Raw genomic sequence first — 70849 nt, 5'->3', positions numbered from 1 at the left:
CGGCGCACCCCCCTGCCGCCGCCGCCGGAGACCCTGCCGGCCCACCAGCCCAGCCACCACCGTGGCTGCCGCCCTCTCTCTCTCCTTTGTTTTATTTATTTATTTATTTTTAGTTTTGTTTAGAATTGATTTAATTATTTTGGGTTTTGATTTTATAGTATAAAGTTTATATTTTTAGTATCAAAATCATGTTTTTGATGTTTTAAACTAATAATTTCAGATTATAATTGTTGTTATAATTATCAGATTTTGTAATTATGAAACCTAGGGTTTATTTGTTTAAATTGGGATTTTAGGGTTCTTATGAGCAATTAAATTGGGGCTTTTGTTCCTATTGAATTTCTAATGATGAATTAAGTATAAAAACATGTTTTTGACGAAGTTTTAAGGAGTTTAAATCTAATTTATATTGCTGGAAATTTGTTTAAGTATTAATTTGTGATTATTGATTGTTTTCTAGGAAGTGATTATTTCTTAGGAGACTTTTAATTGATTAAAAGTGGCACAAAGGATTGTTTATACGAGGTACGTACATGTCTACTTCGTTGTTAATAGTATCATGTTTAGGTACCAAAAAGAAAGAACTTAGTTTCATGTTTAGAGAACACTTGGATGGAAATTGTTTGGTTATACATTTAATTAATTCATGTGCTTATGTTTATGAGACATGTTTTGGTGAATTGATTATGTTTGTATGGAATTATATTGGATTACATTGGATTAATTGTTTGTATGGAATGTTGATACAAGCATAATTTTATTGGATTGGTTTGTTAACCACATTTGGATTATTAAAGGATTGGAATTGAATGGTTTAAGTGGAATGAATTTATTAATTATTCCACAAGGTTGTTATTTATTTTATTTATTAATGAAACATGACTTGTTAGTATGTTGAGTAAAAATGGATTAAGCCGAGATGGCTAGGTGGGTTGACTATGTTCAACAATTTGGGTAATTTGGAAGTTTAATGAAATTAAAGGTCAATTTGTGATGTGATCACCATTGTCCTAAATAAGATTAAAAGTAAATTGATGTATGATTTTTATGTATGGTCTATTTTATTGAGTCGGCTATTAATTAAAATTGTAATCACGTAAAGTGAAACATGGATGAGCAATAAAACTCTAGAAAGCGTGCACTTCTAGAGTATTGACAATTATGGGTTGGGGTACACGGTGGTAGCCCGTGACTTTTCGAGGCTTGTTTGATCAACATGTCCTCTTTTCTTTTGGTATTTACATTTTTATTTTATAATGAAAGTTAGATGGGATCCTAGACTAACTTTGTGAGAATGGAGTCGCGCCCATTCTTGCATTGCGCTAATTTTTTTTTATTTCAAATGGTCATTTGGGACCAAAATGATTTGGTGGATTGGACAACCTCGTCTATTGCTTACTCCAAATTAAATTAATTAAATTAAATATAAAGAGTCAAGTGTTTGGAATTGATTAGCATGTATGTTGAGTCGATTGAATTGTTTAAGTGTGGAGTCTTGATTAATGAATTCGTGTTGTATGTTTATTTACTTTAATTAGTTGAGCATGCTAGGTTTGGTACGTTGTAGCTTGTATGTACTCAGCCTTGCTGATTGCGTGTTTTTGTGTGTTTTCTTTTGGTCATGACCTTCGCCTTTCAATGACCCTGTGATGATCCAATTATTACATTTGTATTATTGGGGAGCAGTATTGCACAGGTTAGCTTGATGATGTGAAGTTCGGTGATTTGACATACGCATTGTCAAGGGATTGGTGTGATTGAGAGTATTCGTTCTTTGTGTTGAACTTATTTATGTTTTACTACTTTAATTATGTTTTGGGACTTTGATTATTGGTTTGGTTTTAATAAGGGCCTTTATGGTTCCAATTTGTAAGCTTTGACTTATTGGTTTTCTAAATTATATTATTTTAATATTCAAGTTGGATTTCCGCTGCAATACTTTGATAAAGCCTTAACGTTTTAACACGTGGCGGTAACATGCCAATGGTTCTCCTCTATTTTTATTTAAAGTAAGTGGTTTGGAAAAGGGAGAATTATTGGGGTGTTACAATAACAAATTATCAAAATTCATAATCATCACAACATATGCTCATAATATATAATCATCAATACAGTAGTTAAAAATATAAATAATTATCACGCTATATGTCATATGTGTTCATAATCAATAACAGATATGTTTGTAATGAATAACGAAACATATATATTCATAATAAATTGTTCAGATTTTCAACACTAAATGTTCAGATAATTTAACTTTCAACGTATTATATTTTACTTTCAACCTAATAAAAATGAACATTTAGTATTAAAAAATAAACACTTATAAAATAAACATGTAACAAAAAGTTATGAACATTTAGGATATAAAAATGAACTTGATTTTCATAAAGGTTCAAAATCATTGTATATAATTATTAATGAAAAATAAAGATAAAATAAATTGTTGAAATATGTTCATTTTTTATGTATTTAATATTCATTTTCGGTGTACTAAATGCTCATTTTGTAAGAGATGTTCATTTTTAAAGTCCTACGTGTTCATTTTTTTTTGCAGAAATTATATTCAAGATCGATTGTAATTATTGAAACTCTAAAAAAATTGAATATCCACCTTAAATCTAATCTTGATTCATCATAGAGAAATTAATTATTGATTTGTAACATGATTAGAAATCAAAAGAAAAAAAAATTAAAAGAAAAGGAGAGAGAGAGAAAGGAGAGAGAGAGAGAAAGAGATAGAGAGGGGGGGGGGGGGGAGAGAAAATAACTACAAATTAAGCAATACAATTGATATTCATTAACAATTAAGCAATTTAATTGATATTCATCACAAACTCATAATAATTTCAAACAATCAAACAATAAGTCATCATGCATGATCAACGAAATCATACAAAATACAATTACAAATTGGTAAAATCAAACCTCCATTGTTTTGTTTGACCTTCAACTTTCTCTCTCCTCCATTTTTTTTCTTTCCTCTTTGATAAAGCCAAATGATTGAATCTGAAACTCATTGATTTAGAAAGAAAGTTTAAGTATACCCATCAAAACACTAATTAATAACTCAAAATTTTATATAAAGAAGAAGAAAACTTTAAAGATTGAAGGGAAATGAGGTAAAGAGGAGAGAGAAAATGTTAAATTGAGAAGAAAACTGAAGAGAGAGAGGAATAATAGAGCTAAGGAAGAAGAAGAAAGAGAATTAAGATATAAGAAAGAAAAAAAAACGTATGTTCATTTGAACGTATTATATGTTCACATTTAGTGGTGTTGCAGCTAGCTTGGCTGCACTAGAATGCAGCCAAAAATTTGCACAAAACATAAAAAATACATCAATGTGAGAAGATTCAACCCAAAAAAAACCCATATTAGGAATTTAGATTTTTACCGATCCATCAAACAAATATTTCAACAAACCCATCAAAATAGAATAATCAAACTAAACATGGTAGTAATCAGTTGTATTTTAAGATATAAAACATGAAGCACATTTCCCCAAAAATCAAACAAAATTACACCAAAATAGTATTAAAGGCCATGAGTTCACCAGTTTATGCACCATTACTCCAACATTGAAATACAAATGAGGGTTTTCAAGAGACATGACAAATTTTTTAAAAATAAATACTAATTTTCACCCTTTTTCCACAAACATAAAAAAAAAAAGGCAAATACCTGAACTTTGATAATGGGTTCAATTATGGAGATGGAAATTCCGAAAGAGAAAAGGCAAACGTAGATAAAAAGCTGGCAGAAAATAGAGAGAGCAACCGGAGAATGTGAGCAAATACACAGCAGTGTGTAATAAGCACCAAAAGGAAGTGGAGGAAGGTAGTCGTACACCGTTTCTGATACGCAAATAGGGCAACGAACAACAATATATTTTTTTTTTTTTAAAAAACCAAATAATAACAACAATATCGAGGGGGAAGGAGGGAAAGATCAAAAGTATACCTGGGCTTGACTTTAGAGGGGCATTTTGGTCAATTTGCATAGTCGAGTCTTGAAAACTCTTTTTATGAGGGTAGTATTGTCAATTCATATTTCCTAAAAAAAAAAATCTGAAATTGCCCTTATTTATGTTTATAATAATCTCTCTTTTTTTTTTAAAAAAAAAAAAGCGAAACACTTTCAATGACACGTAATTTTAGAAAAGATTAATGAATGGAGTTAAGGGTTTGTTTAGTTTACCTTATTTTTGCTTATCTGAACTTATCTGATCTAATCTGGTATGATGTGATCTGATTTGATCTGGTCTTGTTTGATCTGAATGTCAAATTTGACCAAACTTTGACCTTAAATATACCATAAATTATACGAAAAAAATATATCAAGTGGGGTCTTGTTAGATTCGTAATAATGTGTATTTTATTAATATGTGATTTTTATAATTTTTTTTTAAAACAAAATTAAAAATATTTAGTAATAAAAAACTGCACATAAAATGTAAAACGATGATCTGATTTGAACTTATTTTTTCTGTACCTTTTGCTCTTATTGATTGATGGGATTTTCTGGTTTTTTTTTCAAGGAGCAAGAAATGGAAATTATGCCACGATATAAGGATGAACCTCCTGTTGTTCGTGTATATACTGTCTGTGATTAATCAAAGTTTTTTTTTTAAAAAAAAAATTAATTAATGTTGCAATTGAAATTTGATGAAATTTTCTTCTAAATTAAGGGAATCACCCAATTGCTAAAGGTACTTGATTGTGAGGAATGTACCAGCACTGGGGTGTGGTGATGAACTTAGGGCTTGTTCTCTTCAGCTTATTTTCATTTCAGTTCAGCTCCAATAAGTTTAATTCAGTGCAGTTCAATTCATTTCTTATCTTAATTCCCTTCTCTCATAAAATATTCTTTTTAGTTCAGTTCAGTTTTTATCTTAATTTCCTTCTCACATAAAATATTCAGTTAAGTTCAGTTCAATTTAGCTCCAAAAAGTTCAGTTCAGTCAATCAAAACAGACCCTTAAACAACTTTTTGCAACATATGAAGAAGTTGAAGAGCATGATTCCCTTTTATTTTATAGGAAAAATTGTCAAGAACTACCCACCTAATAGATTATTTTGTCAACAACTACTCGCTTAAAATATTTATCAAAAAAACTACCCACTAAATTTAAAAAGTTTGAGTAGCACTACCCATTTTGGTTCTCCGGCAACAAAATCCGGCAAGTGTGGCCAAATTTTATTTTTTCCTTCCAAAACTTAAGCCTAAACCTCGTATTAACAACCAACCTAATCTCCTTTACAACGACTCACCCTAGAAGCACAAAATTTATATTTCCCCAATTAAAGAGGGCGAAAGTAATTGTGATTTAAATTAAGAAATATGTAATGCTCTAAATTGATGTTAAATTCACTTGTTTTCGCTTCTTAATTGAGTGATTCATCATTTCGTGTTTAAATTATGGAACCTCAGTCGCCGGATTTTGTTGCCAGAAAACCAAAATGGGTAGTGCTAGTCAACTTTTTAAATTTAGTGGGTAGTTTTTTTGATAAAAAGTTTAAGCGAGTAGTTGTTGATGACAAATTGACCTATTAGGCGGGTAGTTCCTGGCAATTTTTCCTTTATTTTTTTTTATCATAATAGTGTTTTTTTTAAAAAAAAAATTGTTGACATTGTGAGTATGATTAGGTTCCTTGATTCTAATTTTCAATGTGAAATGTGATTAATTAGCTTGTAATGAATAATAGTGGACTAATTGTTGTGTAAGTGAAATGTATGGCACTTGAATTCAATTCTATGAAACTTTGACAATGCCTACTTTATCTGAGCTACTACACATATGCTACTTAAAGAAATCAACAAGATTTTTCTTCTCTATTATTGCAAATATATCAATAACAACTTCTTACTTTCTTAGCTTGATTTTCCATTATCAACACACTTTGAACGCCATACTAATAAACAATTGATACACAATAGTCAATAGCGAAATATAGTGACTAGAGCTGTTCATGGGCGGAACGGCCCGCTAAGCCCGCCCAACCCGGCACGCAAAAAAGGCGGGCTTGGACAACCTTTTTTTAAAAAATTGGATATTTGGGCGGGCTAGGCCCGACCCGTTAATGTAAATGGGCGGATATGGACAAGAAAATATGTGTCGTGGGCTAGCTTGCCAGCCCGTTTATAATAATAATAATACTATTTTATTAATTTATTTAGTTAGTGTTATATTTAATAATAAAAATAATACTTTGTGTATTTAAGAAAATAAAATAATCAATACAGAGAGACTATAATAAACTATAAGCTTTTATTGGTTACAATTATTTATTTTAATTTTATATTATGACATATTTTGTGTGTTTTTAATTTCTATTATCATTATTTGTGAATAAAATTTTTTAAGACAACTCTACCAAAATAATTTTAGCACATGTAAATAATAAATAGATTAATTAGTGTTATAAAAAATAAAACAAAAATTTAAGGCCCGTTAGCTAGTGGGCAAGCCCGGCCCGTTTAGTAAGCGGGCACGGACAAAGTATCAAGCCCGCATAAAAGGGTTCGGGTTTGATACATGAAGCCCTTTGGACAAAAAAATAAGCATAAACCCGGCCCGCTACCCGCCCAAGCCCGCAAATGATCACCTCTAATAGTGACATACTCATATCAGTGTTCTTTGTATATAAACAAAACCATAAAAATGCTTAGAACTTTTTGGGTTCTCTATAACCCTTTTTATCTTTCTATTTGGGCTCATTGAACCTCTATTATTTTAGAGAAAATTGTGAAAAAAGGACCTTTTAAGTGGCCAAATTTTTGAAAAATGACCTTTTAAGTGAAAACTTTGTAGGGTTATATAGGTACTACGCAGCGGAAAATCATGAATCATATTCAAACAATACCTAATCCCAAGATCTAATGCATAACACATAAAGAACATATAATCGTACCTTTGAAGCGTGATTCCACGTGCGATCGAGCAAGAACAATGGGAGATAAAGAACCTCAAGTGTGATTCCTCTACTTGGTCCACAGGCACAGATTAAGTCCTCCACTAATGCTAGTTAGTTGCAATCGAACACTTCAATTGACCTTCTATGGAGTAGAATGAGCAACGAACAATCACGAACCACCACGAAGGGAAGAGATATGCGTGTGGTACAGAGAGATAGAGAGGTTTTGGATACTGGTTGCTTGGTGCACAATTAACTGTTAATTGTGTTGTTTTATACAACCCTAGGCATGGACTTTATTTATAGATCTCATCTCTAAATAAGAGTCCATGACAAAGCCCAAATCCTAACTCTAATCTAACTATACTAGCCCAATCCAATTCATGATTGGTTACTTGTTCATGAGGCCCATAAATGGGCCTCTAACTTGCTTAACCCAATACCTCTGTTGTGTGACCTCATATGATCCATTCTAGTGGGCTTTGGACTATTTGATTAGCCCAAAGATCATTGATCATAGTCTAGCAACAGATAATGATGACCCAAAAGAACGAACTTATTATCTCCATAATAGTGATCCTTGATATATCTAGTAATTGCACTTATCGAAGACACAATTCCTTCAATCTCCCACTTGTCTGAGACAAGTGCGCAATATTCAAATTCCTTAAGTCAATGTGTGTCGATTTGATAATATGATTGCATCTCATGTCGTGATCATATTAATCTACAAATCTTTTCTTGAAAACTGAGTTAGAATTACAAAACAAATGATTACTGTGTAGTCCATTTGAGCACGGCCATGCATTTTACGAATTCTTCCTCTTCAAGGGGCCAAGACACATTCCTATTTAATAGGTAGACTCAATACAATCTTGTGGCAACCAAGGCTCCCACTCAATTCATGAGGTAATTAGGAAACACCCTTTATAAACTCCAGTTACGGGAAGACGTTTGAATGTACACAGTTACATCAACCATTGAATGAAATCAATGTTCCACTCATGTCAAAGGAATCCACTAATATATCCGGAAGTTCTATACTTGAACTTCAAAGTAGGTCTATAGTTCGATCATGCATCATTCATGCATACCCATGTGATTGACCGAGCTTCACTACACTCCTATAGCCCATGAAACTGAGCTATCCAATCAATCTTACATGCTAGTCCAATTTAAGAAATCATTTATGTCCACTTTAATGATTCCGAACTAGGAATTTAAATAATGTATGAATTTAGTTCACCCGTGGGGTTTCATTCACCAGGTTATTTAAATAAATTAACCTGATGAGCCCATCAATCCATAATTATTTTGGACATTTTATTTAATCTTGAAACCACGATTAAATAAGATTGAAACTTTGTTTCAATTGATAAACATAATTCTGCAAATGAATGTATTACACATGTAACTTGTTTTTCTCCAAAAACAAATACAATTTATAATTACATCATTTGCCTCAATCCAGTTTCATTAGCATGTTTCTCATGCTTGGGAAATGAAAGGGGTTTTCTAAGTAGAGTTCATGAGACATTCTCATAAACATGAATTTTGCAATTTCTAAATCTTATAATCATTTTCATCTCCATACACTAAGAATTTTTCTTCGCCCTTTCGCAAGGAACTCTGGAATTTCTAATTTTTATTCCAACGTCACATTGGATTTCGATTGAAATCTATCATCACGTTTTCTTAAAAAACGTGAATCAAACAGATGAGTATAGTCCATGACATGCACGATGCACCCTTTGCATATTGCATGAGGATCATCACTCAAAACTTTAATTTCATCAACCTTTCTCAAAGCATTGAATCATTAAGCAACGTGTCATGTTACATGGGATTGAAACTCCTTTCAATATAATGTTGAACCTTATAAGAATCTTATCAATATAAGCTTCTTAACCAAACTCAAACATCCTTCGAGACCTATCTCTATAGATCTTGAATCCCAAATGTACTCATCATCCTCTTCAAGGTTTTTCATACAAAATGCACTACCCATCACTTGACTCTTCAAGCAATGAATAATTTGCTCTTTATACTAGACCAAGAAGACTTCATAGCTACCACTAAACATCTTGTATACACAAGACATTTTCTTCATTTTATGTGAACATCAAACGATTTGATTAACTCACAAAATTAAGAGCAACAACTCCATGATGCTTACTTCCATCCATTAATGAATCTTTTATGCATCCTTAGGATTATTGGATTCTCTGATTGTATCACATACAAATATTCTTTCATGAACAATTTCAAGAAAGTGTTTTGAAATCCATCTACCAAATCTCATAAGGTAGTAATCACTAAAATATCTTTAATAGATCTTTGCAACATGACTAATGTAAAGGTTTCATCGTAATCATAGTCATACTATGAATTAGTTGAATCCTTTAATTAGTGTTTGCTTAGTTAGAAAACATTTTTCTTTCTTGTCTGTTTTTCTTATAATGGGTCTCACCCAATTAGGCAAATTAATCAAGTGTCATACACTTGCTTACAGACTTAGAATCTATTTCAGATATCCTTTAAACCACTTGGAGTTATCATTTGTCAAATCATCTTTATTACTTACATAATCATTATGTTCCAAAATGCATATTTTAGAACTCTTAATTAATATGAAATCATATTTCTTTGACTAAGTTTTACACATGCTAGTCATCATAGTGGGTTTTGATGCAACAATTGAAACTCATACAACAACTTTGTTTAGTTTTCAATGAGAAACGACAATAGAGGATTTGCACTTGGAATGTAGTACCTTCGACACATGATTATTATTCTCATTACACTTAATGAGACCACGCGTTGTCATTTGAACATGAGGTGAATCATGCTCATATTGTTGCTTTGATTCGATTATTTCTCAAATTTCTTCAAGAACTTTTCAAGATTCTTATGCTCCCACTTGCCTTTTGAGGAGGCATATTTAGCATAGGGTGAACCAACCATGGTTTGAGCCATGTTTGTTTGTTGCTTTTCTCGAACTCTTTCGAGATTTATACTACTCCCACTTGACCTTTTGGAACATTTTCCATAAGGGAACCTACTTGAGCAACAAACATTTTGTGCTAAGTATGATTTGTGTGGTAGTACCCTGTGCTCTGTATAGGAATTGATCGTGCATTAAACAGTTTAATATAACTTTTATTCCTTGCTTTGTAGAAAGACTTTATAAGAACTCTTCTTATCCATATCACATATGAAACCTTTGCTACATTGATTTGACCTATGTGTCTTTGTTAGTTTTGTAGCTTATCTTAAAAGTATATCCCTTGAACAATGGTTGGAAGATAGGTAATTTATATCAATTATCAAAATATATCCCATATAGATTGATAACTCCTTTTTATGAACATTTCATAAGGTTTTCTTTCGGAGTTTGTCGTAAAACGATTTCACAACTCTTGGATGTTTATCAAGGTCTTGGCTTAAATTTTAATTATTACGATCATATCGCAATACTTTGAATGTGTTGCCAAGTATTTTTATGGAATTAAATTTTCACAATTACAATCATATTGTAATGTAATCATTATCTTGTCAAGTTGATACTGAACTTCATACTGAACATTTTTGAACTTTTCAAAATTTTCACTCTTATGCTTCAACTAAGCACAAGTAGTGATCGTATCACAAATGAAGTTTAATTGTCCATCTCTAGCCTTTGAACCTTTGGTTTTCTTATATCGATATGTATTCGACCTCGAGCTCGCATCATCATTTCTCTAAATGGTGACTTTGTCAATAATTTCAAATTATAATGATATTTACATATATCAATGGATTCATAATCCAATGATATTGTCCCTCCCTTTGGATCTTCCGCATGCAATGTTCATTTTCATTCGAATTAATTAACATATTAGAGACAATTTATATATAGAAATGGTTTAATAATTTTTATCGTATAGAACTTTGAACCTATTTAGCAATCTCAAAACACATTATGACTCAATGAAGCATAGAATAACATTTATTCCACGTTTTTTAATCTTCAATGCTTAGTCATTACTAACATTTAATGGTGTTTTGATAATGGAAAGAATGAATAACATTTATTTAATTCTAGCCAATAACAAGGTAAGGTGAAATATAGGTTCTACTTGTAAAGTTGCAACTTTTGCTTCTAGACTCGTAGACTCTACTTGTGAAGTAGCATTTGCTTCTAAACTTGTAGATTTATTTCTCCTTTAGCCATACTTCTTCATTTAGTTCAACCTCATTCTCAATGAGAGAGAACTAAACAAGACATCATATGTCCAAAAAGTAGCAATGTGCTAAATCAATTTCTATAATATACTTCTTAAATTGGAACATTTCCATTCTTTTACCTTCCAACTATATGAGGTAGTTTCTAATCAATTGGAATTGGTCCATTTAATTAGAAACATTTGTCGTTCATAACAACTTTTAGCATATAAGTAATTCTAGGTTTGAGAATTAGCAACTTGTTTGCATTTCTGGGCCTATTACTTCTTAATGCAATCCTCATATATTCCTAAAACTTTCCCATTTGAGCCACTCAGAACATTTCTCTTAGGTTCAAAATGATGCTTTGCTGAACTACTTTAAGCACATTTCATGATTTTGCTAAGTCTATTCAATCATTAATCATAATAGAGTTTAATCAACTATTTAACTCTTATATAAAGTAGATGAAGAATAGCGTCATTTGATCATATAAATTTCCAAACACTTTCTTATATTCAATCATATTGAAGATAAGAGATTTTATTGGACTTCTATACTTGTCTTTTAGAGGGTTTGTACCTCCCATCTCATTATATTCCTTGAAACGCTTTTCAAAATGAAGATGTGTTGGCATTTTACTCAAACATTTTGAATAAAACTAACCTTAGACATATGACATAGGTTTCTAAAACTTGCGTTTTAGAACCATCCTAGCAAAATTTGAATATAGGTTTGTGGATTATCTTTTAACCTTTTCAGAACGTTTCTCAACTTTATTTCCAATCAAGGATATTATATATAAAATAAAATTAGAACGACATGTTACTTATAAGTAAACGCAAAATTCAATTATGTTTAATAAAATTTAAAGTACCATAAGCGGTTTTAATTTTGGCAACTTTAAAACATTTATTCAATTTTAATTGATCTCTATTGAATAAAATGATTCCAAGATTCTTTATTTGTGCAATAATTGACCGGACTTTAGCCCTACCATCAACCATTACATTTTCAAGGTGAGTAAACTCTTTACTGATTACAACTCTTTGTAACTCTTGGTTGAATAATTAATCATCACATGTTTAATTATTACCCTTAGCTTCAAGGTCCTAAACTTTTTAGGTAACTTTGTTGAGTATAACCAATCAAAATTGTAAAATTTGTTTTACCCCCACACCCCTAAGATATAATATGACACCCAACTTTGGCATGACCCACCATAAATATCAAAGGTTTCATTGGGTTTTTAATTGGAAAAGCTACCTCAATATTAATGGGACCTAGATTCATTAAGTTGTGATTAATAGTGAACTCTAGCGCATCATCACAAAACATCAATAAAATCTAACATGCATAATAAAATGAATGCATAAACAAGACATAGCATGGCCCCTAATCCTCAGAAAACTAATAAAGTAAATGCTCCCTCTTGAATCATCATGGATCTCATCCACCTTGCTCCTTTGGGCCTTCACTTCATGGGTTTCTTGGATCAACTGTAACCTGTAATTTTACTCTATTCTATCTACTACTTAAATAAAATGAAATAAAATTACAAAAATACTTTATCGGTACGTAGACCGTACTTAGATTACAAAAAAAAAAATCACGATGCGCAGATCGTATTTAGCAATCTACTGGGCCATACTAGTCATTATATAGCAGTAAATAATATCATATATTATAAAGGGCCACATAATAAATCACTCATCACGTTTTCCTAAAATATAACATCGAATGATCACAATTAAGGAAACATGACATCTAAATATCTCATATTTTAATTAATGTAACTAGATAATATCATATATTATTCATGACCATCAATAAAATATCATATATTTTAAATTAGTCATGAGATAAAATAAAATCTTATTTCAATCTTAAAAGATAAATCATATTTATCCTCAAAGATTATCCTAACAAAGTTAGGAAATTCTATCCTAATTACTAGTCAATCACAAAATTTTAAATCAATTATTATCCAAAAATAATTATGGGATAATCACATTATTTAAATAAATTATTATCCTTTTGGAATATGCTCAGAATATCCTAACAAATCTTATCCAAAATTAACCACTTTAATAATGGATAATTACCAATTTAACAACTTTAAAAATGGATAATATCAAATATAACAACTTTTGAAATATTTGACTTTATCCTAAAATAAAAGATTTTATCCAAATAAAACCAAATTTATCTTTTAAAATAAAAGATCATATTTTCAAAATATTTTATCTCTTCCAAAATAAATTATATTTATCTTGAAATATTTTTAAAATAATTTTTTTTTTGAAAACCGTGCACCAGCCACTATGGTGTGGCTAACCAAAGCCGGCCACGGTGGCCGTACACCGTGAGGTGTACACTGCTCTTCAGCGGAGCACAACATCAGCAGTAGTGCCGTGCAACTGTTGCACGGTGCTGCTGTTGCTGCACCCCTGACCCGACCTGCTGTCTTGCCCCGCCCCTCCCTCCAGACCACTTGCAGCGGCAGCCGCCGTGGCTGCGCCACCCATCCGCGGTTGCCGCTGCAAAAACCCCTTTTTTTAAAAAAAAATTTAATTTAAATAAAACAAAACATATTTTGTAAAATTAACTTAATGTTAATGTGGTCCAATTAATTTCAAAATTAAATCACATTCAATCTTGAAATTAGGGTTCTTCATGAAATTAATCCCCAATTTAATTTAACTCTTAAATTAAATGATTTGATCATGAAAAATTCATAATTTGTCATGAAATCAAATAGATTAAAATCATTAATTACGTAGTAAACGAATTAAATCAAAACCAAAACACAAAATTCATAATTTAGGGTTAGGATTTCGAAATTTTCGAAATTAGGGTTTGGGGGGGTCAAAATTTTCGATTAATCTAGGACAAAATTCGGATCTCTTCATGGCTATTTTGAGCATTATTAAATCACATTTAATCAATTCCAAGAGTTAAATCACATTTAATATAATAATTGACCCATAATTAAATTATTCTCCCTCCTAATTGAATTAAAATTGTGGACTTTCAAAGAATTATAGTCAATATGCGTAAATGTAATAGACTAACTGATACCACTGTAGGGTTATATAGGTACTACGCAGCGGAAAATCATGAATCATATTCATACAGTACCTAATCCCAAGATCTAATGCATAACACATAAAGAACATATAATCTCACCTTTGAAGCGTGATTCCACGTGCGATCGAGCAAGAACAATGGGAGATAAAGAACCTCAAGCGTGATTCATCTACTTGGTCCACAGGCACAGATTAAGTCCTCCACTAATGCTAGTTAGTTGCAATCGAACACTTCAATTGACCTTCTATGGAGTAGAACGAGCAACGAACAATCACGAACCACCACGTAGGGAAGAGATATGTGTGTGGTACAGAGAGATAGAGAGGTTTTGGATACTGGTTGCTTGGTGCACAATTAACTGTTAATTGTGTTGTTTTATACAATCCTAGGCATGGACTTTATTTATAGATCTCATATCTAAATAAGTGTCCAAGACAAACCCCAAATCCTAACTCTAATCTAACTATACTAGCCCAATCCAATTCATTATTGGTTACTTGTTCATGAGGCCCATAAATGGGCCTCTAACTTGCTGAACCCAATACCTTTGTTGTGTGACATCATAGGATCCATTCTAGTGGGATTTGGACTATTTGATTAGCCCAAAGATCATTGATCATAGTCTAGCAACAAATAATGACAACCCAAAAGAACGAACTTATTATCTCCATAATAGTGATCCTTGATATATCTAGTAATTGCACTTATCGAAGACATAATTCCTTCAAACTTGTTAAAAATGACCTTTTAAGTTGTATTTGTATAGGGTATTTGGGTGAGCTTGCATGGTGGTCAACGTCGGAGCTTCGGGGTTGACTATCATGTATTAGTCACGTGTTTTTTTTTTACAAAAGAAAAAACTATAAAATTTCCCCAAATTTCCCTCATTTCTTGATCTAACCCTTTCATATAATATTCTTACGGAGATCGGGAAAGGAGGGAAATTTGGAGAATTTTTAATTTTTTTTTAAATAAGTCACGTGACTAATATGTGATAGTTAACGCCGGAGCTTTGGCATGACCACCTCGCAAGCTCACCCAAGTACCCCATATAAAAAAAAAAAAAAAATACATCTTAAAAGGCCTTTTTTCACAAATTTTTACTTAAAAGATCATTTTTTAAATAAAAACATTTTATCAAGTATATTTTGTTTCATGAAATCAATATACGTGAAAATAGACAATTATTTTCCCGTTTTAGCTTTCTTCCCAACGTCTTACATTAATGGACTTTAAAAATGACTACCGGCAAAATTAAATGGTTAGCAATCTTACAAATCGATGCAATCAAAGGATTTTTACTTAAACACATCAAAATTACGCAAATAATTATGACAAACATATAAATGCCGGACTAATAGTTCCAAAAAAGCAAATTGAAAATTCGTAGAAACTTCCCAAATAGCAAATTCAAACCTAAAATCAAACCTTTACATGTTCAAAGTTGAAATCTAAAGAAAAGCTAATTCACTCCAAAATACTTCTTTTGAGCAGCAGATAAAATCTGACTACTTTCATAAGGCTTGATACGACTCAAGTACATATTTGGTAAATCTCTGGCTATCTCCTTGATACCTTTGGTTTTAGGGTGTGTTCTGAAGTCATACACTTTCATATCTTGCTCTTCACAATCAGCCAAGCAAGACACACCAACAGCGTCTGCCTCCTCCTCAAACGCCTCAGTATTCTTTACGTCGATAAACCATTCTTGATTGAGGCAATTCTCCACAACTTTCAGAATAGCCGGAGTGTCCCCTAGAGTTTGATCAAATCTAAAATCAAATTTTCTAGTAACATCATCTTTAGTAAAGTCGAGCCAAAATTGGTCATGGAAAAAATAACCAAGCTTAATCTGTAGGTTTCGAAATCCTATTGACCAAGCAATACCAAGGACTTTAGCAAAGGCGGCGTACAAGGGAATCGAGGGGTCTTGATTCTTAACATCATTGTTGTACATGTTTACGGAAATACCAATTAACCATTCCCCATTATTGTTACATATCAGTCCCCCAACATGTGCGCTCAGATCCGAAGAAACATGAGCACCTATAGTAAATTTGTGATAATCCTGCACCACAATTCAAGTACTAGACATCAATCCAAAATTCATTAACTATATATACTTCCTTCGTTTCATTACTATCGCAATACAACATGACAACATATACTATATAGGATGCAATAGAAAAAAGATAAATTATAACGGACGTGTTTTTATACAGATAGATGATTAGAAAAATAAGAAACACATACAGAGTACCATATAATAATAACAACTAGCAATCGTGTGACATCTAATCTAACATAATACGACGTATAAGAATTTAAAATAAGGAAAATTGATCATATTGTAATAAAGTAGTAAATTACTCGTAGTAAGCATACCATTGTAGTACTTTGAAGGAGTTTCTTCCTGTTTTTTCTCTCTAATTTCCACTTATCATCTCTATCAGTCGCGTGACAGTGTCTTTGCGGATTCTTGTTCCACATTTTGCAAGGTGCAATCTCCTCACAAACATAACAGTAGCACTACATACATCGGTAACAAAAAAATAATAAACCACGGAGTGTACTCCAAACCATGTCCGTCTAGAATTAATAGTCACGTTAATAAAAAAAATAATCAAACTGAAGGGGGGGGGGCAAATAAGGCAACCTAGGCAAATAGAAAAGAAAAAAAAAATAAATTAATCATTTGTTGTAATTAAGTACCTTAGTACAATGACTCTTAGGAGATGATTTTCCAAAAGGGTATGTAAAGCAGAGGTGTCTTGGATGAGGGACGTCATCCTCTGGTTTGAGACTTATGGAAAGACGACTGTAAGCCTCGGTGATCACTTGCCCTTCATCATCTACGATACGAGCATCGGTTCGATGAATGGTTTTCTCAACATTATTACAGTTTTCCTTAAGTTGTTTTTGGCCTACTCCTGGTTTCATTGTGATTTTATTACAAGTTTGTATGTTAGATTACGTTTTCAATTTCTCATGGTAGTTTATGTGTATATTTATAGTTGAGTGAAACGGTAAGAGTTGTGAAGAATATTAAGAGACAATATAGAACAAGTAATAAATGTAAAATTTATTAGAAAGTTGAAGGCCTTGAAGCTAGCTTACAAAGAGGAAAAGACCATTTCTATTCTCAAGTAAAGATATTATTAGAGAGAAATAAAGAGACTTTGAGATTGAAGCTTCTCATTTTTTGAGATTGAAGCTTCTCATAATTATGAACATTTGTAAACAAAAAAAAAAAGTCAATAATGAACATTATTTTGATTCGTTTTATTGTTAATTAGGTAATCCACTAATACCTAAGCCATGCATATGAAACGGATTATATGCATTTATATAATTTGTATTTAAGAAATTTCCAAGACATCAATCAATTAATGTATGTTTTCATTTGAAATTACAATTACTATGGAGTACATAAAAATATTGTACGGAGTACTTTGTATTAACTCATACCTATCTATGTATAATATTATTAAAACCCATGTAGTACATGATATTACGACACGTGGCATTCTTATGTCAGCATGACATGACGCACATTAAGCTATCTTATAAAAATCTAACACGTTACATGGAGGTTAACAATACTTAAGCTACCTGGAAAACTTTTCATATGTGTAACTAGCCTTCTATCCCGTGCAATGCACGGATTGTTTATAGGTATATAATATAATTTTTGATTTTATAATATGTTTTTTATTAGAAAATGAATAGTTTATAAAAGATAAAAAGGGGTGAAAATCGAATGTAATTGTTGTTGATATTAAGTTGGGGGAAAGTGAACCAAACATTCATTCATGTATTGAATTAAAGCTAGTGTTTTTTTTTTTTTTTTTTTTAAATACGAGAAAGGTTAAATGAGATGACATGTGACATTGGTGAAAAATATAATTTACATGTGGCATGATGAGGATGATGGTTTGTGTTTTTAAATATTAAGTATAGATATAGATATAGATATGTTTAATTTAATGGAAAACTCTTCATATTAACCTCTCTATATAATTTTTTTTTTCCTTATCCCTTAGTAATTTCACAATAATAAAATCTAATTAGTAAGTAATTAATTGCACTAATGGTGATTCATTGGATACTTATATCTAGATTGAATAAGCATTATATAATTTTACACATTAAAATTTCATCACATATTAAATCTACCTATTATTAATGTTATTCTTTTGTTTCTCTAACTCATGCGTCTATTAAAAGAAATTATATGACTAAAGTTTTAATTTTGATATATTTTTTTTCTCTATCTTTTGTATATGGCTTGGGTTTTCAGTATGTGCCTATAATATACGAAGTACAATTCTCATTCATAATATACAAGTAATACAATTTCGATTATTATTCTTATGAGTTAGGGCATGTACTGAATAGAACTGTTTATGACAGAAAGAATTAGGAACTAAACTAAAATTAAGCTGAAGTGAACAAATCCTAAGTGCTTATAATGTACATTTTTCATTTATAATATGAAAATCGTAAAAAGTTTCAATTATTCTTATCTCTTACATTGAAGATAATATTTTTAGAAGGTAGTGTGACACATTTCACGTTTAATTGGTCCAGATCCGAGGCATCGTTTGGGACAATAATTAGTTGTCTAACCAAAAAGTGAAGAGTAATTAGAAAGAGGGAGGGAAGATTACCATATTTATTCAACTAGATAATCATTGAGAAAAATGCGAAAGGTAATCTCCACAATTAACCAAAAGAGCACCTTAGATCATATCTACTCCAATGTATAAATGTGAGCAACTAAGGCCTAAGGATTCGGATTGGCTATTGCATTTTTCGTTTGCGTCAACATAAAAAATTCTTCCAATTTATAAAGGAAAATTTGATTCTAATAATCTAACCTTTGCACTGTCTTATTTTATTAATCCGACCTTTTAATTATTTCATAATAATTCAAGCTTTAGGAGGTGTTCTATTCTATTAGGTCAAGCAGGTTACTTAACCTACAACAATTGGTCACTTGCCGTGTGTCGCTACTTCATTTGTCCAAAAATATTTTAATTTAAAATTAAAAAAAAAAAACTTTTTTTTCCTTTTTTTTCATTTCCTCTTCGTCTTCTTCCTCCCTATCCATACCTAAGCTCCATAAATGACTTCGATTTTCTCCGGTCATCCGCCCACCATCCCTCCACCTCCAGCAGCAGGGAATTCTACCCAACCAGGCACCACCTCCGCCTCCTTCAAAACACGACATCATGGAATTCCACACCTCCACATTCGTTGAAACCCAACCCTGGGATAGGATGGGTTACACCCTGGGATGGGATGGGTTACGGTGGTGACTGGTTAAGGGGTAGGGTGGTTGTGGCTAGGGAGAAGGGCAGCAAAGAGGTGGTTGTGGGAGGGCGGCAAGGAGGTGACTGGGAAGTGGGTTGGCCAGAACGGTGGAAAAAGAGGGGAAGGAGGAGAGGTTGGCCGGAATCATGGGGAAGGCTGCTATTCATTTTTTTTAAGTTATAAAAAAAACTAAAAATGAAAAAAATAAAATTACCTGAATAACAAGTTGCAGGTCACCTTGGCCTAATAGAATAGAACACCCCCCAAAACTTAGATTATTGTGCAATAATCAAAATGTCGGATTAATAAAATAGGACCACGCAAAGTTTGGATTATTGAAATCAAATTTTCCATTTATAAATGGGATTGACTATTGCATTATTTGTTTGTGTCAAATGTCAATATAAACTTTTAAGGGGTTGCCTTTTAACTTTGGTTAAGAGCCTATTCACATTTACTTAATTTCAATTCAGCTCAGCTCCAATCACTTCAGTTCAATTCAGCTCAGCTCCTAATTTCCCTCTCTCATAAAATATTCATTTCAGTTTAGTTTAGTTCAGCTCCAACCAATTTAGTTGCTTTAACAAATACTAGTATTTCATAAATTAAAAGAAAAGAAAATTTTATTAAAAAAAAAAAATAATACTTAATCTTAATCTTAAAGGAATAAAACGACGTCGCACATACAAACATAGAAAAAGTCCCAAAATCATTTTTTTGGTTCATAGCAAAGCAGAAAAAAACTCACAAGTCACCATTGAAGATTCTTCATTTGTAAGAAGCTTCAGTTCATTGTATTCCTCCGCCATTAAATTGTTGAATTAGGTTTATCCGTTGTTTCGTCAGACTTTTCACACTAAAGTAGCTCCTTTTTGCAATTCAAAGTATGTTCACTCAAATCAATTTTTTTTAACCCTCTTTTTGTTTTTCTTCAAATCAATAATCCTGTTTATAATCAATAAAAAGCTTAATTTCTGTACTTTTAGTTCTTATTTATTGATTGGATTTTCTGGGTTTTTTTTTCAGGGAGCAAGAAAGGGGATTTATGCCACGATACAAAGATGAACCTCCTGCTGTTCGTGTATATACCGTCTGTGATGAATCAAAGTTTGTTTTTTTTAGCTAATTAATTAATTTTGCAATTTAATTTTGAAATTTGAAGAATTTTTCCTCTTATTTTGATATCTATTAATGTTGGAATTACCCAATTGCTAAAGGTACTTGATTGTGAGGAATGTACCAGCACTGGGGTGTGGTGATGAACTTAAACAACTTTTTGCAACATATGGAGAAGTTGAAGAGTATGTTTCCTTTTATTTTTATCATAATAGTGTTTTTTTAAAAAAATTGTTGACATTGTGAGTTTGGTTAGTTTCCTTGTTACTAATTTTCAATGTGAAACGTGATTAATTAGCTTGTAATGAATAGTAGTGGACTAATGGTTGTGCAATTGAAATGTATGGCACTTGAATTCTATGAAACTTTGACAATGCCTACTTTATCGGGGCTTGACTCCGGCTGTGATTATCCATAAGAAATGACTTAAGTTTTACGCTGGCTGCCACAGACCTACCGCAACTCTCCTCCTTTATCCGGGCTTGAGACCGGCAGTGAATGCCATGAAGTGACACTCACCGGCAGTGCATACCACAAAGTGGCACTCACAGGTGGAGTTTTGGGGATTAAGGCTTTGTTGTTGTTGAAGTGTGTGAATTGTATCTCCAAGGGTCAAACATTTAAATATGGGTGTTTTGGATTTGAAAGAAAAGTTGATGTCAAATGATAGCATAGTTGGCTCCTATGGTTTTTTAAGTTCATGAGATTAGTGGAATAGGCCCGTACTTGCTTTTGTTATTGATCATTGAAGTAATTACTTGGTGAGATTAGAGAGTAGAATTCTAGGAAGGCTTACAGCTACGTTCATTATATATAAGGGATAATTATAGAATATTACTCGTAGTATTTTACCTGCTTAAGTATGTTATTGAAAGAGCCTTTTTTAGGTATTAAGAGTTCTTTGGGTGACTTTGAACTTATACCATTTGTGTTTGGGTCTTAGAAAAGCCTACTTTGAAGGGTTTTACTGATGCCTTTCCGTCATTGAAGTTACCAGCTCCATTTCTACATAAGAAATAGAAAGAGGATGAAGCAACATGCTTGGCTATAAAACATTGACTTCCACAAGGACTAGCTTTGGTGCCTTGGTGGAAGTTGAAATATACGTGAAATTAGCACAACACCCCCCCCCCCCGGATAAATATTCAGCTGCTTTGTCGTTGCTGTTCTTCTTTTGACTAGAACTTTGTCTAGTATGTCAATACAATGGGGTTTGAAGGGTTTTCTGCGTGCACCTAGATATTACTGTAGCTCTAGTATCTGTCACTCGTATCGTTTATGACCAACAACCAGTATACAACTTGGAACTTGATTGGATCTTTTATGTATGGATTTCAGATGCTATTTTGGTATGTAGTGTCCAGTGTCCTTATAGCCAACCTTGTTAAGCGGAAAGATTTGGCCTAGTTGTTTGGTAAGTTATTAGCCAATTACCTAAATTCTAAATATATGCAATGCAGTTGTAAACCTATGGATGCGGAAGAGTGTGAGGCATTTACCGATGTCTACTGGATCAAATTTCACATGATCAGCAATGCCAGGTAATTAAGTTGGCTTTTTTTTTGTGTTCCAAGCTTTAAAATAGCAATTTGGGTGGGCAAAATTTGCGACTATTTGATTGAATTAAGGGAATATCGAATATTAAACTTTGTGCATGAAGATACTAAATTGTTCACAATATAATATTCTATACTCCGTACCATAATTGATGAAGAAATGAAGTTAGTAATCACGGTTGCTTGTTACATTGTTTAGGTTTGCAAAAAGAAAGCTAGATGAGTCTGTTTTCCTTGGAAATCGGCTGCAGGTGTCATATGCTACTGAGTACGAGACTCTGTCTGACACAAAAGAGAAGTTGGAAGGCAGGAGAAAGGAGGTTCTGGGACGATTGAAGTGTAAGTAATCACTTATCTTAGAATTAACTTAATAAGTCCCAAAGTATTTTGAGGTTTTTTTTCTTTTATTTTCATTTCATGTTTATCTATTAAATTTGAAATCTATATTATTTGGTGTAATTCCAGCAGGAAGATCTAGAGGTCATGAAATGCAAAGTATAGGTGTTAGTAATCCTCCCTTGTTACACGGATCTCCCTCACAAGTATCTCAACAATTAGACATAAAGCAAGGATGGTATGCTATTTTACTTAGTTATGTATTCCATTGAGCAATTTCGAGAGGTCATTGGAGTTTATTTCAATCTAATTTCATGTAGTTACCCCAAAGAAATGGATCAACTTTCTAAGGTAGATCCTTCGTTAATCACCAGGGTGTCCTCTGATCAGGTAATTTATCTACACTAACAATATTCTTTTTATGTTATGAACATATGAGAATAAATTGAAGCTAGACTAGTGATATTCATTTCCACTTCTTGTACCTTTTGCTCTAGTGTTTGCATTGTACGGTTGTACCCTTGTGCTGATTTGGCAAAATATTTGAAGTGATGAACTGCTTTCATTTTGTTACTAATAATCTTCTTTGACTCCAACACCCCCTTCTAAATAAAACCTGGGATCTAATGGATTTTACCTTCGTTTTTTTTCTTCGCGTCACCTTCCTCACATTATTACTTGTATTTCTTTGTGACTACTTCATTTGTTCATTTATTGTAGTATTAGAAATTATTGAGATGATATTTTTCTTGATTAATAAATGTATAACCTTGGATGTATATTTTGTATCGCTGTCAGGATTATTTCCCATTGCAGTCAATGAATGAAACAGTTAGAAGGGTGAGAGAGAAGCTCGATAAGGTGAGAGTATTCTGCAACTCTAATTTGTCTTGCTAAATTTTCCCCAAGAGCTGGTTGTCTAATCTTCCTATGCCCTTGTTTCAGATAGAATCAACTTCTTCAAATATGCAATCTGGCCAGGCTTCAAAGAAAATGCGAGTAGATAATAGAAGGAGGATATGACTGCCCTCTTTTTCTGTCTTATGCAGTTTGTCGATTGGTCGAGTCTCCTGTAAATTAGACAGTCCTCTGATATTCTGAAGCGCTGGTTTTTTACTGAGTAATGACTTGGTGGATGTTAGGCTGTGTAAATTTTGATTTATACATGTAATGACATTTTTTAATGAGAAATTTCGTAGTTCATCTATATTTTTGAATCCTGGTTTATTGGTTGATAAAATTTAGTACCAACGCCCAAGGAGTACCGAGTTTTATCTACTTTGTATCTGGCAAAACACATTTTCTCATTACTCTGCCTTTGGCATCTCGTGTAAGTTCATCTCATAATATTTTAGGTGTACCTATTATTCCTAGGTACATCATGGTGCATGCAAGTAATTTATTTCACCTTGATGAAAGCATGTTTAATGAAAATTAGCTATTACATAAGGAGAATATAAATGATGAATTTCTTTAAAAAAAATTTTGCTCGAGTCTAGTACTACGCTTACTTTCAAACGGCTTTTCATCTTAAAACTTCAACTGATGCTGTATCTATTGCCAAGAGTTGATTAAAACGTCTTAACTTCATATCAATGGAGAAAACAGTGTATCAGGCTTCATAATTTTGCATGAGATGAAGCTTCAAGTTGATGAAAGCTTGACAGGCATGTTTTCATTACATTAAAATACTTGTAGCTAGACTATAACATGATAAGCTTTAAGAAAAGTAATTTTATATATCAGCTAAATTTGGTAGCTTTTTATGGCTTAATTGAAAAATACTCTCTTAGCTAAGCATTTGTTTTTCCAGTCAAGTCCATGAGCAAACTTTGGGCTAAACTTTAGAAAACAGAATCATGAACAAAATATGAATGTAAACAGCTGCAAAATCAATATGCAAAATAATCACCTGTTTCTGTTGCTGTCTCAAGTAACAATACAAGAAAGATTGTTTCCAAATATGTAGATTAAAATCTCCAAAAAATCAACTAAACACTGAGATTGAATCAGGTCCTTGAGGCAGTATTTTACCTGTTTGTGTTGTATAATGCCTATGCAATAGCATGCATAATAAATTGCTTAAGTTTGTCATTTGGTGTATGGTTAAACCTACAAAAGTTCTCAGATTGTTAAGCTGCTAACTACAGGAAAGGTGCTCTTCTTTTCATTGACATTCTGACATAATCGAGGATGCGGTAGTAATGATAGAAGAGAGAGGAGTGTTCTCCCTGGAGCCCATCTCTGGTCCTCCGGTTGCCACCAGCCAAGTTGTTGCACGGGCTTCCACCTATCACCAGATCAAATCCATTGAGCTCTTCAATCCACTGATCCATCATTTTATTATCAATTGTTTGAACATCATCAACATGGATCAGTCTACCCTCTTGCTCTGTCTCTGACCACCACTGCCTGAGTATGTCCTGGCTCACATTGGAAATCTCCACTGACACGACATTCTTCAACGGGATCCCAAGTCTGTAGAGGGCAATTTCTGCTCCACCAATGCCAGAGAAGAGCGAAAGAACATTCATGCCACCTGGATACATGGGCTTCAGAACTGAGAGTTGGTAGGCAACAGTGTCGATCTGAAACAAATACTCAAAACTTTACAAGAGTAATACAAGTATTATCCAGAGCATATACAAAAAAGATGACATCTGATAAAAATTTGCTGACCTGAAAGGAGTTACCCAGGGTTTTGTATCTGTCAGTCCGGCTAACACCTCTAGTGTAAAATCTTGGGAATCCAAGCAACATCTCCATGTCTTCAGGTTCAAGGACTGCCACTCTGTTCTTTCCAACCCACACCAAGTTCCATTTCTTGCATTGCTCGATAACAAACCTTTTATCAGTTTCAGAAGGTTCGCCTGATTCAACCCTCTTCCTAATTCTCTCAGTCAATTGAGCACTTCCAATGCAAGTTAAAAGACAATTCAGCTTTGTTCTCTTATCCCATGAAGGCCACCACTTCTTTGTTTCAGGTATTGCTTCATGAATTGTCTTTGGTGGAATAGGAAGTAAAGGCTGTCGGTTTATGATGGGGAGGTTATGAATGTACCCTCTTTTCCTTGCAGCTGCAGAAAAGTGTATGGAGTCCACAAACTCAGGCTCGATGTCGTACAGGAACCGGGAGATTTGATCCCAAACCCCCTTGGGAGTACAAGCCACATTCTCATAAAAAAAATACGGGGGGCCTAAAGCCTCATCAGGTAGTGTCCTACTGGTTCTGACAGCAGGGCACCCTGGAAGCCCAAACCCAATCATCTGTTTGAAACTTCTTTCTTCCATCATTCTTTCTGGTACTGGTTGCTTTTTAGGCCTCTGGATGACCTGAACAGATTTTCTTTTTCTATCCATCTGAGGTTTCTCAACTTGTCGACTACGGTCAGGGAATTCTGTTGCATCAGCAACTTTCGCCATTTCAGCAGCACAGATAAAATCGGCCAATTCTTCTATGGATGCATCGTAACCTGAATAGAAAGTAGCTCTAATTAATGACATAATGATGTACATGTTAAAAACTTCATCCTTCTCTCTTTGATTGATGCACTTTCTCTAGAGTCATCCCTATTTAATTTACGAATTCTTTTCATCCATAATTCTCTTACTTCACTTCACTTCATTTTGATGGTTATTGCTCAATTAGGTAACAAATGAGCAAAAAATAACCTTGGGTGCACAAGTGCATATAAAAATTTTCACCATTGGACCAATCCACTAGCAATAATAGTTAAGTTACATAACTACTCAGTACTCACTAACTATAATTAGATAAATATTCCACTACTCTTTTTCTTTCCATTTACTATAGAAACACATACCAAGGAAAATAAATAGAGTAGTGTAATTAGGTACATATGATTACTTATTAATTTATTATACTACGTAAAAAAGATGAAGTGTAATAAGAAAAGTGACCAAAAAGTGGTGCTAGTAATTTATTTATTTATTTATTTATTTTTTTGGCAAAATTGGAAATTAAGTAAAAGTAGGAAGAACTTTATGAAACAATCCTAAATAGAAAGTGAGAAGAACTTCATATTGCGAAGGGATTATTACCATAATAAAATTATATGTAAAAGGTTAATTTTTTAAGTTCGATTAAATCTGCTTAAAATGTCAAAGAATGTCTACCAAATAGAGACAAAAGGAATTAAAAACATAAAATAAATAAATAACTAGTTTACATGTAATCTTAACTTGTGATGATCCAATAAAAAAAAATAATAAGCAAAAATAAGATATATTCCAAAAACCAATCTCAAACAAGACATCAAAATTATACTATAATTCACTAACCACATCTCTCTATAGAAATCAGAACATCCTCAAGGTCGTAACCCATATCAACCATTATTGATATGGTTTTGTCTTTGTAATCAGCATCTCTTCTTTTTTCCTACAAGACAAAACCAATTATCAGACTTTCAAATCTTTAAATCAAAAGGCACGACATTAATAGCTTTACTTATTAAAACTAGGGCTTGGAAGAAAAGAATAACCAGAGAAACTTGTGGAGAATATCCTTTGGTTGATTGGACCTAGGGGAAAGGAAACCTTTCTTTGGTCTGAACACTGAATGAAGTTATTGCACACATTCATAATGCTAAACTATTACAAATTAGCAAATTGAAGAAACCAGATTCAAGTTCACAAAACTATTACTAAAGACATCTATGACTCTCATATAGTTTCCACCAAACATGCAAAGAAAATTTGGTTGAAAAAGTTATTTAATGGCGGTGCTCAAATGGAACAAGGCCGAGTTCTTAATCTCAACGAGCAAACAATTTGAGTGCCCCATTATACCTTATGCATGAATCAAGCAAGACAGTGGCAGTAGCCATCTTGATAGTAGCAAGATGAATTCCTATTAGGCCAGAAGGGAAGCCTATGCCTAAGAGAATGGGCCACCATCAATTTAAAAGCATTGAAAAAAAGAGCTAACAAAGATACTATGAGCAACAATCTTAAACATAACAACTAAATTGCAGGAGTCAAATAGCATAAAACAATTATATGGATTCCAGATTTCCAGACAACTGTGTAGCTATATACCTCTGCCTCTCCACAAGAACTATCACAGTCCGAAAAGTCATCTAAAAAGTCCTCATTTATATGAGTGGGTGACTTTGGCTTGGAAGAACCATTATCTTCTCCAAGAGAGTCTTCAAGAACCTGCATTTAAAAATCCCATAACCAAGTCAATGGCTATTCATTGACTATGAACCCTGTTATCATGATTCAGGTATATAGCATTATACTGACAAACTAATTGAGCCTCTAGACATAATAAACAGGCACTGTCAAACATGAAAAACAACTTTTAGGCAAAATAGCACCTGTGGTTCCAATTTCAGAATTGTTGTCAATTACCACAAATGCCATTAATATCAAACTCTATGATCAATGGATTTGAACTTACCGGGTATGTCAATAAACTGTTGAGTATTGCTTCATCATTGTCCTCACCTTGAAGGTAATGTAATATAGCATATTAAGCTTCAGTCAAACCATGCAATACAAGGATGGAGGATTCATCTCATCCAGGAAAAAAAAAAAAAAAAAAAAAAAACTAAAATAACATACTAAAGGGGCCAAAGGAAAGTAGTATTAAAATGAGCAAGCATCATATCACCATTTTCCTTGATTGCTCGGATCACCAATTTCTCCTCAAAGCCCATCGAAACAAAATGGTCAACTTTCTTGGAGTTATAATTGGAAGAACCAGATGATGAGGCATTGTCTACGCAGTCAACAGGAGAATCCTGCTCATAAGCTATGTCCTTTATATTTCATCGTAGGACAAGAAACACATTAGTAAGCACCAGTTTTACAAACCAAATCCATTAGAATTGTGTTCTTTAACAAATATATTGCTATTGTGCTTTACTGCTTCTTACTTACTTAGATTATTATGTAAACAATTCGACTAAGATAAAATATGAGCCCATCATGTCTAGCTTAAAATGCAACAAAAGTTACCAATAAAGGTTCCAAGTAAACTACTTACTTTATCATCAAGTGTGGCCTGCAAAAACTGCAATTCAAGCTCATCATCGGTATCCAAATCAGCTTCATAGTTTATTGGACTGTATATATCGGGATCCTAGGGATAACATATTGAGAAAAGAACACGTGATTAACTACGGAATTTCCATGTTCTAATGTTAGACATATCCTTCTTGGTCTGTTTAAAATATAAACATGAATTTGAAACATAAAGCACTGAAGAAATTTGTGTGGACAAATCATAGCACAATAAAAAGTTTGAGCAATAGAAACTATCAATCTCAATAGTATAAAAGTAAAAGAGCACAAAAGAAAAATAAGGATTCAGAAAAACATTGAGCAATAGAAACTATCAATCTCAATCAGTAGAGTAAATCAACCTTTTTCTAGAATATAATTGTCTAAGCAATGTATTTAGTTTGGGTAAAATTGATGATCAGCAAATAGTAAAGTCGCAACACATTTAAGTCGATCTTCTTTTATCCCAAGTATTGCCAAATACTAAGAACCAGATGCATGAGTGCACGATTATAAGAACAATTGTTAAAGTTCATAATCCATTGTCACGAAATTGGAGCTTGAGGATGCATACAAAGTTACAAACATATTAATTAAGAACATGCAAAATTATCATGGAACAAAGTCTCAAAAAACTCATCAGCAAGAAAACCCAACAATCATATAAGCAAATAGAAGTTTTAAGGAGGAGTACGCACAGCTATCATAAGTTGTTTCCCTTTGTCCGACTTATCGTACATATTCTGAGGCTCCATATCAACTGTAAGTCCAAACATAAGAAAATTTCAGTAAAAAAAGGTATACAAAGAATTAAGTTAAGAGCACTCATTATACTCATTTGAAAAACAAAATGAAGCTCAAAACATAGCCTATCAACATAAGTACATAACAATACAATATCTATTACTATATACTTCTATAGCTCAATCAGAGCAAGTTTGGTAATTCCAATGAAATCAAAAGCTTAATTTAACTAGCAACTAATTAATTCGCCAATACTATTTACTACCTCCGTTCCATAAAGTTCAAATTTAAACCTACTTACTATATGGATTTCACAAAGTATCCTGTATACTACATAAAAATTTCACATTTGAATCTTAGTTAAATCTAGACACAGCACAAGTAACAAACATTATTTCCTGCATAATATGAAGATGCAAAATTGCACAAAAGAATTACAATCAAATCCAATTTTTTTTTTTTTTTTAAAGCTGTATTTTAAGGTACGAAATTGAAGCACATTTCCCCAAAAATCAAACAAAATTACACCAAAATAGAGCTAAAGGACAAGGGTTTACCGGTTTATGCAGCATTACTCCAACACCGAAATACAACTGAGGGTTTCAAGAAACAGGGCAAAATTTTTTAAAAAAATACAGAATTTCACTTTTTTTTTCGCCCTTTTTTTGACAAACATTTCGTAAAAACAACCCAAAAAATCATACAAATATATCATGATCATTGACGTTTCAGAAATGCGAGAAAATTAACCAAAACAAAAATTTTACTTCAACCCCTTAAACCCAACACACAGAAAAGGTGGGTTCAAAAAAAATCTCATAATTCAACCCAAAAATCACCAAAGAGTTCTTAAAAAAAAAAAAAAAAATACGAGGACATAAATTTCAAACCAAAAAAAAAACCATATTAGGATTTTTTATTTTTACCAATCAATAAAATTAATATTTCAACAAATTAAACCCATTATATAAGAATAATCGAACTACACGGTAGTTATCAGAGTTGGGGTTTCAGAAATTTCAGAAAAAAAAAAATAAAATAAAAAAAAACGTAGGATTTTATGGTGTAAAGGTGAAATGAAAAAAGCGCAAATTCATAGAAAAAAAGCAAATACCTGAACTTTGTTGATGGGTTTGAATATGGTGATGGAAATTCTGAAAGAGAAACGGCAAATGCAGAGAAAAAGTGGGCAGGAAAAAACGTCAGAAATTAGAGAGAGAAAGCAGAGAAATGTGAGCAAAATACACAGCAGAGTGTAAGCACCAAAAAGAGTAGAGAAGAAGAGGAGAAAAGGTAGTCAAGGTACACTGTTTCTGATACGCCAATATGGCCAATAATAACAACAATATAGAAGGGGAAGGAGGGAAAGATCAAAAATATGGACATGAGTTAGACTGTAGAGGGGCATTTTGGTCATTTTGCAAAATTGAGTTTTGCAAACTCTTGTTTTTGAGGGATAGTATGGTCAATTCATATTACCTTAAATAGAAATTTCTGGATTTACCCTTACTTATGTCTAGAATGATCTAATAGTTTTAAAATGAATAATAAATGGAGTTAAATACTCCATCCGTCCCCTTTTGATAGTCCCTTATGAGCATTTTTACGTGAATTAATAAAGACAAATAAGAATAGTTAAAGTATATTGAAAAAGTAAATTGATATTTGGTATGCAAAAAAGTAGAGAGAGAAAGTAATAAAATTACATGGAAAAACAAAATTAACATAGGAAAGTTAAATTTGCACAAATATTGTTGCAAATTTGAGGAATTTTGGTAAAAATTTAATATTAAAGGTTGTTGGAAAAAACAAATGGGGTGTACATTTTGGGACTAAAATTTGTCCATAAGGAACTATCAAAATGGGACGGATGGAGTATTATGTAAGTGGGATTTGTTTAGAAAATTAAAAGGCATACTCTCCATTAGGAAAAAAAATGAAGTAACACAAGTATTTCGTATTATCTTAGTCTTCTGTTGTATGCTTTTTTACGGTTTTCACGCATATGTTTTTAGCCGTTCATATAAAATTTAAATGAATCTCATGTGATAGTGTTTATATAGACTACAAAGTAAGTTGAATTATTTCTTCATTTTGTAGATTTGAGAGATAAGTGGATAGGATTTTAATTTCTCTATTGCGCAAAAGTGTCTTTTCACAATATCTTGTGGAAAGTAAGGGATAACTCAAGTGGTTAGAGCTCCCCTCTCGATTTCAAATGATCTTGGGATCGATTCTCATCACTCTCACCCTTGTGGCTCTCTAAACAACAACAACAAAACAAAAAAAAAAAAACAATATCTTGTGTACTTTATTTTATCGTTTTTATAATATTTCAAATGAAATTCATGTGAATGTACTTGTATATATTGCGTGATTATGTTAATTTTTTCAATTATAAATATGACATTATAAGATGGGTAATTGGGTATGATTCTATTATATTGGACAACATGAGCTGAGGTGTTAAGTATAACCGCCATTGAGATTGTGGTGGATTTTTTTAGAGTGCAATAAATCATTGTTACCTCTTACCTTCATTGAACTTGATAAATAATTAAATACTCCGTAGTTTCTTTCTCCGTTTTATTTTATTTACAATGCACTTTCAACACACACTTTGAAGAATTAAATAATTAGGTAAATTAAACAAACAAATTGAATTAAAATATTTTATACATGTAATATCTAACCTTTCTCTATCATATTCTTATCTAACCCTTCTCTATTCTTGGTGTTAAAGTGAGTTAAGAGTACAATTAGGTACTTAATTCTTCCTTTTTTCACCTTTTAGGTACTCAATTTTTTTTGCTTTGCTTTTGGGTACTCAAAGTGATTTTCAGGTGAACTAACTCACCACTAACTCATCACTAACCATACCTAATTAAAAAATTAATATTTAAAAAAAATTCTTAACTTTGACTCATAAACTAGCCGTTATTACTCTATTTAAAGGGGCATGAACTTGGCCAAAAAATGCCATGAAAACACCTGCAAAACACTAGCAGCACACCATGTTTTCTTAACAAAATTCATCCAAAACGATTTTCCCTGATTCAATTTCAATAAAAAAAAATAAATAAAAAATAAAACCCAAAAACAGCAACGCAGAAGCTGTAGCAGTACACCAACAACAAATATCATCAAAACAGGTTCATTCACCATGTCTATTTAGGCACAAATTCTTCAACAAGGTTATCGCAGATTTTTTAGAAATAAAAAAAATTAAAAAAAAAAACAGAAACAGAAGCTGCTGCTAGGTTCTTCCCCAGCTGCTGCTAGCTTAATCCAACAACAAACAACAACAAAGCAACAAATTTAACACAAAAAACACAAGAAATCGACATCATCAATTTGTTCAAAAAAAACCCCAAAAAATCGAAAACCCTAGGTCACAAATAACATCAAGAAATGGGCAAAAAATTCAAAATTTTTATCAAAATATCAACATAATCCATGAGTAATTGAGCTTACCTCAAAAAAATGGCGGCTTTTGGTGTCGTTTTCCCCAGAATCGAGCCTAAGCTTGCTCGTGTTCTTCGACAATGACGCAGCAGAATTTCCAGAGAAGGAAAGAATAAAGGGAGCAAAAAGGGGAATAAAGAATAAGAAAGGAAAAAAAATTAAGGGTGACCCGCGAATTTTTTTAATCGGGTGGGGCCCACTTTCTCTTAACCAAAGTATTGAATTCTTTAACCAAAGGTACTGAATTCTTAGGCTGATTTATTTTTTTTGGCCGGAATTCTTAACTCAGTACCCAAAAGCAAAGTAAAAAAAAAATTAAGTACCTAAACGGTGAAAAAAGGAAGAATTGAGTACCTGAATTTGTGCTTAACTCTGTTAAAGTTATTTTGATAAAATCGTCAGTTTACCTAATCTAATCAACTCCTAAAAAAGCGCGTCTAAAGAATGTGTTGCAAATAAAGAAACAAAGCAAGTATGAAATAAACAATAGCATGAAATTGCCCTCATATATGTCTCAAATGTAGTTATCTTAATAATCATATATGTTTGTTTCAGATGCAACCTTCTTTTTATGGTTTTCAGCCTACGTTTCTGACCGTTCATATAAAGTTAAAATAAATCTCACGTGATTGTGTTTATATAGATAGTTGAATATGCATGTTGAATTATTGAGGATTTTGGGCAATAAATACCAACTAATCGTCTCATTTCACTAATAGTCATCTACTCCTTTTTTTTTTTTAATAAGTTTTACACTTTAATCGTCCACATATTTTAGGCAATTTAATCAACTTAAATGAAATAAGAAGTAAGTGGGGTATTTGGAGTATTAAAAAGTATTTAATGTTTTTGACAAATTAATTTGGGGTTTTTGAATTGAAATTAGGGTTTTTGTAATCATTTTGGGGAGTTGACTATGGTGATAGCATGTGTGATTCATATTTCTTGATTTTTAACTAATGACGAACAAAATTAAGATTGAATTGCAATTTTATATTTGGTTTTTTTTTTGATATTTTGCAAGGTACCAATATCTAGGTCGTGCAAGATCTATATGTATTAAGGAGAATCTAAGATGCAGATTTCAGGCATGCAAATTCTATGATCCATACAACAGAAGTGACATACAAATTCAGAATCTAATTTTTCAAGAAGAAAGAGGGGAAAGAAAGAACTATTGAGGAATCTAATAAGATTTAATTTTGGGGAAGACTTTTAATGGGTGAATATCACTTGTGAGAATTAGAGAAGAATAGAATTGAATTGAAAGAACACAGAAGGGAAAATCGAGTGAAGGAAGGAAAAGAGGGAAAATGAAGGGAAGATTGTTTATGAGGCCCACCATGACGTTACACATGAGTGACTGGATAATCTAGTGGGAACTTTTTTATATTATAAAATGGGGTGGTAAAGAAAAAAGTGGTTATTATTAAAGCGAGAAAATTAGTTGGTGATAATTTCTAAGAAATTCTTAGGCCTCGTTTGGTTGCATTTGGGAAATAGAAACCCATGGGAAATTAAAATTCATGGGAAGTTAATATTCCCCGGAAAGGGTAAAATCATGTTTGGTTGATATGAAGGAAATTGAATTTACCATGAATTAATTTCCTATGTTTTGTTTGGTTAAACTTAGGAAAAATTAGAAAAAATAATCCCAACTTTCATAAATTTTGATACAATAATCCCAACTTTGGATTATTCTGAACCCATTATATTAGGTCACTTGACACGTGTCAAGTCCTGATTGGTCAAAATTTTTTAAAAAAAAACTAAAAACAAAAAAAAAGAAAAAATTTTTAAAAAAAAAGAAAAAAAACTTCCCTCCCTCAAAACCACCAGCCCCCCACCCAAACCACCCCTCCACCAGCCCTCCCCCACCCCTTCCACCAGACCCCACCCGAAAACCACCCCCACGCAGCCAAAAAACCGCCCCACCCCCGACCACCACTCCCCACCTGTCGAAACCGACCCAAACCACCATCCCCGTCGCAACACCCAAAACCCTCACCGCCGTACTCCGAAATTGAAACCCCAATAATTGTTTTAAGGTTTCGATTATGGGTCAAAATTGAGGGAGAAAGGGGGCGGAAATGGTTGGGGGAGTGAGAACGTCGACATAGAGGAGGAGTTAGGTGCCAGTGAGTGGTGATGGAGGGTTTTTTCGAGGAAGGGATTGAGGTGGTTTACGGGATGGGGGAAGGGAGGGGGGAGGGTTTCGTGGGTGGGGGAAGGGAGAGGGAGGTGTTTCGGCAGGTGGGGAGTGGTGGTCGGGGGGTGAGGGAGGTTTCCGGCTGCGTGGGGGGTGTTTCCGGGTGGGGTCTGGTGGAAGAGGTGGGGGAGGGCTGGTGGAGGGGGTGGTTTGGGTGGGGGCTAGTGGTTTAGGGGGAATTAGGTTTTTTTTTTCAAAGTTTTTTTTTTAATTTTTTTTTTATTTTGGACTAATCATGTACTGGCACGTGGCTTTTAAAAATACATAAAAAGAAAAAAATAACCTTCTCAACAGGTAACCGGTCATAAGGACTGAAGAAAAAGAAAACTTATGTATTTCTCATGTATTATGATTACCTTAACTATTTGGAAAAATTGTCACCATTAATCCCAACTTTGTCTCGTCCGCCAATAATAATTCCTACTATCATTTATTCACCATCACTCCCAAATTTGTGTAGGATTAATTTATATTGCACCCAAATGACTTTGAACCAGTTGAATAGGTAAATTTTGCTGACTTGTGATTAGTTGCACACATGTCAAATCATGATAGGTTAAAAAAAAAAAACAAACAAACACAAAATAAATAAAAAAAATAAAAAAAAAAAAAAAAAAACCACAACCACTTCCACCACCACCACCACCTCCCCTTTTAGTGTCACTTGCAAAATCGCCAAGGGGGTGGTCGAAATTCGCCGAAGAAGGCAGCGAGGTGTAAGGATTCTACAACGAAGGGATAAGAGGGTTGAAACGGAGGAGGAAGGGGCAAAAACAGAGGGAGGAAGGGGGAAAATCGGAGGTGGAAAGTGGTGGAATCGGAGGGGGAAGGGGAGCACGCAGTTCTCCGACCAGTTCCGACACACCCCCTTTCGGAAACAGCACGTACGCAGGGGCAGCCCTACTGCCCGAACGACGGGGGATGCCTCCTGTCGGTTCTGGCAGCGGCTGCCTCCTGCCGGAAATGGGATGGCTTGCCTCGTGCCGGAAACGGCAGGGGCTGCCGCCTGTCGGAGCCCGAGGCTGCCACCTTGCGTGAGGGTTTTTTTTAATTTTCTTTTTAAAAAAATTCAGACCTATCAAGTGTTAGTTGACGCTACACGTGGCTAGTAACTTGCAATATCAGGTTAGATTATAGGTTGGGTGCAATAAAAATTAATCTCATACAAAGTTGAGAGTGATAGTAACTAAACGAAAGTTGGGATTAATATTGGCGGACGAAGCAAAGTTGGGATTAATGGTGACAATTTTTCCTAACTATTTTTGTATAATAAATATATTTTCCAATTTTTGGAGGGTAACATTGTAATTTTATTTAAAAAATACATTATGCTCTGTTTGGATACCTGAATTTCATTTGAAATTCTGGAATTGGGTTGATTATTGTGTTTGGATGAGTTGGAATTTGAAATCTGAATTTAGCCCAAATTCTGAAATATTTAAGAAAACTTTATAAAACTAACAATTTGAAATAATGAGTCAAAACATGTCATTTGGAATTCCCAACCTAACCCAGCCCCAATACTCAAACACCTATCGTATATACTTAATCCTAGTTCATCCCTTTCATCAAATCCTTTCCTTCATGATGATGAAAATATTTATGTTCGTCAAAAGCTCGTCAAGTTCGTCAAACATTTATCGCACTATCATCAACTTTCTTTCTCTCCCCTCCATTGAGCAGTCTATATCTTTCCTCCACCATCTTCGCCTTTAATGACAGCGGCTTCGACGACGAGTTAATGAAATCGTCAGATCCTATGTATAGCAATGGGTTTGGGGCTATAAATCTCAAGTCTGGATATGATTAATCATTTTTTTGGATAAGAAGTGAGTAGAAGATCTTCGGAATTGATGATGGTGAAGGTTATTGTTTTGATTATTGAAAAATTGAGGATTTTTATACACTAGTTATTAGTAAAATTAATTAATTTGTTATTAAAATCTAAAGTATTGCCAAACACAATGGATACTTTGAAATTCTGGATTTAAAATTATTGTTTTCCCAAACAAGTAATTTGGAATTGAAAGCAAGGATTTAAATTTCCAGAATTGAAATATAGAATTTGAAATTAAATTATTGTTTCCAAACACTGCCTTAGAGAATTTTGGTTGACCAAGGGTATGGGAATTAAATTCCCATGTTTTGGAGGAATTTTCATTTACTAAGGAAATTCAACTTCTCACACACACACACACATATATATATGTCAACCAAACAACTATGCATATACTCACTTCCCATGAATTTCTATTTCCACCATTAGTAAAGTGTAACCAAACAACGCCTTATTTGTCAATATGACACATAAAAATGAATATACATTTTTTTATAGATGAAAACAATGAGTGTCTTTTCACAATATCCCGTGCACTTTAATTTCTTTTAACGTTCATATAAAATTGCGTATTGTGATAAATCATATATGTGGATATGATTTTTATTAGATTGCAGTAGCTAGACAACACGGGCTGATGAGGTGTTTAGGGTGCGACAAGTCATTGTAAGTTTGTATCGTCTTACCTTCATTAAACATAATGAATAATTTAAAAACTGTGAAATAAGCTGAAGCCTAAAAGTACCCTTACGTATGTTAAGAATATGACTATTTTAGTCATTTGCTTTTTGCTTGTTTTGAATATTTTTTTCACGATTTTCTTATAGGCTAAAGGCTAATATAAGACCACCCTTTATCGGAGGATTCAGTTCAAAATTATTTAAGTACGTAAAATTGCTACAAGTCTGTCATCATGTAAAAGCAGTTCGGTCCTAAAAAGAGATATCTTTAACACTTTTTTTACACCCTCTGTTCAATATATATGTTTGACACATTGGGAATTATTTGTTTAAATTAGGAAAATTTGATTCTATTAATCCAACCTTAGTGCGGTCTAATTTTATTAATTCAACCTTTTGATTATTCCACAATAATCCAAGCTTTGGGGGTATTCCATTCTATTAGGCCAAGGTGACTTGCTACCTATTCTTCAGGTATTGTTTTTTTTTTCCTCATTTTTTTAAGTTAGAAAAGTTGAAAATGACTTAAAAAATATATATACCAGCCCTTCCCTTCCCCGGTTCCCTCATTGATTCCGGCACATCCGAATCCCCGTTCGACAACCCCTCCTATTCCCGGCCATTCCCTCCCCCCTCCCTTGACCTCCCATTTCTGGCCAACCTTCCCCCCTTCCCCTCTCTTTTTGCCGTTTCGGCTTGCCCTAACCACGCCTCACCGCACACCAAATAAAAACCCAGAATTTTTAATGAAATCATCGGGTTCTTACGAAAGTTCCACTTTTGATCTTGCAAAACCCTAATCAAATTAGGGGTAAATTATAGGGTTTTGAAGATAAAAAATTTCTTGCAAATGGCAGGAAATTGAAACAGAGAGAGAAAGAAAGAATAAGAAGGATTTGGGGAAGAGAGAATTTAAAAATAAATCGACGATAAGGTGGGAGTTTGCGATAGTTTTGATGGTGGGTGGGGGTTCTGGGTTCGAGGGTTGGGTTCAACAGAGGGTCGGGTTCTGGGTTCGGTTTGGTGTTTCTGGGTTTCGACTAGTGTGGTGGCTGATGGGGTGGGGTTCCTTGTTGCTGGAGGTGGAGGTCTAGTGGGCAGAGGTTTGGCCGGAAAAGGGAGCCATTCATGGAGGTGTGGAAGGGAGGAAGAAGATGAAGATGAAGAGGAAAAGGATGAAAAAAAGGGAAAAAAAATCTTTAAAAAAATCAAAAAATATATTTTGGACAAATGAAAATGCGACACGTGGTAAGTGACTTATTATTATAGGTTAAGTGACCTGCTTGACTTAATAAAATAGAACACCTCCTAAAGCTTGAATTATTGTAGAATAATCAAAAGGTTGAATTAATAAAATTAGACCGCGCAAAGGTTGAATTATTAGAATCAAATCTATACTAATATATTAAAAGGCGTTCCTAAAAAGTCGATGTGCCATGTAGTTTCTATTTTGTTGTGCCACGTCATCTTCCCACCATCTAATGATGCCACATCATCACTCAAACAATGCCACATCACCCGAGCAACTAACATTAGTCCATATAAAAACATTTCGAACCCTCAACCTCTAATAACACATATGACTATTTAGCCATCTAAGCTAATATCAACTATGTTGTTTGTATGGAAAAAAATTCATATGACTACAAACCACAAGGTTTAATTAAAAAATAAAAAAAACTACATTCAAAGAATAACTCAATTATGGTTTGACAATGACAATTGCAGTTTTAAAAAGCCTTTTAAAAAAATTACCGATTATACATCTACAACAATAGAAACTCGGGGCAACGCCCGGGGTCACTCACTAGTTTTCATTTAAATCTGAACTGCTAAACGTCGCTCCCATTTTACATACTAACGCTTCCTTTTTGACATGAAAGAACGATATTGCCCTTTGTGTAAATTGTAGTGCATAATGGTATAATATCATTCCCGACCCCTCCACTTACTACCACGTGGTAAAAAAAAAAAATCCCGAACTACCACATCCGACCTCGGCCCACCACATTCGATCTACCACCAAAAATCCAAGTTAATTTTTTTTTAAAAAAAATTTATTAAGCATTAGCGGCAGGTTTAGGACAATGGATGTCGACAACGTTCGGACACCGAAAGCTTCGTCGGAGGATTCCGTAAGTCGTCGTTAAAAAAAATTTGAAATAAAACATCCGCCTAAAATTTTAGGATCCACGTAGGTGGATCCACTTAAAATTTCCGGGTGGATCCTAATGTTTTGGGCGGATGTATGTAGTGCTTTTTTTTTTTCTTAAATTGATTAATTAATCAAATTTACTATTGTAATCTTTGTATTATTATTATTATTATTTTATTATGATTAGTATTAATTTTGTGATTAGAGTAATTAGTATTATTATTTTATCAAATTTATTATTGTAATCAACTTTTTTTTCCCTGATTTTACGTACTTAATTTTTTTAGAGAGATAAAATGAGAGTAAATGAGAGTATGAGAGTGAAGTACGAAAGTTGTGAGTACCGTGAAGTGAGTCGTGGCGATTTATTTGATAGGGGTAAAAATGGAAAATCTTAAAAAAAATGCGAGCGATGCCTAGTAAAAGGGGAGCGACGTTTAACAGCCCCCATTTAAATTAAGGTAAGGAAAAATTCTTAGAATAAATTACATTGGAAGTTGGAACCATTCAATACATTGGAACCATTAAATACATTGAAACCATTTTATTTTTAAATAAGTTCCATTGGGAACATTAAAATACATTGGGAGTATTGGGAGTTTAGGACTATCTAGTTTTTGGTTGGGAGACTTTGGAATTGGGATCATTAATGCTTCAGATTGAGACCAAACCCTTAAAATGAGACTAATATATGTGGGAAAATAAAGAGAATATGGGAGGATTAAAATAGAAAGTGGATCGTATATTTTGAACACTCAATATAGAAAATAAAAGATTCCCTACGTGTTTTTTTAACGGATTTTTCACCGTATACCCTGAGTAATTTTTTTATTCACCATATATCCATAAAAAAATTTTAAATTCACCATATACCCACGTGTTTTCAGAAAATTCACCAAATTTCCTTAATGACTAACGACAGTTAACATCGTTAGTCATAAATGTTAATTATGCCACGTGACAGCCTATGATTGATTGTCCCTTCATATTATTAAATTAATTTAATTATTAAAAAACTTGAAAATAAAAATTAAAAAAAACCTCCGCCCGCAAACGGCGTCGCCCCTCCCTCCCCTTATCCTGTTGCCACCCTTTCTCCTTCGTAGAACCACCTTCCCCCGCAACCCTAAAATCCTTCCTCCACTCAAAAAACACCTATCTCCCCTCCAGACGGCGCCCAAACCCCCATCTCCTGCTCCGGTGAAGCTAATTCGTCCATTTTCACCCACTTTCCCCCATTAAACCACTATCCTCGACACCCTAAAACCCCAAAATCGAATTCCCTAAAATTTCGATTTTAGGGTTTTTTTAATTTGGGGTTTTGGCATGGTGGTTCTGGGGTGGAGATGGCAGGGGAGGGGGTGGATTTTACGTTGTCCCCGCCTTATCCCCGCCTCGCCCCACTTCGTACCTGCCTCATTCCCACCTCAACCCACATTTATATATTTTTGAAAACAAAATTATATACTTTTATACTATTTTTATAAAAAAAAATGATGTAAAATGAAATAGTAGATATATAACTAAAAAGTGTGTAATATTAACAATCTTTTTTTTTGGGGTTTTCTAAGTTATACCCCCCAAGTTTTTCGGTTTCTAAGCTGTACCCATGCTTTTTCAAGGTTATAAGCTGTGCCCTCCACCTCACGATATTTTATCAACAATACCCTTTGACAGTCATATTTGTTAACAAAAGTTAAGTTATTTTATCAACAATGGTGTCGTGGCGTTATAAATTTGACGCGTATTTCGTTCTAATTGGTTTAACACTTAAAAAAAATTTAAATCAGAAAATAAAACAATAAAAAAAAAGATTATTGTTAACGTCAAAGGTTATTGTATAAAAATTAGTGAGGTTGAGGACACAGCTTAGACGTTTGAAAAAGCATGAGCACAGTTTAGAAACCGAATAAGTTTGAGGGCATAATTTAGAAAACTCCTTTTTTTTGTTTGTAATTTTTATTAATTATGTTGGATTATGAATTAGGAGCTGGGGATTAGACGAGTCTTAGGTGGGGATTAAGTAGGGATGAATATCCAAGTGGGGGGTGGGGTGGGGCAGGGATGATTTTGTAATTGTATTCGCCGAGGCGAGGATGTGGATGAAAATTTTAGGTGGAAATGGGGATGAAAATTTTAGGTGAGAATGAGGATGGAAGGCCAACATCCGCCCCGCACCGCCCCATTAACGTCCCTAATCCGGAGTACATGAAGAGCTGTGTGCCGGTCCTACTTTAATAAAAACGGAAATTTCACCAAATGCCACTGACAAATTTAAAAATTCATCAAATGCCATCGCACTTTTCAGAATTCACCAAATGCCACTCACAAACAGTAAAATTTCATGTCGTGCCATTAATGAGGTCTGGACGTTAACAGTCCGTTAATGCGAAATGACCATTATACCCTTATTTGGGGTTAATGACGCGTGAATGATCATTAACTCTCTGACTTCTTCAATTTAGATCAAAAAAAAAAAACTCCATCATTCTTCTTCTCTGTTCTTCGAACTTTCACCCTCATTCAAACTCTCAAATCCATACTCAAACTAGAAGCTTTCGTTAACACTTGAACAAAACACTCCTAAAAATTTAATCTTTTTTTGCAATTGAAGTTGCGCGAACCAGTACAGCAGTGATAAGTAGGGGAGGAAGTAGAAGAAAAAAGCTCTTGAATTTGAGTTTGGGGTGTTTGACATAGCATTCAAGGTAATAATTGCTCTTTCGCTTTTCCATTCGCGTTTTGAATCTGGCATTTTTTGCGAAAATTGAGTTAGGGTTAGGGTTTTTTGAAACGTTCATGTTAAATGTGATTACTTGAAATGACTGTGTGAATTATTGTTACATAAAATATTAAAATTGTTATTTGTTGGTATTGATTTAACATTGTTATGTTTTGTGATTGTGAGGTCTTTGAATTCCATATTTCGCAATTTTGTGTACTGGTATGTTAGGGTTTGGTATGTGGTTGTTGATATGAATCATATGTGTTGATATGAATCATATGTGTTGATGTTCAGTATAGTAATGTGTCTGTAATTTGTTGTTTATAGGATGAGTAAAGTGTGGCTTGATGTCCATTATAGAGATCTGGGGTTTGATGTATTGGTATCATATGTGTTGATGTTCAGTATAGTAATGTGTCTGTAATTTGTTGTTTATAGGATGAGTAAAGTGTGGCTTGATGTCCATTATAGAGATCTGGGGTTTGATGTATTGGTTGATGATACTGACAGTATAAGTTTAATGGACTTGTATGAGTTTATGTTTGAGGACTCTGTTAAGCAAAATGTGATCCTTCCAAAGTACTTTAGTTTGTATGTACTGCCACCTATAACTAATAGGAAGTTGGAGTTGTGTTCTGATAGGGATATGCTGAAAATGTGGGAGTGGTTTGGACATAAGGAAACAATAGTAATATATTTAGAGGAAAAAGAAAGTCCTAGTCTGGTGTTTAAGGGTGCTGAGGATAATTGGCAAAAAAGGATTAAGGCCATGGCTGAGAAGGCTAGGTTAGAAGCTGAAAAGGCCCAGGCTGATAGAGAGTTAGAGGAACTGGAACCTTTTACAGTTGCAGTTGAGGTTCCCGTTGCTAATGTGGATGGGGGAGAGGATGAGTATGTAAGAGTGTTTGAGACTCCATTAGCTGATGAGGTTTTTCCTGGGAAATCTCAACCTAAGCCTGAGCAAAATACTCAACCATCTAGCCAACACTGTCAACCAACTTCTCCTCTCAACCAACCCAAAACCTCAGGTGTGAGGAGGAATATGACCCCAAGGAAAAGGAAGAGAACACCCAAAAAAAAGCCACCACCTCAAACCACCTCACCAGGTTAAACCACCTCACCACCTCAAACAACCTCACCACCTCAAACTGACAACCAAAATTTCCAAACTGACTCACCACCTCATTCACCTGAAGCACCACATTCACCTGGACCACAACCACCATCACCACCTCTTTCACCTGAAGCACCACAATCACCTGGACCACAACCACCATCACCACCAGTTCCTCAGGCAGAATCAGTTCCAGCTCAAACTAATGTCAATCAAACATCAGAACCAGCTACTACTATGCCTGAGAAACCTAAAAAAATGGTAGATCAAGGCCACCAGGATTTAGAACAAAAAAGAGCTGTGGAAAAAGGGTTGCTGGGGGGAGTAATGATGAAGGTGTGAGCTTAAGGAGATCTGAAAGACACAAGAAGCCACCAGCTGGGGTTTAAAGTAGTGAGGATGAGTGCTCTGATGATGATGAGAGTGAGGATTCAAATTACATTCAATCTGGCAGTGAACAATATGATGATGATTTGGATCTTGCTGACTTCATAGAAGATGAGGAAGAAGTACAATGCCTGTATGATGACATCCCACCCAAAGAATTTGAAGATTACCTTGATGGGACCCAAGCAATGGATAAGACATACAAGAATGGCAAGGTTTGGAGAGATTGTGAATTTGGAAGCATTAAATTGGAGCCATGGTTGATTTTTGCAAACAAAGAGTCATTCTATGAAGTGTTTAAGGATTTTTGTGTACAAGAAGATTTTGGAGTTTTTGTTGAAAAGAGTGACCCTACCAGGTTTATAGCAAGATGTGCTATAGATGGTTGCAACTGGAGAATCCATGCATCAAGCATGGCTGAAAAAGTGAGCTAGGCAATCAAGACTTTGACAGGGGAGCATGCAACTTGTGGCAGGCTTGAGGTAAATCCAATTGTTGGCTGTGATTGGCTTTGCAGACATCTGCAATCAGATATTCAAGCCAATCCAGATATCCCAGTTGAGTCTCTGCAAAGAATCTGTATGGAAAGGTACATAATTCAAGTGAAGAAAAGGTTATTTTACAAGGTGAAAGCAATTGCCAAGGAGCTCATTCATGGTGGATTTGGAGAGGCCTACAGTCTCCTTCCAAGATATGCTGAGATGGTCAAGCAGACCAATCCAGGGAGTTATGCACTAGTGACATGGACACAAGTTTGTGCAAATGTCCAACCTAGGTACAAAGCATGCTTCTTTTCTTTTGCTGCACAAGTTAGAGGTTTTTTGAGAGGCTGTAGGCCAATCATTGGCATTGATGGAGCCCATCTTAGTGGATATTATAAAGGGATACTGCTAACAGCTGTTGGAATTGATGGGAACAATGAGATATTTGTGTTTGCTTATGGCATAGTCTGTACAGAGAGTGTTGAGACTTGGGATTATTTTATGAGGAATTTAAAGTGCCTCTTTGAGAAAGAGGGATGCAACAGAGATGATTGGACATTTCTTTCTGACAGGATGAAGGTAAATCAGTCTCTTTAGCATACACTTGTTTTTTTTTAATTACTTTACAGTACTGTTTCCTCACTTGTAATATGGTTTTGCAGGGAGTTGATGCAACAATTATGGAGGCATTTCCCAGAGCTAGTAGAAGAATATGCTGTCAACACTTGTACAGCAACTGCAAAACAAAAGGCTTTAGTGGAACAACATTTCACAAACTGTTTTGGGTTGCTGCTGATGCTTACAATCCATATGTTTTCAACAAAGCAATGGAGAAGATTCATGCCTACAATCCAGATGTTGTTCTGTATTTGGAGAGTACCACTGAAGTTTGGTCAAGGCATCAGTTTGACCCAGTTGTCTGTTGTGACCATAACACAACAAATTTTGTTGAATCATTCAACTCTTGCACCAAGCCATAGATCTACCTGTGTTAAAGCTTCTTGAAGGTTAAACAAGCATTTTCTCATGTTTTATCACTTTGCAAATGCCATTTCAACCTAGTTTACTTTTGCAACTAGTTTTAATTTTGCAGCTATAAGGCAATGGTGCATGAAAAGGATGGCTCCAAGGTTTGATAAAGCAACTTCAATGGGGGATAGGGAACTCACTGAGTATGCAACAAAGATCTTGCAAACAAGATCAGATGAGTCCAGGTTCTGCTATGCTACACCATGTGGGGGTGATGAGTTTGAGGTGAGAGATGCACATGTGTACTATCCCATCAAACTAGGGGCTGTAACTTGTGGTTGTGGGAAGTGGCAACATTCAGGGATCCCATGTAAGCATGTGCTCAGGGTGATTTACCACCAAAGGCTGCAAGCTACAGATTTTGTATTACCTTATTTCAAAGGGAGGGCAACAAAAACACTTATGGAGAGCATATGCACCCAATGCCTGACCAAACTCAGTGGCCTTCATTCAACCTCCCTGACATACTACCACCCTTAGTGAAAAGATCAGCAGGCAGACCCAAGAAACAGAGAAGAAGAGGGGCAAATGAAGCAAGAAAGGGAAAGAGACATAGTTCGGCCAAGTGCAGCCTATGCAAAGAATTGGGCCACAACATGAAGACATGTGCAACAAAGAAAAAGAGTGCAGCAGCTGAAGCAGCAAGTGCAGCAAACAACAACACTGAGCAGCCTGAAGCAACAACTGCAGCAATCAACAACAATGCAGAGGCTGAAGCAAGCACTTCAAAGACCAAGAAGAGATCAAAGAAAGCTGCATAAACTCCACAGCCCTGCCCTTTTGAATGCACATCATATTTGTTAATGAAATCCTAATTTTTGAACATTAATATTCCACTGTGTGCTGTACCTAAGTGTTTTGATTTTTGGGAAAAATTCTGAATTATGTCAGCAAGGGCATTTTATTTTGAGATGAACAGAAAACAGTAGCCATAATTTTTTGGATGAACATGATTGCAACTTATCATATTATACTATAAATGTTTAAATTAACACTTTATTTACTTTCATTGCAATTACATTGTTGTTCACTTCATCATTACAATCACAACTATTACACACATAACAACTCCTACTTTCATAATAGAATTGAGAACTTTTTGTTGCTGCCTCACTTTCTTCTTCAATTGCTTCAATTCATCATACACATCGCTATGTCCTGATCCATCCCTATCATAACAATTTCCCCTACTTTGAGCTTCTTCCGGCTTGAGGACTTTACACCATTTGAAACTATTACATGAGTCGCACTTGTAATAAAGCCTTTGAAGATTTGATGTTGACTCCGAACTTCTAATTGCGTATTTCCGACCACAACCGCAAAACTTGTTTGGAACTCTTACATATGCATACTCGTATGTGGAGGAGGATGTGTTTGATAACAAACTCATGATTATGCATGTAGAGGGATGCAATGTGTGTTCTAAGTCTCATATTTATACAACAAAGTGGGTGCAACGGCCATTTTACCCCAACAATATTTCAAAAATGTTCAAATAAACTAGCCGTTAGTACTCATTTGATTAGAGGGTTACTGTGAAATAATTTACAAAAGTAATGGCATTTCATGCAAAATAATAATTTGTAAATGGCATTTTGTGAATTAAGAATCCTAGTAACAGACTGTTAACGTCCACACCTCATTAATGGCACGACATGACATTTTACTGTTTGTGAGTGACATTTGGTGAATTCTGAAAAGTGCGATGTCATTTGATGAATTTTTAAATTTGTTAGTGGCATTTGGTGAAATAGCCGTAATAAAAATTCACAAAGGGCAACTCCCGCAAAATTTGATAAATTGAGGGGTCTCCTACTCATAAAACTGCGATTTTTTTTTCTAAAATTAAAAATCCGATAAGGCCCTTCGACCTGCAAATTTTGTTAATTTGATTCTTCATTCCAACAGAAAACTTTGGAGGGGCTGGAATTGTCAGAATCAAGAAATTTTCAATTATAACTCAAATTTTTATCTTGTAAGAGTAATTATACTTTTTTTTTTCTTTCAATTTTCAGCTTCTTGTTTTTTTTAGAAAGTTCGTAACTTTAATCGAGATGATATGTCAATTGTAATTTTAATTGTGTACAACTATGTTAATGAGAGTGAATTTCGTAGAGTTTTTCATTTTCGTTGTTTGATATAGTCTGAATTATTGATCATTTTATTGGGATTTATTTTTTTGATGTATGATTTTGTGGGTGCTTTTGTTTGGATAATCTTCTGATATTGGCTAAAGTATGATTGGTATGTTGTGAAGTATGATTGGTATGTTGTGTAATATGAATTTGTTCCTGGGTTTGATTTATATGTTGATGTTTTTGCGTTTTTTTTAGCAAGTGATCTTTTTAAGATCTTTGCTTTACAGGTTTATGTGAATTTGTTTGTGTTGATTCCACTTTATACCCTTTAGGGTGTTTTGTAATTATGTTAAAATCATTGCAATTTGTACTTTATGTAGTGTAAGAGATGTTACATGTTATGTAATGATGATATGAATTAGTGTGGATCCATGTAAGCTCTTGTATGATGTGGATCAGGTTGATGTATGATCAGGTTGGTAGAATTTCCGAGTTTCGAGTTGATGTTTATTGATTATAAGTATAATTATCTGTACAGTTCTAAGGATTTGTTCCCTTCACCTTGCATGCTGCTCTTTTCGGCTTTTTGATTGAGGCTTTACCGAATTGAGTAATTGATGCTGCAATATTATTGGAATTGCTTGTTGTATCAGTCTTAATTTATGGTTGAATGGACTAGTATAATATTACTGTGATTGCCATAATATGTATGAGAATAATGATTAGTTTCTGATTATTATGGTGGTGGTTGATACATTAAATTAAGGGGCGTTTGTTTCATTTAAGTCGAGTGCAGGGATTGATTAATCATTATAGCAAATTGGAACAAACAAGTTCCTTTTGTGCGTTTAATCTGGTTTCCTATCGGTGATTTTCGTGGCATGATGCTCCTGAATAATGTTTATTAAATTCTTGAGTTGTGTAGGAGAGAAAAGTGATTAAGATTAGAATATTGTGGCCGTGAGAGTCAATATTATGACTATCAAATAGGTTGAAGAGTGTGTAAAACAGTACCAATTTGTTCATACCCTGATTTTGACAAGGTCACCTGTGTTAACTAAAGCATGCTTGTATATTTTGTTCACCAACTGTTTTTTCATCAGTTTCTCATTATCATTAATCTAATAGAACTTTGCTTCTTTAAGATTTCTACTGTAGGTTTTCTGGGAACTTCATACTCTGTTAAGAATTGGGAATTTTTGCTGTGCTCGCAAGGTGGATATGGGATCCGAAGGACCTAAGAATATCACATTTCATGTTACTGGTTTCAAGAAATTTCAAGGAGTGACAGAGAATCCAACAGAAGCCATTGTCAGTAGTTTAAATGAGTATGTCTCAAAAAATGGCCTTCCTACAGGGGTGCAACTTGCAAGTTGCACGATTCTTGAGACAGCTGGTGAGGGGGCGAGACCAGCACTTTATGAATTGTTTGAGAAAGGTGCCTCAAATCCGGACAATGAATCAGTTGTGTGGGTGAGTCTTCATTTGCATAAACTTTCTATGCAGATATATTGGGTTACCTCATAAACTTGCAGTATAATCTGTGCAGCTACATTGAATAACAGAGTCAAAGCCAAAATTTTGGATTCTGTAATTGGTATATCATGGCATTCATGTGTATGTTGTTGACTTCCGATTGTCTAATTGAGTTGTGAGGATGATATCTTTGTGCTTATTAAAGTGACTTTGTTTTTTTTTTTTTTTTTCATACAAAAAAAATTAGGTTAATTTTTAAATTACCACAAAAAAATGTAACCATTTTCGAATTAACCACCCATTTAATTTTTTATTTTAAATTACCACCCCTTAAATTATGCTCAGATTACCACCAATTTCAAAAATCCGGTGGATTTTCCGTCTGGAGGCCCCACCCAACACTTTCTTTGACCCTTTTGACTAATTTTTCCCCCATTTTTCTCTTAAAAACGCTCTCTAAACTCTAATTCACATTTCCTTCACAAAATTCTACTAAATTACAAAGAGAAAATTGTGAATTGAAGTTAGAAGAGAGTTTTTAAAGAGAAAATTTAGGGAAAAAAATCAGTCAAAAGGGTCAAAATAAGCGTTAGGTGGGGCCCACACATGGAAAATCCACCATATTTTTGAAATGGGTGGTAATTTGAGCATTTATTTAATTTAAGGGTGGTAATTTAAAATAAAAAATTAAACGGGTGGTTAGTTTGAAAATGATTACATTTTTAGGTGGTAATTTAAAAATTTTCCAAAAAATTATAGCAAACCAAGAAATGGAGACAATGAGTGACTACAAATTTTTTAATTCAATCCAAAAAGTATTGCCTACCCTGATATTTGTGACTTGGTCTATTTTTCAAAGTGGGATGAAGGAAAATTACTTGTCAAGTTGATGTAAATACATGACCATAATAGCAATAAATTATGGAATTTCACTAATGATGCTGTTATAATACAAGTTTTGAAACAAAATTGTCAACTTGTTCCTAATTTTAGTGAGAATCGCCTGTTCCTCTGTCTTAGTTTTGGCCTTGTTTTCTGCTTCCCGGGTCACAAACTTGTCATTAGAAGTTTTGTGACAGTGTTGAGTAAATAGGTACTTGTTCTTGTAAATCCTATAATAACTTCTACACGAAGGACCTGTTATCATGGTATTGAATTCTTTTCAATAGTGGTTTGCTTATTAGAAAGGATATGAAGCTTATGAATTTACGTGAGAATGAGGTATTTGATCGTAAGGGATGGAGGAGGAAGATTTATGTGGATGACTATACAGAATAATCACTTTTGGTTCATGTAGCCGACCCCACTTATGAGATTAAAGCTATGATTGATTGATTGAGTGGTTTGCTTATTAGTCCCCTGTTTTTGAAGACAGTATCCCTGTATTGACTTGGATATATCATGTCATTGACTTATTGGCTGCTGTCTCCAGGTTCATTTGGGAGTGAATAGTGGTGCCCAAAAGTTTGCCATTGAATGTCAAGCATTCAATGAAGCAACTTTTCGCTGTCCTGATGAGCTCGGGTGGCAACCACAGGTTGATTAGATTTTTTTCCCTTCCTTCTTCTTTCTCCTCTTCTGTTATAAGCTATGTAGCTTTGTTTATATTCGAGTTATAAATAGTTATCCTTTCTTTTTTTTTCAGCAAGTACCTATAGTCCCCGACGATGCAGAAATATCTAATACGAGACAGGTAATTGCCAACGTTTAATATATTAATATGCTTTGTCACATTCTTATTTTATGTTTCTAATATGGTAATATGGTTTTGACATGTGTTCATATTTCCTCGTGATTCATGTTATATGCCATTACAAAGAAAAAGGTTGTTTTAAGGATTAGCTGGAAAAAGATGACCTAGCTTTTTTTTCATCTTAGGCGGTTTGATTTCATATTGCTATGTGAAAGCTTAAGAGCTTGTTTATCAGCTTTATTATAAATCACTGTTGCAATATGAAAGATGAAGATACTTTTAAGTATTGATCTATTTCTTACTAGAACTTGACCTTGCATTGTGATTGCCCTTTGAATCATGGAGGACTGCAGGAGGGGAACATGGTATGTAGGTACATGAAAACCTTGGGTCCGGGTAATATAAATGGGGTTCCGTACAATCTCTTAAATATAGGCCCTTTTTTCATAGTTCCAAAATAATGGCCATTGTGCCCTTGTTTAAAGATGGCCAATCCATGCATCGTATGCTATGGATCAGCCCTCAGAGCGGACAGAAATGCTGGGCTGAGCAACATTGGATATTGTAGGATATTTATACTTTTTAGTTGTAAAAAGAGTCACAAAACGCAAATGACGTAGACATGCTTTACATACCACTTGCTAACTATCTAAGGTAGCTAGTACGATATTGCAGGATATATGATGACACAATTCATTAATATCAAATTTTAAGTTGCATGAAAACTTTCCCCTAACATATCTTATTTGTTTCCTTGCATTGGATGATAACTACTATGAAGACTACGTGCTCAGCGGATTCTATTCTTAGTTTCCTAAAGAAGAAAGGCTTCAACGTGATGAAGTCAGATGATGCTGGTCGTTTTGTATGTAATTACGTGTACTATCACTCTCTCCGGTTTGCAGAAGCTAGAGGCCACAAGTCTCTTTTCGTGCACGTTCCTCTTTTCTCTAAGATCGATAAAGAAACACAAATGTGTTTTGTAACCTCCCTCCTCGGGGCTATTGCAGCTACATGCTGATACTCATGATACAAAGCTCCTAGAAAAGAGTTTTTTTTTTTTTAGTTAGGCTTGGATTAATGTTGTATACTAGTGTGCCGATGTTCATGTTGATTCAGCAAAAGAGCTGTAATACTATGTATGTGATAATTATTCTTTGCCTCGCTTGCTGCTTGTTAGCAATGGAACTGAAGTTCCTCTTTACATTGATCAAGGGATATTGCATCAAAATCAGTTGAGTTATTTGATAGGCAAAAGTGCAACTGTTTGTCCTTAAAAGTTAGCATTCTTTGTTTCAGAAACACTTGGAACAGGTTTTACTTAGCAAAAAACTTGTATATACAGAATTGCAAATTTACTCATATTTGTGAACATTGGGCTTATTGTATTCACAAATGTTCACATATTTGTGAAATGAATGGACTCCGTTAAAGGGAGACTTTTATGTGAATATAGGATGGGAATAATGATGTTCACGGCGGGACATCACAGTGACAAAACCCGTCATGTACAAATACACTTGTTGAATACGAGACTTGTTTATCTTACTTGTTTTTAACCCTTAATCTAAGACATATTTAGAAGTTTTCATGCTTGTATTACCTTTCACTACTGTTTGTGTTTGGCTAATTTAAGTTGTTATCCAATTGCACCGGCCACCCAAAAATAAAGGTGAAGGTAAAATGAGAGATAGAAAGATAAGGTTTGTTGGTCAAATAGGTTGCTTGTGTTTGTGCTATGGTGGTAGGAGTTGTGAAAGAGAAAGTGATGTTTATTCCTAACTTAATCTTAAGAAATTAGCATCAAATCTTTGTCGTTGACAAGTTACCCAATAGATCAATCGTTATTGTGTTTTATAACCTACGTACAATAGTCAAAGTTAGTAATGTGGCCATGGGAGTAGGGGACTAGGGGGACCTTTAAGTTCTTTTTGTCACTATACAAATTCGTTACTATTTTCATAATTTATGACCGCTTACCAAACACGTCATGACTCATGAGAGTAAATGATAGATTGAGGCTACTTACGTGCTCTAAAACAAGAGTTAAGGCGCCCGAAAAGAAAGGAAATGAGCCCTCCTCCAAGAACATAGATACCTAAATGTGCCTTTTGGGGTTCAATGGTTGCTCCGATTCCGCTAATTAGACTCTTAAGAGACTTTAGAGTGATTAAAATCATTTTATTTCAAAATCAGATGAAGGTTGTTTAATAAAATCACACATCGATCTTTTTTAAAAATGCTTGGTTTATGTTTAATGTTCGATATATGATGACCATACCTGGCAATCAACTAAAATACTCGTCTTGTCCAAAAATACTCGTTATAATTGTAATTGATTTTAAATGTGCCAATGTACCAAATATAAAAAACGTACTAAGAGCATCAACACTCCTGGTATAATTTTATACCACATTGTAAAAACTCATCAAAAACATGCAAATTTTTACTACATTGGTGGTATAAAACTATACCATTTAATGGTATATACCATCCCATGGTATATACCATCTCATGTATCTTTTATTTTTTTTTCAATTGCATTTTATGAAAAAATTATAAAGTAAATAATTATGAAAAAATTACCATTGTTCATAATTTTTCAAGACCTACACATAGACGCACATATTAATATAGTTTTATACGGAGTATATATTTTTGAATTCGCTTTTTACTACCGAAATTGCTTATTTTATTTAATTAACTTTACAAACATTAATTTGTTATTTCCAATAATAAAATAAAATATAATTATAACTAAATTTATTGTATAATTAATACATGTAGGAGAGAGAAAGTGTGGTGGTAAATTTTTTTTATATCATGGATGCGGTGATTTTTGGAGAAAGTATATTGTATTGTGGTATACTGTATACATGATGTGGAGGAGTGAGAAAGTGGTAGAGAGAGACGGATGGTATAAATTTTTATACCATGAGTGATGATGGTCTAACTGATTTGTAAGTTGTTATAGATCCAATACAAAATACGGAGTATGCATTTTTGTAAAAATAATCTGAAGTAAGTTTTACTATACACCTATAGTACCATGCTAAATATTACCTCCTGTCCAAATTTCTTGCAACTTTGGGGTATTATTTGTGAGGTATAAAATATTCTAAAGTTGTGAGTAATTTGGGCCGGAGGTAGTACTTCGTATGTAATACTTCCTCCGTCCCCTTTTGATAGTCTTTTATGGATAAATTTTAGTCCCGAAATGTTCACCCCATTACATTAATATTTGTGCAAATTTAACTTTTCTTCATAAATTTTGTTTTTCCATATACTTTTATTATTTTCTCTCCCTACTTTTTGCATACCGAATGTCAATTTTTGTTTTCAATCTACTTTAACTATTCTTATTTGTGTTTATTAATTCCCGTGAAAAATGTGCATAAGGGACTATCAAAAGGGGACGGAGGGAGTAATATACTTAATAATGGTAAAAGTAAAAATCCCAAAAAAAATATTCACACCTTGTTACCACTAGGAACCAAACAAGAAAAAACAATAGTACATATTTTCCTCCATTTTAATCAAGTTTTTGATAATAAGAGCTAGTTAAATTTTGTTTTAGAGCCTTAAAAGGAAAAAAAATACTAATCCTTTCAAGTTAATGCTATTATGGTGTATTGGTGTGTCATGTTACTCATGTCTGTTAATTGTACAAGTATAAATTAAATGCCCAAATTATTGGGAGATTTATGCCGGAAAATCCCTGCAATTTTCCGGCGCTTGCATCTTGATTCCTACTACAAGACTGACACTTCTGAGCTTATCTTCTTAAACAATCGTGCTATAGACAATCACATCAGATCAGGGTCTTTAGCCTCTGCCCACCAACTGTTTGATGAAATGTCTCTTAGAGATGTTGTTTCTTGGAACTTGCTGATTTCTGGGTACAAATGCTATGGAATGCCAGGGAAAGCTTTTGAATTGTATTCTGAAATGGTATTTCAGGGTTTTAGTGAAAGCCCATCAACATTTTCCTCTGTTATGAGCATTTGTAGCAATAATAGGTTTTATTATGAGGGAATTCAAGTACATTGTAGAGTGATTTCACTTGGGTTTTGTGGGAATTTGTATATTGGGGGTTCAATTGTGGACCTTTATATGCAATCAGGGTTTGTTGATGATGGGTTGAAATTTTTGGATGAGATGCCTGAAAGGAATGATGGTGTTTGGAATTCGGTTTTTCGTGGATTTTGTAAATTGGGTTTGTGGAATGAGGTTATAAGGCAGTATTCTAGAGTAAAATTTGATGGGGTTGTGTTGAATGATCTTATGGTATGTTATTTGCTTCAGGGCTGTTGTAATGGAAACTTTGTAATTCAAGGGGAACAGTTGCACTGTCATGCTCTCAAGGCTGGGCTGGTTGAATCAAATCACTTTGTAGCTAATGCATTGGTGGATTTTTACTCAGCTTGTGGGACTCTGAGTGATGCTATGAAATCATTTGATGTTCTTCCTTATAATGCTGTGATTTCGTGGAACTCAATTGTTTCTGCATATGCTAATAGTGGGGTGTTGTTTGATGCACTTGAATGTTTTGTGCGGATGCAGTATTGGAGTATGAAACCATCTGTTCGTTCGCTTGTTGCGCTCTTGAATTCGTGCAGCAAAAGTGGGAGTCTTGTTGTGGGAAGACAGTTGCATTGTTTTGCTCTAAAATTGGGATTTGATTGTGGAAGCATCCATGTTCAGTCTGCTCTTATTGATATGTATGGAAAATGTTACGAGATTGAGAGTTCATTTAATATATACGAGGAATGCTTTTCTGAAACCAGGGAGTGCTGCAATGCTCTTTTGACATCTCTGTTACATTGTACTTGTGCTGAAGAGGTGGTCGAGTTGTTTAAATTCATGGTTGATGAGGGGATTGAATTAGATGAATTCTCCTTGTCCACTGCACTGAAAGCATTGTCAGGATCTTCTTTTGTGAGCTTAACAAGCTGCACATTGCTTCATTCTCTTGCTATAAAAAATGGATTAGAGTCTCACATAGTGATTTCATGTTCACTAATTGATATATATTCTAAATTAGGCCAGGTTGATCATTCACGCAGGATATTTGAGGGTTTACGTTCACCCAATGTTGTCTCCTTTACATCAGTTATAAATGGGTATGCCTGGAATGGATTAGGAAGAGAGTGCCTAAAATTGCTCGAAATGATGTTCCAAAAGGGTTTGAAACCAGATAGGGTGACATTCTTGTGTGTCTTGACAGGGTGTAATCATTCAGGTTTAGTAGAGGAAGGAAGACGGGTTTTTGAGTCCATGAAATCACCCCATGGTATTGAACCAGATCAGAGGCACTATTCATGCATGGTTGATCTCTTAGGACGTGCTGGGTTGGTATATGAAGCGGAAGATTTGTTGAAGTTGTCTTTTGTAAAGGATGCTTCTTTCATGTGGAGCTCACTGCTGAGAAGTTGCAGGATGCACAAGAATGAAGTTGTTGGACAAAGGGTTGCAAAACGTTTGATGGAGCTTGAACCCGAAAATTCTGGAGCGTGTCTGCAAGTTTCAAATTTTTATCATGAAGTTGGAGATTCTGAATTGTCCATGCATTACAGAGAGATTAGAATGGCAAGACAGTTGGTTAGGGAGATTGGTCACAGCTTTATCGCTTGAATTGTGGTAATGACACAGAATAGGCCATGAATCTTATTGCAAAATGTTCATATTTAAATAGTACAGGATTAGAATATTTTATTTTTGAGCTGCATTCTTTATGAAAAAATTACCTGCATTTTGATGAGCCTGGACCAATTATCCTTCTAGAAAAGGAAAGGATTTTGGCTTTAAGACTTGGGCAGTCTGGAAAGTGGAAAGTATCATCTAGAAGCTGTTCTAGTATGGAAGAGTACAGATTAATTATATAGTTGACCATAACTTATTCTTGATTTATCTATTTCTGGTTTATGGCGTGTCTGATCCTTTTGTATCACTCAGATCTTTACAGTTGTTGGGTGGTCTGCCTGATGATGCCAAAAACTATTACTCCTTCCGTCCCTAATTTATAGGCCGCATTTGATTGGGTTATTTATAAGGATTCAAGCTATAATACCATCATTGCTGTTATTATTTTATTTTTGTTATTATTTATAGTTATACATTTCCGCTACACCAATGTTTCCATCCTTAAAAAAATAGCTAATGGTTTTATTATGGGTAATATGGGAAAGTTAGAAATTACATTTTTTAAATCTTTCTTTGGAAGGTCTATAATAGAAATGCATATACGGTGCTAGTCTGCTAGTTGGAGGAGTTCATGAGCTTTTTCGACTGGTGAAACTAAGGTCTACTGGTTTAAGAGTAAAGCAAAGATATGTAAAAGATTTTTCACTTATACTTGAAGTGTAGGCATGGAGAAAGTGTTGGCTCTTCATCTACTTTCAAGCCAAGCCAGATTTTCATAAATCACTTAATTTTGAATGCTAATCTTGCATATAAATGCAAACCCAGTGTCTGCTCATAAATTATCCTACTCTAATTTTCTAATCCTGCAAAAACTCACAAATTATGGAATTATTCTATGTTCTTTTCCTTAGCTTATTAATAACAGCTCATGGCATTGCAGAATATGAGGTACATGACAAAATTGCTATGCTTGGAGAACTCGAAAGCTTTGACATATATGAAGAAGATGAAATAGAAGCTTTTGAAATGCCTTCATGGACCAGTACGAATGCTGGACATGTTCTTGTGAATGTCGATAGCTTTGGTGCTAATGGAGATGGGAATTCTGATGATACCCAGGTAATCCTGATGCAGCATGAACTTCATTGATTGATAAATCTTATACCTGCATGTGTAAGTTCTGACAATGCTGCTAAACTTGTATTTTTCTATGAAAATATTTTCAGGCCTTTGTTAGTGCATGGAAGCAGGCTTGTTCTTCACAAAAAGCAGTGCTCTTAGTTCCTGAAGGGCGTCGTTATCTTGTTAACGCAACAAAATTTGAAGGACCGTGTGCAGGCAGATTAGTTATCCAGGTAAGTTTTTATCCAGAAATGTCAATATGTCTACGCTCCAATTCAATCTAGCTGTGATGTCTGCTCTGGTGATGTGAACCCCATAGAATGTAACTATTTCTGATGAGAGTTTTTTTTTTTGGCTACTGTTGTGTGCTTGGTGTGCAGGTTGATGGCACAATAGTTGCACCAGGAGAGCCCAAGGACTGGGATCCAAAATTTTCCCGGACTTGGTTGAATTTTCACAACTTAACAAGTGTTATTTTCCAAGGCAAAGGGGTGATTGATGGATCTGGCAGTAAATGGTGGGCTGCATCCTGCAAAAAAAACAAGACCAATGTAAGTAACTCTTTGTCATCATCTGATTTTTGTATTACTGACTGATAAATTTGATTGAATTGATAAGTATGTACTAATCCATCTGTCTGTTTTGTCAATTTTCCTTATTCCTGCAGCCATGCAAAGGAGCACCAACAGTACGTATCCCTTATCGGCCTTATGTTGGACTATATGCATTTTTAATTATTTATTTTGCATGGATTGTGGGTTGGTTCTAAAATACTCTATTTATGTGATTCTGGAAATATCTAGATTTGATTGTCATGTTGTATGATGGGGTTGGTGAACTTGCGGTTTTGTTAAGCAAATTATTTGTAGATCATAATTATCGGAATCTAAAGGATGCAACAAGCTGATAATTTTTTATTTTTTTTTTTGGCTGAAGGCACTGACAATAGATTCAAGCTCTGCTATAAGGGTAAAGGGTCTGACTATCCAGAACAGCCAACAAATGCACTTTGTTATTGCCCGTTCCAATTCTGTGCGAGTATCCAATGTGCTAGTTTCTTCCCCAGAAGACAGTCCTAACACTGATGGAATACATATCACTGAATCAACAAATGTTGCTCTCCTCGACTGTAAAATCGGAACAGGTATTTTGCAACATTGAGCAGCTCCGTCCTTAAATGTTGCTATAATCTGAACCTTTTACAAATGAATACTTGGGTTTACAAATGAATACTTGGGACAATAAGTGGATTCATATTGTATTGTGTCCTTTAGTTTAAGACTCAAAGCAGTGCTCTATAACCTACATTAAATATACAAAGAAAGTGTGCACCATTTTAAATATGCACCAAAAAAGTTATTTGATTCAGGCATGCTGAGATTGCTAACTAGCTAAATTTTGTGCTGACACTTGTACACTAGGGGATGATTGTGTTTCAATCGTCAATGCCAGTTCAGCTATCAAGATGAAGAAGATTTATTGCGGTCCTGGACATGGAATTAGGTATTTCTTTCAATTCTTAGATGTTCTAAGTTCTCTAACAAGTTAATCATTGCCTCTGTGATGTGACCTCTTAAATCTTGGTGTATTCTGTATTTCACTAATATGATTTGCTACTGCAGCATAGGAAGCCTGGGCAAGGATAATTCAACTGGCATTGTCACAAAAGTTGTCCTAAGTGGTGCATTTATAAAGGGTGCAAGTAATGGACTTAGAATTAAGACTTGGCAGGTAAGCATTGAAAAGTCACATGTCATTTCCAACTCCCTTCACCCCCCCCCCCCCCCCTCCTTCCCTTCTCAAACAATGGAACAGATAATTAAGAAAACGATTATTTCAAAGAGCTGACTTACTGTGCTGGAGTAACATGACATTGCTGCATGTATACGGTAGAAGTAGGACTGCATGCATTTCTTCTCTCTCAATTTTTTAATAGTTTTATAAATCCTTGCTCTAAAAATTGAATTTATTTTAAAGTTAATATCTATTTGTTCAAGCTCTGGTACTATTATTTTTTAAATCTACCTTTGATTCTTCCTTTGAGTTTAAATTATCAGAACTTGAATCCCTCTTCTTGCCTTCTTCATGCAGGGAGGATCTGGTTATGTCAAAGCAATACGCTTTGAAAATGTGATGATGGAAGACGTTGCAAATCCTATAATCATCGATCAATTTTATTGCGATTCTCCCAATCCTTGTGGAAACCAGGTAAATTTAAGGTGTCCATTTTTTTATTTGATGTTCAGCTAGAAATATGGTTGTTTCCTGTTTACGTAAACTGGTTTCAAGTGTCTTCCATACAAAAAACAAAGTTCTTTCTAGTTTCTTGTCTAAAAAACAGAATATTAGATAATCCTAAACGTCATTTTCAGAAGTAGGGCTAAGGTTTTGCCTCTCTTGTTAAGAGAAAAAAAATATATATGCAATATAACTTAGAAACGTGAAACATACTTTTTATATTCAGCAAATATATAAAACTTTGATAATAAGAAGTAAAAATGGAAAAGACATTGAAACTACAGATGTGTCCATCAATTGACTAACACCTATTGCTTAGAGCAAGCTGTCAGCTCGAGAAGGCAATCTCTTGAAAAAGTTGTTAGGAACAGAAGGCAGCTTGCTTCTGAACTTCGGGTGCCTCAGTGTGTACAGCCCTGCTACTAGAGCAATTACTCTGAATGGAGTCACATAAAGAAGCACAGCTGCAGAAAGGGAGAACATTATATATAAGCTAGTCGCTCTTGGATCCCGCCAGCTTAGCAGGGACTGGAATCTCTCCCCTTGAGTCGCTAAGTCACCCACCACTGTCTGAATTCTTCCAGCCACACTTCTAAGCCGATCATACCTCATCCTAATGATTTCATGTGGCCTTGAAGTAGGAAATGTGTCAAATTCTTCATCAAGTTCATCTGGATGTACTGCTTCTGCCCATGAAAGTTTGATATCCATATGGGGTGGGTTACGTGGGCGGAACCTGTAGTTCCATAGACCAATAAAAAACATGTAGAGGCACATAGTTGGTAGTATCAACTCTGGGTACCATATCAATATTAAGAAGAGAATGTGAACTAGGACTGTAGTAATAGGGTTTTTCCAATGGCGAACATCACCAAACCACCGGCTTATTGATATTGTGCCTGACAAAATTGCCATGATTCTGAAGAAATTAGCTTTGCTTCTTCGCATACTCCACAGGTGGGAATCCACATCTAACATGTATTCCACCACCTCCTTTCTCAATGGCGGTTCAGCTCTGCCTAGTCTTGCTGCCACTATGTTCATGGCTTGGAATCTAAGGCTGTCTATTTGGTTTACTGTGAAAGGGTAGAGGTAATGCATTTTAGGGAGCAAGGGATGGCCATACATGTAAATCATGTTGGCCAAGGATAAGCTGGTGAATCTAACTGCTAGCTGGAGTTCTCCCATCTTCTTCACCCCACCTGGATGCAGAACAAGGAGAGGATAGGAATTTGCATAAACACGATGAGACTCGAGTGTGGATAGTCTAATTCTTACCTTTCCAATTCGTGAATCTCTGGCTGATTTACCAGCAGTACCCTGCTTTTCAGATCCGCCCAAGTGGCAATTGTCAAATACTCCCAATGTTATTACTGTACATGGGTCATAAACTTCCCATGTGTATTGCTCATTCCATTTAGGAGCAAAAGAATCCAGAATCGTTCTGGTCCGAACCCATTTCTGACCATATTTTGCCACACAGTATGCATCTGTGGTGCCTCTGCCGTCCTTTGTCTTCATGGGAAGAAGACCTTGAGCACCTAAAACACCCATTTCCAAAATTCCGACTGGTGGCTTCCAAAGTTGACGTGCTGTTGGGCGCGTGTCACTGACATACATTGTTGACTCATCCAATACATGGTACCCACCCTCAAGGCAGACTCTGAGGTGCACCCTGCTGGAAAATTTCTGTTCCATCCTCCTGTCAGATTCCAAGACTCCAAATCCGAATTTCTCCAGGTTGAACCAACGAGAATGAACTGGTCTGTGGTCTAGCCGCTTCTCAAAGATGTTGACTGGTAGCATTATCTTGCCTAGCACATCATCTTTTGCTGGATGAACACGATCCTCAACAGTGAGGACTAGCTGCTCCTCAAAGGGCTCGGCAACTACAAAAACCAGATCCTCATTCCAAAGCGGATTCATGGTGTTTGGTGGACTTATCTTAGTCCGCAAAACTTGGTTGCCAACTTGTATTTTCACAAGAAGCTCTGGAGCTCTGCTCCTATCATTTGGAATCACATCCTGAGCTTCTATCACATTCACTCTCAGGTACCATAATTTTGGGGCCATGTAGACTTTTGAACGAATGCTAAATAACCCTTCTCCCTGAACAAAAGCTGTTTCTGTGTGCCATGCCTCTGGAAAGGCTTCATCAGCTTGCGTGCCCATCCAAACAGCCAGCATTACCTCCCCCATTACCTTCCCCTGTCCTCTTCGATCTTCCAGCCTGTACCATTGAGGTGCCAATGGGCTATCAGGTGGGACCCTGGTTGGGACCTCACTTAGGTCAAACACCACCCTCCCTATGTACTCATCCCTCCCCACCATCTCTCGTTCCTTTAAAAAGACTTCCAATGTTGATGCTTGGATACGGTCCTTTGAGAAAGCAAAAACTTGATTCCACTCTGGATTCCTTTTATTCTCTAAATGCTTGGTTCGCCCCTTATAGTTCCCTAGCTTGACTTCTACATAAGGATCACAGCTTCCAGTGACACCACTCTGGGGAAGATCTTTGGCTTTCACCACTCGAACATAAAGGTAGTATGTTTGCTCAACAAGATCATAAGTACTACTGAATTTCTCTCCGCTATTCATCCATGCTCGTCCACCATAGCCTCCTCCATTGGGCCACCGCTCTCCCAGCTGAGGGTTAGCTTCTTTTAGCTTGTAGTCATTGTCATGGCTGACAGAGCCTCGTTGTTCGTGGCTGACAGGATCTCGTTGTTCGTGGCCGACAGAGCCTCGTTGTTCATGGCCAACAGAGCCTCGTTGTCTGATGCGGATCATAGCTGTTGAAAGGGTTTTTTGGGATTGGGAGATGGATTTTTTGGTGTCAGTATAGTTTACTCTGAAACAAAGGAAGTAGTGGATTGGTTTTATGGTCTTACAATAGGCAACGATTTAGAATGAGTTTCTACTGTGGAAAAAGTGATGATTTTTTTCCCCTACACAGTTATTACCTGCTGTACTTTTGTAGATGTTATCAATGGATGGTTTGCAGTGGGATTTGATTTCATTTAGATGGAAGTGTAGCAACTGGCTGTAAGTGAGATTGGTATATTCTGGGAAATATTTGGTTTGGCTTCTTGGGCAATGAAAACTAACTTTCAGTAGTGTTCTAGCTGGTACTTTGTGTGTTAGATTGTGGGTGGGGATGATTCTTAGCTCCAGCTTCATGGTCTTTTTACTCTCTTGTTGCACCTGAAAGAAGCTATAAAGGAATCAGTTCTGCCCAAGAAATCTGTAACTCAATTCACAAGCAAGGAAGTTATGCCTTAGAAAGGGCGAACTTAAGCAAAGAATCTCAAGGGCTGTAGTGTTACCCTTCCCTCTCTACTAAGACAGCAGTCCTGCTCTGATAAGTGAACAGAACAGCGGTTTGGTCAAGAATCCACGTGCTATTAATTTAAGCTCTTAGATATTGATTAATTAGCAGTGATATAACTTTTTTTAGCTATTCCAGGGAATGGGAAATTTGCTTGTTTGCTTCTTTCTTCTTTATATTGAAGGCCGAAAAGGTAGCCATTCCAATGGCAGTAGTAGTCTAATGATGTGTCTTTCCTTTTCTTTTTGTCTTTCTTTCTTACCTTTCCCCTTTCTCATTGTGATCACATGATCAATTACCTAATCTTTTTCTTGATTTCTCTTTTTCCTCCTTTTCAGTCGACTGCTGTGCAAATAAGTCAGGTGATGTACCGGAATATTACTGGAACTACGAATAGCAAGCAAGCCATGAAGTTTGCTTGCAGCGACACAGTTCCTTGCAAGAACATTGTCCTCACGAACATTGACTTGCACCGGAAGGATGGCACAACAGAGACATACTGCAACTCTGTCACTGGTTTTGGCTTCGGAACAATCAACCCTCCTGCTGATTGCCTTACCTCCAGTGACAAAGATTATTCCAGTTCTGATGATGACATGAGGATTTCCCAGCTTGGGGAATCAATAGAAGATCACTTAGTTCATACAGAGCTGTGATTTTGCATCATATTATAGGTACAAAGTATAACACTTTAGTATTGAGTTTGTTAAATACTCAAATGGAATTTTAAATGATGTAGTATACATACTTTAGGGAAGGGTGTCACTTCAGACTTGGTGAGTTCCAGGTCTAAAATTTTAACTTTTCCTATTTTCTTTTTCTAATTTGAATTGTAATGATACAATAGAAATATATTATTGATAATTGATTATTTGTTATTATAGAAAGATTGTGTAATTTACTTCTATTTTTTTAGTAAGAATTGGAAGTACCCCGTGCACCAGTAGCACAATTTATGTACAAACTTTAATGTTTCCCCAAATTATTTCACAAACCCTTATATTTATCAAGGGTTGTGAGAGTTATAACAATACATGTAATCAATAATATTCATGTCTAATAAAATGTGTTAAAATTTCAGTTTGGTATGTAACTCGACCACTCGACGCTAGTCGGGTCAGGTTATTCAATTCGGTTAACAAGAGCCACCAAAAGTGGCCGTCTAACTGAAAGGAGTAGGAGACTAGGAGGTGAAGTAGGATGATGCCTTTGCTTAAAGAGGAGGCAAGGTACAACCAGTTATTTAATCTTATTAGAATGGAAACTCATTACTTCCAACTTTCTTCCACACTATATTAAAAAGGGGGTATATTTTCTAATATAACTATATAAAGTAAACTTAAACTTAATTTACCAGTTTATTTGTTATACCTTCTTAAGTTAGGTGAGGTTGGGAGTGTGAAAGAGAGTGAGAAACCCCCAACTTGGTAAATCTATGCAAGGAAATTGAAAAGTGTCCATTGACAAAAACGCTAAGTATAACTTTATATCTTTTCACAATTTTCCTCTAGAATAGGTTATATTAAATTATATAATAATAGATGTACATGATTTTCTATGATATTAACCTCCTCTCATAACAACACTTACAAGTTAAAACTGGAGGGAGTCTCAATTCATCACAATTATAAACAAAATTCGTTTATCAAGAGGAAAAATTATAAACAAATCAACAAAATGTCCAATTAGCATACTATTCTCATGATTACACCAGCAATTGTGAGGTCCATATTTAATAAAAACTTATTAATTCATTAATTACATCATTTGATAAACAAAATTTGTTAAGCAAGAACTTCTATTTTTCATAATTTTGCTACGAAATGAGAAATAAATTTAAGTCATTTAACCATATACTCAACACATTTTACCCCGACAAGAATGGATTTAAGAGCACTCACATCAGTGAGCATTTTTTTTGCTCATGAGCAAAAATGGTGAGTAAATTTGTTAAAAATGGTTCCCCATCAATGAGCATATTGAAAAATGCTCATGAGCATTTCTGATTTTGCTCATCCTATGAGCAAATTTAAGGATGAATAGTAATTATGTGGGGCCCAGCAACTCTCCAATGTTCCTGTCAGCTTCTTCCTCAAATCAGCAAATTTTACCGTTTTTAATCGGTAATTAATTTAAAACGACTATTTTGGTCGATTTATAATTTAAAAAAAATAAATTCATCAACAGTTATAATTTTTCTTCTCTACAAATAGAGATCCATTTTGACATATTTTGGTATAATTTCAAAAATCACAAAAACACTCTATATTATTTTTACTCCCATTTCTAGTGAGATTTATAATTTATAATTGTTTAGCGATTAAAATTCAATATTATTAATTAATATTTAATAATTGTGTTAAGTTAAATAATAGTATAATTGTAATTAGTAGCACTAAAACTTCATTTAACCAAAACATAATTAATAATAATATGGTGATGTGTAAGAGAGAGAAATGTTGGTGGGGTATGTGAAAAAGTAGGAGAGAGATTGATGAGCAATTTTTTTTTTTTTGCTCACTAGTGGGATAAAATTTGCTCTCAAAAAATGCTCATGGTTGGCAAGAGAGAGAAAGTGGCTAGAGAGAAAATGAGCAAATTTTTTTTTTGCTCACTAGTGTGAGTGCTCTAATGCTCTCAAAGCATTTACATCCTCAATTGGTCAATTCCAATGGACAAGTTGGCAAGAAGAACCTACCATCAAGTGTAGAATACCAATTTCTTGTAAGAAAGGCAAACAGAACTTTACTTGTATTTTACTTACTTGTTATATGGTATTGAATTGATAATGAGAGGAGCCCATGCTGGACCCTAGAAATTTGGAGCACCTAAATAGAGAGGGCTCCATGCTAGTTCATTTTGGTTACTAGTTTTGGCTCATTGTTATCTAACATACTAGTCGACATCCTAATACTACGTAGTACGTATGTTGTTATTGCCTTATTGTTGTGCGCATATGATCGACTAGTCCATATTGGTGAAAATGAGAGCATAGTCACGCATCATGAGTTACGGAAGTTAGCACTCCCATCATCAGTTAAGCTTGTTACTAATCTTACTACAGTACGCGATTGAACTCAATCTTCTACTTGATCTTCACCTACGTGTCTAGAACAACTTTTATGGATGCCTCGCTCTAAGCAAGGAATTAAAACAAAAAACTATAAACATGATTAGAGTGAAAACTTTATCTGCTTCATCTGTCCCTTAAAGATTGCTCTAATATTTTTTTGGATATAGGAAAAAAATTGGCCCATTTTCATTTTAGTTAGAGTGAACCCACTACATTTACACTTCATATACCACCCACATACTCAAACAAATCTTTAAGGGAGTTCGTGTATTGTAATAGTAAGGCCATCAAATCAGGAGCCCAAGGGCTTAATCTGGAACCCTAGGCCTTTAATTGATAAAACATAATCTGAGTTCTAAAATGAAATTCTTATTCATATACATAGACGTAGTAGAAGTAACAGTAATATTTTACATGTAACATAGCCAAAACCAAAAAAAAATAACAAAAAATGATGCACTAAAATTCTTAACATATATGGATTAAACTAAGAAAATGCCAAAGAAAATTAACTATAATCAGTCTTTCTTTTTAATAATATGGGTATGTACATAATAATTAGGTTTAGGGTATGTCATGATCACCTTGGAGAATCTCAACTACCTGACTCATAGTTGGCCTTGCATCTTTGTCATCCTTCACACACTGCAAAGCTACTAAAGTCAGGGTTTGCATCTGAACAACATTGTAGTTGCCTTCCATCATTGGGTCCGCGATTTCTTCAACCCATGCCTCCAACGTTGGCACCTCGATCTTTTTCTCCCTTACCCATGTCACAACATCAACTATTAAGATTACTGCTATTGCTACTAATTTTCTTTCTTTGCTGTATGCTGGCATTACAGCCTGTTATTTGTGTTGCTTAGCTGGCAAATTCTGTTATGCCTTATTTGTCTTTTTCCTTTTCTGTTGGGCTCAACATTCAGTGTATGGAATCATTCATGTACTCGAGTTCATGTAATAAAGGTGTAGGTGTAATGATGCGGCAATCAAGCAATCAGAAAATATTCTCTCTCTTCCTGAATTCTCTCTCTGTAATTCAATCCTAGATTTCCTCTGCTTTGAGTATTGAACATCATCTTATTTCGCTCTTCATCAACAATGCCAGGGTTTTCACCTGTTACTATCTCTAACAAAACAACCCCAAAACTATAAACATCAACCTTTGAAGTTATAGATAGGTTGGTAACCCATTCTGGAGCCATGTACCCTCTTGTTCCTCTAATCCTTGAGAAACTAGAATGACGTGCTCCAGTTCGATTCATCAACTTTGACAAACCAAAATCAGCAACCTTTGGATGAAAATTTTCATCTAGCAAGATGTTTTGGGGCTTGATGTCGCAATGTAGGATCCACTCCAAGCATTCTTCATGCAGATAAGCTAAGCCTCTTGCAGTTCCCAGAGCAATCGCATACCGCCTTTCCCAACTCAAAGAAGTCTTGGATAGCTTCTCTGCTAGTGATTTGTTTTCCATGTACTCTAACACCAACAACCTTTGCCTTCCTTGAGCACAATATCCCCAAATATCAATTAGGTTCATGTGGTTGTCTCCCTATGGTGCTTACCTCTGCTAAAAACTCTGCATCGCCTTGATCACTACCATCTATGAGCTTCTTGATTGCGGCAACTCTTCCATCTTCCAACTTACCTTTGTAAACAACTCCATACGATCCTCTCCCAATCTCTTCTCGAAAATTTTTAGTTGCCTTTTTTAACTCATCATGGGAAAACCTCTTGAAGCCAAATATGGCATCATAATCTTGTGTTACCTTGCTTGAGTCATGTTGACCCTTAAATAGAAAGCACCACACCATTAGAACGCATATTATTTCAGCAATTCCAATTCCAACAGCAAACCAAAGCAAGAATTTCAATAGCCCTCCTTCATCCTTTGTCCGATAATCTCTTTGAAGCTGGATCGTTGTGTCACCTGCATCACAATAGAGCTTTGACTGATCTTCAGTTGTGCTATTTGGAGATAAAATAGAAGCACTGATGTTCTTGGGAACTTTGAGGTACAGAGTGCCATGAAAATAAGGTGCTTGATATCCATTGAGCAGACGCACCACCTTAGGGTAACAGTTAAAAGTGTTGTGATCAAACTTGAGCAAGAAAGCCTTGCAGTCCGGTGACTGTAAACAAAGGTTTCGGCAGCCATCCAACGTGTAGTTAGATAGGTGCTGAAGATCATAGCCATAAAATTCTACATTAGAGAAACCAATGAAATCAACCTGGCTTATATTATTAGGAACTTCAAATTCTGCCTGACACCCATGCATCCAATTTGAATAATCTTTAAGTTTGAAACCTGGTAAACAAGTACATGTCCTTCCAAAGTTAGGTGAATACTTGCATAAGTTGTTAGGTCCACATAAACCATTCACATTACATTGCTTAATGAAAGCTTCCCATGTAACAAACCACTGACCATTGTCTTCTAAACTGTACATCCTCAAATTACCATCAAAATCAAGAGTTAGCCTTCTCTGAGGCCCCATTCCATAATCGATGGCATTGAACTGCAGACCATCAGATGATTGAAAATGACCATTAGAATCAAAATTAGCAACTCGACTATCATTGAACGTGGTCCTACCTGCCTCCCAGCTAACAAGCCCAATATCAGGCCAATAAACACTAGATATTTCCATTCTGTCATCAAAGAGTAGCCTTAAAACATTGTCATTATCAAAGTAAAGTTTGTAGAAACCAGAAGAATAGTTTGTTTGGCTTCTATAGGAGACCAATATGAGCTCCCGGGTGAGATATTGGTTTGCAAGTAAAGTGTTGGTTGGAAATTGAAAGCTTTGCCAAAGGATGGCTTGTGATGAGTTTTTAAGAACAAGGTTACCCGAGTCAAGAAGTTGTAGAATTGACCTTCCAAATGTGTTGGATGACCATACAGTGATTCGGCCAGCATCCATGAGTTTGAGATTGCCATCTTTCAAGAGCTTAAGCCTGGAAAATTTGCCATTCACTGGTTGATCTCGATTTGCCATCCAAACTACAGCTTTGTCAACAGAATTTTTGAACCAGATAGCAAAGCAAAATGCATTGTTACCAACAGGATAAAACCCTGCAGAGAAAATACTATTTGGGGAAGTTAACAAATCATTTGGATTTTCTACATAAAGAGATGAACCCTTACTTATAGAGTTTCCATTTATACCAAATATGGGGATAGGGGCAATGAGGAGAAGGATTACAAAGATGATAATTAATGTCTTCATCATTGCTATGTTTGGTTGTTGGTCTCATAGAAGGATATATGAAGGACATGGTAATGCATTATAGGCCAAATAAGAGAAATTCTAGTGTCATGAAAAAAAGATTAGACTAGAAACTAGGTCAATCCCTTTGTCGGATAAAATTACCCAGCTCCTTCTGTATAGAATACTTGTCTCAACCTCCGTATTTAAGAATATGACATGATTTTACAAAAGACTCCTTAAAATAGATGGGTCAAGACTACTTCTTCCTCTTACTAACCCATAAAAAGTCTCATATTAATCACAAACTTTTACTATTTCAGAATATGACTACGAATTCCGGACAACATGATTAACAAAATATAACTAAGGACCACCACACTTTTTACGATTCTAACAATAACAAATTCAAAGGCAATACAAACCCCCCAATTGCACAATATCTCTACTGATTACTCAGTACAAAACAGATCAAATAATAAGTTTATCGCCCCTATTGTAATACCAGTTAACCTTATCATTTTGACCACAAACTTATATATTGAATATTGATTTAAGACCATCTAAGAATCTTCAGACTTGAACCATTCAATGATTTCATCTTGCATTTATGTCTGATTAGCAAAGTTTTTAATGGTCCCAAGTTGATGAAGCACATTTTCTTACTAAACCCTGACATACGTAATCGCATAAACATCCTAACAAAGATTTTTACAAGAGTATGACTGTGTGTGCTACAAAATGAGCATGAACCCCGAAAATTCTTTGGTACAACGTTGAATTTTCTTTGTGGAGTAGTAATTCTCATACACTAAAGTACTAAACACGTCAATGCATGGCATTTTTCTGGTTTAGGTAACTTCATATACTCTGTAGTTCTTACTTTGTACTTTCGTGGCATAATTTGTTCTTAAGATCTTTCTCAACTGAGGTAAAACACACGCACACAATTGTTTGGGTCATCAACTAAGATATATCACTATAGTGTAATCCTTATAGTCATAGGTGTAGAAAATAGGAGTAATAATAAGCTTTGCTAGCCCATATGATACTCAAGGTCAACTTCAGAAAAAAAAAAGTAACAGAGTTAATCAATCAAAGGTAAGCTCATAAAATTAAGTAATAGCTCAAATACCCTAATTATGCTATCTTTACTAAATGGTCATTCTATCTTTCAAAATAAATGAAAGATCAGATCGTTTTATGACTGGCATACAACAAAATTTTGTATATGATAGTATAGTATATTCAAACAATATAAGACATCATTTTTTTTTTTTCCAAATAGCTAAAGTGTTAAGCCTATATGTGGAGTAGCAGACCAAACTTAACATATTAGACTACTCACATGTATTGCTTTTTCACTCGACACATTTACTGAAATCAATGACCTTCAATGAAAAACAGAGTGACTTCATTTTAAAACACAAGTGATTGGGACCATATTACAACATATGAAATATATACACATCAGAATTCAGAAATACAGTTTACACCTAAAAAAAAGGTAAAAAGCCAATGATGTTCCTGGCTCAAATTCACATAAATATTATGGCAGTAGAAGCAAAGAGATCATGCAAGTCAAAAGTGTAACAGA

General features: G+C 34.6%; 7 protein-coding genes and 1 pseudogene across 10 annotated transcripts; 5 read left to right on the top strand and 3 right to left on the bottom strand.

Annotated features, from left to right (window-relative positions):
• The first annotated feature begins 20075 nt into the window (after positions 1-20075).
• On the top strand, positions 20076-23748 carry LOC110694184 (RNA-binding protein 48-like). Of its 2 annotated transcripts, none has more exons than XM_021871362.1 (9): positions 20076-20407; positions 20550-20613; positions 20741-20824; positions 22100-22180; positions 22395-22534; positions 22661-22769; positions 22852-22921; positions 23330-23392; positions 23477-23748. In XM_021871362.1, the coding sequence occupies exons 2-9, from the start codon at positions 20585-20587 to the stop codon at positions 23552-23554; spliced, it is 654 nt and encodes a 217-aa protein (XP_021727054.1). In that variant the 5' UTR covers positions 20076-20407; positions 20550-20584; the 3' UTR covers positions 23555-23748. The 2 variants fall into 2 exon arrangements, with proteins under 2 accessions (XP_021727054.1, XP_021727052.1); XM_021871360.1 differs by having other exon boundaries at positions 20078-20407; positions 20550-20630.
• A 708-nt stretch (positions 23749-24456) lies between these two features.
• LOC110694610 (DNA (cytosine-5)-methyltransferase DRM2-like) lies at positions 24457-29319 on the bottom strand. The gene is made up of 9 exons (XM_021871778.1): positions 29263-29319; positions 28548-28643; positions 28173-28320; positions 27911-28006; positions 27765-27817; positions 27593-27712; positions 26834-26933; positions 25211-26004; positions 24457-25119 (listed from the first exon to the last, which is right to left on the bottom strand). Exons 1-9 carry the CDS (start codon positions 29317-29319, stop codon positions 24676-24678), a joined length of 1908 nt encoding a protein of 635 aa, XP_021727470.1. The 3' UTR covers positions 24457-24675.
• Positions 29320-42818: 13499 nt separating this feature from the next.
• LOC110694609 lies at positions 42819-43653 on the top strand. Its single transcript, XM_021871777.1, has one exon. The coding sequence runs from the start codon at positions 42819-42821 to the stop codon at positions 43488-43490; it is 672 nt and encodes a 223-aa protein (XP_021727469.1). The 3' UTR covers positions 43491-43653.
• A 98-nt stretch (positions 43654-43751) lies between these two features.
• LOC110694608 lies at positions 43752-45342 on the top strand. Its single transcript, XM_021871775.1, has 4 exons — positions 43752-43831; positions 43948-44238; positions 44398-44941; positions 45025-45342. The coding sequence occupies exons 1-4, from the start codon at positions 43752-43754 to the stop codon at positions 45340-45342; spliced, it is 1233 nt and encodes a 410-aa protein (XP_021727467.1).
• Positions 45343-47204: 1862 nt separating this feature from the next.
• On the top strand, positions 47205-52091 carry LOC110694183 (pyrrolidone-carboxylate peptidase-like). Its single transcript, XM_021871359.1, has 5 exons — positions 47205-47366; positions 48615-48942; positions 50378-50482; positions 50591-50638; positions 51420-52091. The coding sequence occupies exons 2-5, from the start codon at positions 48691-48693 to the stop codon at positions 51657-51659; spliced, it is 645 nt and encodes a 214-aa protein (XP_021727051.1). The 5' UTR covers positions 47205-47366; positions 48615-48690; the 3' UTR covers positions 51660-52091.
• A 1969-nt stretch (positions 52092-54060) lies between these two features.
• LOC110694182 (probable polygalacturonase At1g80170) lies at positions 54061-63852 on the top strand. 3 transcript variants are annotated; one of them, XM_021871358.1, is made up of 10 exons: positions 56178-56278; positions 57222-57400; positions 57508-57636; positions 57784-57954; positions 58071-58091; positions 58340-58547; positions 58825-58906; positions 59026-59134; positions 59495-59611; positions 63308-63852. In XM_021871358.1, exons 2-10 carry the CDS (start codon positions 57248-57250, stop codon positions 63623-63625), a joined length of 1308 nt encoding a protein of 435 aa, XP_021727050.1. In that variant the 5' UTR covers positions 56178-56278; positions 57222-57247; the 3' UTR covers positions 63626-63852. The 3 variants fall into 3 exon arrangements, 2 of the variants coding, with proteins under 2 accessions (XP_021727050.1, XP_021727049.1); XM_021871357.1 differs by lacking the exon at positions 56178-56278 and having other exon boundaries at positions 57090-57400; XR_002505781.1 differs by lacking the exons at positions 57784-57954; positions 58071-58091; positions 58340-58547; ... (2 more) ...; positions 59495-59611; positions 63308-63852 and having other exon boundaries at positions 54061-56278; positions 57508-57604.
• LOC110694181 (FT-interacting protein 1-like) lies at positions 59659-63301 on the bottom strand. Its single transcript, XM_021871356.1, has one exon. It carries the CDS (start codon positions 62429-62431, stop codon positions 59957-59959), a length of 2475 nt encoding a protein of 824 aa, XP_021727048.1. The 5' UTR covers positions 62432-63301; the 3' UTR covers positions 59659-59956.
• A 1491-nt stretch (positions 63853-65343) lies between the features above and the next one.
• On the bottom strand, positions 65344-70084 carry LOC110694180 (annotated as a pseudogene).
• Between the last annotated feature and the right edge of the window lie 765 nt (positions 70085-70849).

Source organism: Chenopodium quinoa, unplaced genomic scaffold, assembly GCF_001683475.1.
Source record: "Chenopodium quinoa cultivar QQ74 unplaced genomic scaffold, ASM168347v1, whole genome shotgun sequence".
Lineage (NCBI taxonomy): Eukaryota > Viridiplantae > Streptophyta > Magnoliopsida > Caryophyllales > Amaranthaceae > Chenopodium > Chenopodium quinoa.
Note: the sequence above shows the minus strand (reverse complement) of the source record. Positions and strands in the feature narration are given on the sequence as shown.

What these genes read in the sequence shown, in the direction of transcription:
- LOC110694184 (XM_021871360.1), top strand. Translation starts at nt 20,569, where the DNA reads ATGCCACGATACAAAGATGAACCTCCTGCTGTTCGTGTATATACCGTC. An exon ending in CCAGGGTGTCCTCTGATCAG is followed by an intron (nt 22,922 to 23,329) that starts GTAATTTATCTA and finishes TATCGCTGTCAG; the next exon opens with GATTATTTCCCATTGCAGTC. An exon ending in TGAGAGAGAAGCTCGATAAG is followed by an intron (nt 23,393 to 23,476) that starts GTGAGAGTATTC and finishes CCCTTGTTTCAG; the next exon opens with ATAGAATCAACTTCTTCAAA.
- LOC110694610 (XM_021871778.1), bottom strand. Translation starts at nt 29,319, where the DNA reads ATGGAGCCTCAGAATATGTACGATAAGTCGGACAAAGGGAAACAACTT. An exon ending in GGAAACAACTTATGATAGCT is followed by an intron (nt 28,644 to 29,262) that starts GTGCGTACTCCT and finishes TGTTATCCCTAG; the next exon opens with GATCCCGATATATACAGTCC. An exon ending in CCGAGCAATCAAGGAAAATG is followed by an intron (nt 28,007 to 28,172) that starts GTGATATGATGC and finishes ATTACCTTCAAG; the next exon opens with GTGAGGACAATGATGAAGCA.
- LOC110694609 (XM_021871777.1), top strand. Translation starts at nt 42,819, where the DNA reads ATGAGTAAAGTGTGGCTTGATGTCCATTATAGAGATCTGGGGTTTGAT.
- LOC110694608 (XM_021871775.1), top strand. Translation starts at nt 43,752, where the DNA reads ATGGTAGATCAAGGCCACCAGGATTTAGAACAAAAAAGAGCTGTGGAA. An exon ending in GAAAAGAGTGACCCTACCAG is followed by an intron (nt 44,239 to 44,397) that starts GTTTATAGCAAG and finishes TTGGCTTTGCAG; the next exon opens with ACATCTGCAATCAGATATTC. An exon ending in TTCTTTCTGACAGGATGAAG is followed by an intron (nt 44,942 to 45,024) that starts GTAAATCAGTCT and finishes ATGGTTTTGCAG; the next exon opens with GGAGTTGATGCAACAATTAT.
- LOC110694183 (XM_021871359.1), top strand. Translation starts at nt 48,691, where the DNA reads ATGGGATCCGAAGGACCTAAGAATATCACATTTCATGTTACTGGTTTC. An exon ending in ACAATGAATCAGTTGTGTGG is followed by an intron (nt 48,943 to 50,377) that starts GTGAGTCTTCAT and finishes TGCTGTCTCCAG; the next exon opens with GTTCATTTGGGAGTGAATAG. An exon ending in AGCTCGGGTGGCAACCACAG is followed by an intron (nt 50,483 to 50,590) that starts GTTGATTAGATT and finishes TTTTTTTTTCAG; the next exon opens with CAAGTACCTATAGTCCCCGA.
- LOC110694182 (XM_021871357.1), top strand. Translation starts at nt 57,164, where the DNA reads ATGGAATTATTCTATGTTCTTTTCCTTAGCTTATTAATAACAGCTCAT. An exon ending in GGAATTCTGATGATACCCAG is followed by an intron (nt 57,401 to 57,507) that starts GTAATCCTGATG and finishes AAATATTTTCAG; the next exon opens with GCCTTTGTTAGTGCATGGAA. An exon ending in CGACTGTAAAATCGGAACAG is followed by an intron (nt 58,548 to 58,824) that starts GTATTTTGCAAC and finishes CTTGTACACTAG; the next exon opens with GGGATGATTGTGTTTCAATC.
- LOC110694181 (XM_021871356.1), bottom strand. Translation starts at nt 62,431, where the DNA reads ATGATCCGCATCAGACAACGAGGCTCTGTTGGCCATGAACAACGAGGC.